General features: G+C 38.8%; 1 protein-coding gene and 2 long non-coding RNA genes across 4 annotated transcripts; 2 read left to right on the forward strand and 1 right to left on the reverse strand.

Annotated features, from left to right (window-relative positions):
- On the forward strand, positions 2614-19975 carry LOC109713998 (probable serine/threonine-protein kinase PBL19). Of its 2 annotated transcripts, XM_020238349.1 has the most exons (6): positions 2655-2772; positions 3089-3155; positions 3782-4187; positions 4421-4681; positions 18211-18333; positions 19145-19975. In XM_020238349.1, exons 3-6 carry the CDS (start codon positions 3813-3815, stop codon positions 19655-19657), a joined length of 1272 nt encoding a protein of 423 aa, XP_020093938.1. In that variant the 5' UTR covers positions 2655-2772; positions 3089-3155; positions 3782-3812; the 3' UTR covers positions 19658-19975. The 2 variants fall into 2 exon arrangements, with proteins under 2 accessions (XP_020093937.1, XP_020093938.1); XM_020238348.1 differs by lacking the exon at positions 3089-3155 and having other exon boundaries at positions 2614-2773.
- LOC109713999 lies at positions 4819-57796 on the reverse strand. Its single transcript, XR_002217232.1, has 4 exons — positions 57651-57796; positions 56762-56830; positions 6218-6312; positions 4819-5325 (listed from the first exon to the last, which is right to left on the reverse strand). It is a non-coding gene; the product is annotated as an uncharacterized LOC109713999 (long non-coding RNA).
- On the forward strand, positions 41614-42642 carry LOC109714000. The gene is made up of 4 exons (XR_002217233.1): positions 41614-41652; positions 41910-41975; positions 42073-42141; positions 42260-42642. It is a non-coding gene; the product is annotated as an uncharacterized LOC109714000 (long non-coding RNA).

Genomic DNA, 72089 nt, shown 5'->3' on the forward strand with positions numbered 1-72089 from the left:
AAAGAAATAAAATTTTTAAACAGAATAATAATTTAACTGTTAGAGCTATAAATATTTTAAATATAATTTTAACATATAAATTAAAAAGATTAGAATTATTGGTGAGAAAAAAAAATAGTTAGGAATTTGAATTCGATCTGACTAACAATCACAAAACTTATTTCCGAACTCGACGGATTTCAAAATCCATATCCAAATTCAAAACTGACAATTTTCGAAACCCAAAATCAAACCTAAACCAGAAGACTAGAATTCAAACAATTATTTCTGTTTACCATATTTCAAAGTATTTATATGAAACTTAAATTTTTAAAATATAAATTTGAATATAATATTAAATTTTAAATTTAAAAGTGAAATTTAAATTAGAGGAATTTTATATTACTATTTAAAGTTTAAATTCAATGATCATATTATCAAATCATTTAAAATTTTTCTTATATGAAATGCCAAATTATGAAAGGAAAGATAGAGAGAGCAAAAGGAAACAAAGAAAAAATAAAAATTTTGAAAATATAGTCGATGTAAAATGACTAAATTGCCCATGTATTAAAAGACAAAAATATCATTTTTTGAGGTACCTGGTAACCGGTACCTCTCCCAAAGTGACCTGCTATTGCAGGTCACAATTTTAAAAAAACTAAATCTGAGTCGTTGAATACGCGTGAATGAACGGTAACCAAAAAAAAAAAGTATAGAAGCATTACTCTAGACTTTTAAACCGTCTCAATCTTACATTCGCTATCAATGCATCATCCATAGCGGTGACAATTCAAAGCGGCATATCAAGTCGCTATTCCTAAGTTTGATAATTATGCGCATGTAAGCAAAAAATTTCTACCATAAAAGCCATAAAATGTAAGAATGGCAAACTTTACCATTTTTGAATTTCTACAATAATAGTCACCTAGTGAGAAGTCTAGGAATACTGATTTGGTAGCAAACTTTCATCTTCGTGGTTGACAAAAGTTGATGATGGGGCTACTATTGAAAAATTTTATAATTTCAAGATCTATAATGTAACCGCTAGATGTGCTTGAAATTTGGTTATCGAATTCGACTTGATGCTCTTGATTCGCCGACAGCTTTGTTTTTTTTTTTTTTTCCCTACAAAAATTTTTCACGTAAATTCTTGAGTTCTTTTTTTCTTTTTTTTTTTTACCTTCCAGACCAAAATACTGATATCATACTGGGGACCACCATAGCCAGAGATGGGGTAGATGCTGGCACCCATTGCAATCTCACTGTTAATTTGGATGAATCCAGAACACAGTAAGTTGTAGCACCCTGTTGCTTGATATGCATCACTCTACAATTCACCACAACAAGCAACATTAAGAAGCCCATTTTTTGATATCCANACCTTTGAACTTTATTATTATATCAAATATTTCCAAAAATTTGGGTTAACTGTTACACTTCAACCAGAATCATTTGCATATCATTTATGCAAGGGTTAGATCTGGCTTTGACTTTTTTTTTTTTAAAAAAAAAAACCGACCAATTTGGTTATAGTTTATCTCGTAAAATAAACCAAAGGTGGACTTTTTCCTATTCCCGTTTTGAGTATGGAAAGCCCCCTCAACTTTAGTCGATCCTAGAAAAGCCTCCCGAATTATAATTTTTTATAATTATGGTCCTTCTAATTCTAAATTTCTTTTTAGAATTAAGTAAATTTACTAGATTAATTGATAATTTTATCAAATTTTGTTATTTAAGTTATATTATACAGAGTAAAATTATATTAATTAATTATTAATATCTAATTAACCAAAAAATTTAACACAAAAATTGTGACTTAATTAACAATAAAATTTCAGAGAAAAAAGTTAGAAGATGAAGGGAGTATCAATAAACAAGAAAAATTAGAGGGTTAATTTCACACGGCTCCCTGTAAACATATTAAATAACAAATATATTCCCGTAAAAGTTCAGCTTTTTATATTTATCACTATAAAAATCTAGTGATATTCATATTTGCCTCTCTGATTTGTTATCATTAGAGCACTAATTATTTTTTAACAAAAGATAAGTGAAATGACATTTTTGCCATCACAAATATGTTCCTCCAAAAGTCCCAATTGTTAGAGCTTTTATGGAAAAATATCCTTCTAACAGTTATTTTTTTTCTTTCTACCATCACAAATAATCTAAGAGGGATAAAAAGATCAATTTATCTATTAACTAATCATGATTAAGTATTTTATTTATAGTTAACTATATTTTTCTAATAGGTCCTAACGGTAGGAATATATTTGAAACTGTTAGAACTTTTCTAGGGATAAATATGAAAAGTTAAACTTTGTAGGAATATACTTGCTATTCGATATGTTTACAGACAGCTGTATGCAGTTAATCCAAAATTAGAAGTTGAGGAGCCTAGTTCAGAATCTCTACGATTAAGGGGGTCTTTATACAATTTTACCTTTTATTTATTTATTTTTATCCCGAGAAATTTATTTCGCTTTCAACGGCTCTTTTTTTCACATGTCACCTGCTTCTCTCTCTACTCGTTCTCTCTCTCCCTTCCCAACCCTTCTCTCTCTTTCTCCCTCAAATCCCCCTTATTCCCCCCCCCTCCCCCCCACTCCCTTTATTATATATNAGAGAGAGAGAGAGAGAGAGAGAGAGAGAGAGAGAGGAAGTAGAGATTGAGGGATCTTTTAAAGTGGTTGAGCTATAACTCAGCTGCGGCGTTGACTCACTCTCCTTACAATCCTCATGCGACCCAATTCTCAGCTCCTCTGAGGATCATCTGGGTTTCTTGCTCAAGGTGAGTTCTAATTCATGAAGAGTATATAAAAAGCGATAATTTTAATGATTTAGTGGCATCCGTTTATTGTTTTCATTTGTTGGGGTTTGGTTAACTGCCTAAGAAAGTTTGAAATTAAAAAGCGGGATTGTTGGGCTTTGTTTTTAAAAGAAAGAAAAAAAAAAGTGATTTTTATGGTCCTTGGGAGTTGTGAGTTGGTGAGCTGTGGTTAGTTGAGAATTGGGGAATTTTCGAGTAGCAAAAATGTTTACTTGCGTGATGGGGTAAAGCCCAAAAGAGTTTGCTCTCAAAATGATGTTTTTGTTGTGCTTTTACGGGGTTTTCAATGCAACTTTTGGAGGACAAAAGCTTGGCCAAAGAATCATGGGTTTTGCAGAAACAAGTGAGTTCAATTTTGGGTTTTCACATATTGATTTGGCTTCCTTCGATCAGTAGGTCTTGGGATTTTTTTTATAAAATTTTTAATTTTTGTTATTTTTTGGGGGTTTGGGGGGGTGGAAAAATCACTCCTATTTTGTTGGCTTAAGTTAGTAATTTTCATTGCATGACACTTAATTTCAAAATTCACAACTTGATTCTCTCTAGTCTTGTTATGGTTAATGTAGAGATGATGCATGTGTTGCATGGGGGGTTTTAATTTTGAAGAATAATTATCATGATTACAGTTCCAGTATGTTGGATTTAAATGAGACAAAAAATTCAATTTTGCTGCTTTCTATTTTTAATCTGAAGAATAAAAGTTACAAGGGAATAAGAGAGTAAAATGATGCATAAATTTTCATGTTTTTATCAGGGAGATCTTTTATTATGATGCTTGCCCAGTTTTATTTCAAAGAAAATTTAGTACCAAATGCTATGTTAGTTATTTGTTATATCAGACTTGAATGAGAGGAAAAATTGGATTTCGCTGCTCTAGCAAAAGGCATGTTGAGTTCTGAATATACAAGCTTATTCTGTTAAAACTTGAACAACTTCTCTCTAAACATTACTTGTACTCTCTATCTTCAGAATAGAATCAAGATATTCATATAACAAGGGAATGCCGTGCTTCCGCTTCTCGGCATGGGAAAAGGAAGAGCCTCGGGCAAAAAAGTCCCCATCGGCTAGGTCAAGCAGCACAACCTCGACCGATCGTGATGTGAGGAGATCGGGCTCTGACTTGTCATTAAATACATCAGATATTAGTGTTGAATCTTTTGGGAGGTCCCCTTTCCCTAGTTTCTGGCAAAGGCCGAACAATCTCAGGATTTTTACCTTTCAAGAGCTCAGGAATGCTACGAGGAATTTTAGCCGTTCATTGATGCTCGGAGAAGGTGGATTTGGGTGTGTTTATAGGGGTGCGATTAAGAGCCTCGAGGAGCCGATCAAAAGAATTGATGTTGCTGTAAAACAATTAGGGCGTAAAGGGCTGCAGGTAAGTTCCTAATGACTAGTTCTGCTTTCCTAATATCTTTCATATTGGGAACAAATCCTTGAATTTGATGCCTACATATCATACCGTCGATACTTCTTGATTGTATCTACGTAAATGCTATTCATCCAGATTTATTACCTTTGTATTTTGAGTTTGTTGACCATTATTTACAATTTAACTTTCTTTATTATGCTAATTTATTGATACATTTATGCTGCTATTTCATCTTTCAGGGACACAAGGAATGGCTGACAGAAGTAAATGTTCTTGGCGTGGTGCAGCATCCAAATCTTGTTAAGCTAATCGGCTACTGTGCCGAAGACGATGAAAGAGGGACTCAACTGTTGCTTGTGTATGAATTTATGCCAAACAGAAGTGCAGATGACCATTTATCACCAAGATCTCCTAAACCTCTTTCTTGGGTCATGAGACTAAGAATAGCTCTAGATGCTGCTCGTGGCTTGAAGTATCTGCACGAAGAGTCGGAATTTAAGGTTTTCCTCTTTCCTTTTCTTCTTCATTAGAATACAAGTATTTAGTCATAGTATACAAATATTTGCAGACCATACATGTTTTTCTGGTCAACATGAAGCAAAATTTATTGTGGAAGAGTCAGCAGCGATAGATGTCATTTGATCTCCTCGAAATGCACTTGGTTGTTGATAATACTTTAAGAAAACCACAGAAATTTGCCCAATTTCATACATAAATTGCACATAATACATGAACTTGTTTCCTATTCTCTTATGTCACTAAAATACTTCCCAAATAGTTAGAATAGTTCTCATCTGAAGTCTGGACTTCTGGTTAACCAACCACTTAAATCCTCACAGGCATCGCATAACCAAAAAAAAAAAAAGAATTTCAAAAAGGACAGGAATTTCCTAAATAGCAGTTTTTTGTTAGATTCGTCAACTAAATCTTGTGATTGTCACCCAATTAATCAGCCCAGAAATCTGTGCTGGTTTTGGCTTGTCTAGTATGCAAGTCAGACCTCACATATTTCTAACTTTGCTCTATATTAGTTTGCTTCCGTGGCTTACAGTAGATTGATGTGTCGGGTCGTCTTGAATACTTTTTAACCATGTTCTATGCATCATTCCAACTTCTTGTGCACTAGTGTAGGGCCCGAGCTTCGCTGTGGGTAAACACTATTTCAGTTAATTAATATATTATTGTCAAGAATTTAAAATTGAAGAATTTATAACCAAAAAAAAAAAACCAAAATGACGCTTAGAGTGCCTTTATGTACATTATATGAAATCTAATATATGTTCCATTCAACCAAAAAGGTCAACATTGTTCTTCTCAGTATCGTAGCACCTACCAATTCAATATCAAGAGTTTATGCTCAGGGAAAGAAAAAACCAAAAACAACACTTTGAGCTGTAAAAGTCAGTAGTCATATTGCACAAAAAATTTTGCATAAATAATGCATTAGTAATCAATTATCATAATTACTTGAATCATTTATTTTTCAGCCAATTAAAACACTCAACCATGTTACAGTGGCCACCATAACAAAAGTTAACATAGGAAATCATTTATTGTTGCTATCTATTTTGACAATATATTAAAACTCATAGAGGCGCATCATTTCTAACAATATGCAATTTAAAATTCTAAATAAGAAGCAAAACTAATATTACATAAGGAAGATGACTTGTTGATTGCCTAATTGCCTGTTTTCATAATGGTTAAAAAGTTTTGAAGAAATTATAAAGTAAAAGGCAAAGAGTTATATTTCTCATCAAATTACTAATCATCATTCATCTAAGGTATCACTTATACTACTAAAGTAGATAAACTACTTAAGTAAACACCACAAAGTAGAAATAAGTTAATCGTAACATTGTCCATTCCATTCTGGTAAAATTGGTAGAGACAATTGGCAATCAGCAAAAATAAAAAAATCAATAAATGATAGTTGAATATTACAACCGAAAGGATGCAAGGGATCAATACTAAACTATGACAACATGAAATTAAATTAATTAAAAAACAAGAAGTTTAACAAGACTCTCCTTTACCTTCATTTGGGTAATAAATTTTGTTCACAAAGCCAATAGATGGGAACTTGCAAGGATAAGCATCAGGTAGTTCAGCTTTTATCCGCCATGAACCCCTTCCATAAAAATACCCACCAATTAGATATTTGTAATCTTAGAAAATATTAATTGTTTGAATCAAATATATATATTATAGTAGAGTCCGACTATGGTGCTTCTGGAAGCATCACTTATGTGGTGCTTCCAATTTTTTAACCTTTAGATCAACTCTTTGACCATTTCTAGCTATTGGATTAATATTATTCCCATAAGGGGATCACTATACCTTAGGGAGACCACTATCATTCCAACCCTACAATTTTTTGATCTAAGGGCCAAAAAGTCGGAAGCACCAACTCCTTTATACTTCCGGAAGCATAGTAGCCCTACACTATTGTAGTATGATTAGATAATAAAAGAAAAAAATAGAATAATATTGTGGAGCCCCTTCTCAGACATTTTGCCGCAAACTGTATAAACAAAAAAACGAAGTGAAATTATGAAAAGATATTAATTTTCTAATGAATTTTTGTAATAGAAAAAAAAAACCATTCTACACCATTTTACAAATTAGTCTAATTGGCAAGGAGGTCTGTGGATCACAAATATATACATGTAATTCATAGGACAAAAAAAAAAAGATTGGCACTTGAATAAAAATTTCTTTCTTTCAAAAATATTTTATTATTGATTCTCTTCATCACCTATTTCATCCTATAGCAGATAAAACGAATGGATTGTTTTCTTTCTACTCTGGTATGCTCATTCTATGCTGCATCACTGGTGATGATAATAATAATAAATAAATGGAATATAAATAAATTTCTTATCCACTGTTTACGATTATGATTGCGAGGTTGGATCACACCGATCTCTTCCCCGCTACTGCTGCTAGGGGAAGGGGGGACGCCCTGTGTCAACGACATCTTGTTGAGGCATGATCTAGAGAAGGATGATGCCATAGAGCACGTCGGGGCCAACTCGTCGCAGCTCATTGCTCCGGCAATAGAGGTGAGGCGCTTCAAGGGTTTTCGACCGAGGCGGTGAGATCTAGTTGACAAAGCTTGCGAGGCGAGCACCTGGCGAAGGAGGGGCCTTGGATCTCCAGAACTCTTGGATCCAGCTTCGGATGGAGCTTGATTTTTCTTTGAGAGGATCAGTGGAGCTGTAAGGATCTGATAGTGGGGTGGTGGCGGTGGACCGGGTCAGGTCAGGACCCAGTTTGGATCGGCTTGAGCCGAGCGGAAGAGGGCAGCGACTCAGAGGATAAGGAAAACCCAATCGAAGGTCGTTGAAATGCTCTCTTGCAAGCTCCAGGAGATCAACCTTGGTGATGCCTCTCCAATAGCGTGGCCGGTGTCAGAGTGGAGTTGCTTCCCAGGGATGAATGGTGCAGCAGCATGAGGGCTTTGTGAGTCCATTCATAGATAGATAGATAGCAAGAAGATGAAATCTAAAGAGACAGAAAGTGTTGGAACAAATACCGCAATGAAAATCTGATTGTGATTAAAATCTAACTAATTTTGTGATAAAAATAAATAAATCAAACTTACAGATAGACGCAAATATTCCAATAAAGATTTGATCTTATCCGGAAGCGTGCGAGGCACTGCCCTAAGGCGTATTCCCGTCCTTACATGCAGAATTAACCGAAAATAACACCCCAAGGTACAACCGGAATTCCTCCTCCTGTGAGCACGATCATGAAGGAGGTTGACGGAGATTATTTCAACACCCAGTGGATAAGGGGAATGTTCAAAAATGAAAGATAAAAGAATCAATGAATAGAGATTAACCAATCATCTAATATCTTTTCTACCTGCTCTGTCATAAGCAAGAAGAAAAGAAAATGCATAAAAGGAAAGAGGATTGCACGTTCTTTCTCGTTACGAGAAAGAAGCGGAATCCGCGCAACGGAATGAGATTCCTATGGCGCAAGAAACGGAATGGAACGGTAAAAATATCCCGTTAGTTTCTTTCTCATTAAGAAACATAATAAAATAAATAAAATAAATAAATAAATAAATAAATAAATAAATAAATAAAATAATAAATAAATAAATACCAAATAAATTTAAAGTTCAAATAAAATAAATTCAAATTCAAATTTTGAGTTTTTCTCCAACAATCCCCCACAAAACTCAAAATTTTAAAATACAAATTAAAGAAAAAAAAATTACTCGGTGTTTATACTATGCAATGGGTGAGGTGTCTTTAAGAGACTTAACCCCACTTAGTGTAAGCAGTTTCCATCAGACAGAATCGGAGTGAACCAGGTCTTGAACTACGTTCCTTTGACCCTGACTTCAATCACCACACACACAGTATAGAATTCTCCGTCGTGGATCTGTGCGTTAATGACCATGCACAGTACTTTGATTTTTCATAAGAGTTTCTATGGATAGCCTATATCACATATGTCACGCCCCCGCCTCGAAACCCCTACCAATTTGGCACGATTCGGGCGCGGCGAACGGACGCCGAACGAACAGCACCTCTCCCGTCCGCCCAAGGCTCAACAACAGATCGAGTACAAGAATTTACCCAGGATATTAAATTCTATAAGTACACAATTAACGGGGCACAAACAGTGCCAACAACAAAGAGCAAGTAATCCACAAGATACACAAGTGAAATAAAGAGAGAACTTACTACCTATTACATCGCATTTGCATTTTGTATACAATTACATTCTTTTCCTCAAAATGAATACATATTTTCATCAAATACATAGCTCTCCAAAATCCTCACCTACATGATACTCTCTCAAATACATAGGTGTGCTAATGCGAAAGGAAAGCTACTACTCTACCAAAAATCCTCACTGGTCGGGCGCGATGCCCTTGCCGCGGTCCTCGCCCAGCAAATCTGTACCTAGCCCTGGAAATAGAGTGGGGTGAGAATTATCTTCCATAGTTCACAGTAGGGCCACCGATTCTGCCGATCTCCCCACTAGGTCCAAGTGGGCACAATAGGGCCACCGATTCTGCCGATCTCCCCACTAGGTCCAAGTGGGCACAAGTAACAACGATATATATATATATATATATATATATATATATATATATATATATATATATATATATATATATATATANAATTCGTACATACACGATCAACAGGACACAAATAGTGCCAACAACGAAGAGCAAGTAATCCACAAGATACACAAGTGAAATAAAGAGAGAACTACTAACTATTACATCACATTTGCATTCTTTATACAATTACATTTTCTTTCCCAAAATGAATACATGCTCATCAAGTACATAGCTCTCCAAAGTCCTCACCTACATAAATCTCTCTCAAATACATAGGTGTGCTAATGCAAAAGGAAAGCTATTACTCTACCAATAATCCTCACTTGTCGGGCGCGATACCCTTGCCGTGGTCCTCGCCCGGCAAACCTGTATCTAGCCCTGGAAATAAAGTGGGGTGAGAACTATCTTCCATAGTTCCCACTGGGCTCGGCCGTCGACTCCGCCGATCTCTCCACTAGGTCCAAGTGGGCAAAAGTAATATATATATATATATATATATATATATATATATATATATATATATATATATCAAAGCTGTAAAGACATAATAGAAAAACTATGCTACTATGCCCATAATCATGTAAAATGAATGTATGCATCAATTAGTAAAAGTTTTCTATCATGCTAACAAGTTCGATCCATGTTCGATAAGCAATGTTCGATGACAATATTAACTTTTCATTACCCAATCTGTGGCAAACCCTTGGGTTTGCCTACGCCTCACATATCCATCCCATTGGGTAAGGAGGTTCTATGTGCCCCCGAATCCGGGACTGTCTGCGGACATCAATTCTATCCTAATCGTCCGACACTTCGGAGTACTCGACGACCAATCCTCTCCATGTGAGGATATGGATGGCTTTACCATCCCGAATAACAGACCGTGAGCTTGATCAATCCTCTCCACGTGAGGATACCCTACGAACTAGGGCCAACATTCTCTCGGAACTCATCTATTCCGACATTCATGCATAATTACTTAGCTATACTACTAAGTTCATTGTTCACGAGTCATTTTCTAGGGAATCCACCTATCCCTAAGTTCATGAACCTCTAGTGTCAAATACATTACATAATGCCACTCGTTCTATTCTTTAAACATTTAGATGCCACTCTCTATGTCACTAAATAACCATCGAGTTCATCTCTTCACTTTAGCACTATAGGATCTACGTTCCGACCCAATCCTTACCTATCCATTTCACCAAGTATTCCATGCACACTAGGTTAACATTTAGAAGCATAAGAAAAAGGTACTACAATGCAATCCTACAATGCAACATGCAAGAGATGAGATTATATGTTATTCTAAGACATAATAGAGAATTCGATTGCTTCGGGATGACACCACCCACCTTTTGAGGTATGAAGGTTCTAGAAATGCTTCCCAACGAACGTTACAACGATGTCTCGGCCTCCTTGGTCCAAAACGGTGCTCAATCGGCTATATTTCGCCGATAGCTTTTCACCCGCTCGACGAATCAAAAATCCGACTTCCCCCCGCGTTTAGGCACCTATCAATTAGGTTTACAAGCTACTAAATGAGATCAATCTCATGTATTTCGAAAAACCCCTATTTGGGTGCCCTAGGGTTCACATCTTGCAATTAGCACTATAGAACCCTAGCTTCTAGCTCTATTCCACCATTAATGGTGCTAGAGGTCGATTTGACCTCCTCTCAAAAGCCAAAAACCCAAAAACCCTAAGTTCTACCATTAGGGTTCAAGAGCTTACCTTTAGGTTAGCTCCAATAAAGAGGAGAGGAAGAGGAGAAAATGCTCCAAGCCTTCCCTAGCTTGCTCTCCTTCTTCTTCTCCTTTCTTTCTCCTTCTTCTTCTTCTCCTTCTTTTCTTCTCTTTTCTTTCTTTCTAGAAAGAGAGAGGGAGAGAGAGAGAGATGAGAGTTGGGAGGGAAATGAGAGAGGGAGAGAGAGCCCTTTGCTCTCTATACTCTCTAACTAAGACATAATTGCAGCCAAGCCCCTCAACTTTTCATTTCTCAAACTGCTCTGCCTGGGCAGTTTTCGCGCGGAGGGACCGGCCCTCCCAATGATGGACCGGTCCCCGAGAGCCTTCTACCTGGTTGCGCTTACGGGAACCGGTCCCTCTGGCGAGGGGTTGCATCGGCTGTCCGTCGCAACCTCAGCTACGGGGATCGGTCCTTCCCTGCCAGGGACCGGTCCCCGAGAGCAACTCGGCGCAAACCCCTTCTCTGCCAGCATTCTTGCTTACGGGAACCGGTCCCCACCACCAGGGACCGGTCCCCGAGAGCAGAACCTGCCAAATGCATATTTTTGCATCTTTGCTCTCGCGGACTCGACTCCAAAGCACTTTTTGTGTTTTGGACATTTCTAGCTTCTCTGAAGCCTACTCACTCGACAATTAGTCGATCCTGGACGAAGTCCAACTCTCGGATTTCGAGAATTCACTTCCTTACAACATAGTCGCGGCCACATACGGATATTCTTATATAGGTGGTTTTCTCCAGGGATATGCGTAGAGTTTCTATGGATAGCCCATATCACATAGCCGCGGCCACATACGGATATTCTTATATAGGTGGTTTCCTCTAGGGATATGTGTAGAGTCACATCTCGCGAAAATCATCGCCTTGGATCCCATTAAGAGCTGTCAGCTCAACCTAATCCACTGCACAGAGCACTACTCACCATAGGGATGGGATTGGAGCTAAAGCTCCTCTATAAAATGTGTAGAAAGTGCTTTTTGGCCAACCTGGTAGCTTGTTTTTACCACATTGAACCTTCTTCAAGGGATCTCCTATCACAAAGGTTGGGTTCCCACTGCAGGAAGGCCCTTTACGGGCAAGGTCCCATCCCCCTCGATGACAGCAGGACCATAGTCCTCTTTAGGCCTTCAATCTGGTAATCTGCAAGATTCTGATCAAATTTGACAAAACTCAAATAAATAATATGATAGAAAATTAACCATCTAACAGATTTCTATCTCAATATAACATAAATGTTAACTTTAGAATTTATCAATTTTATTTACAAGTTAAACACTAAGATAAACAAAATTAAATCATGAGGGTAATTATAATATCAAAATTTATCAAACTGATAAAACAGACTCGCCCTACAAGTTGACGTACACTAAAATTTAAAATTGAAATTTAATCATGTTGAATAGAGTTTGATTCAACAGCAAATAGATGCTCTAAACAATTTTAAAAAAATTGATTTCAATTAAGTAATTTCGAGCAATAACATATGCAATGAAATAATTTATACTGCAATAGAGTTAAGAATCTCTGCATCACGTAAAAAAAATAAGAAGTAAAATGGTGTCTGGTTAGTGGGTGTAGTTTGAAGATGCTACTTTAGCAATTGTGGCTCAAATCCCAATTGAAACAGTTTTTTTTTTTTTTTTTTTTTAGAAAATACTGTAGCAATTTTCTTTCCTCTTTTCTTTTTTTTCAAACAAAATTTTACTGTAGCAAAATTTTACTGTAGAAAGTAAAGAGTGGTGGTCTGGTAGGGTTGTAGTTGAAGATGCTACTTTAGCCAATCGTGGGTTCAAATCCCAATTGAAATAGTTTTTTTTTTTTTTTTTTTTAAGAAAATACTATAGCAATTTTTCTTTCCTCTTTTCTTTTTTTTTTCAACAAAAAATTTTACTGTAGGCAAAACTCAAAAACATGTACACAGGAAAACTGTAACAAAAACCTTTTACTTATGGCTATATATAAGAAAATTACAGTAGCAACACTTATTTATCTTTTTAGGTGTATGTACTATGTACCGTAGCATTATTATATATATATATATATTATATATATATATATAATTATATATATATATATAAAATATCCGTATAATGTCTCTATTGAAAACAAATAATGCTACAGTTTTTTTTTTTTTAATCAAAACAGTAAAATATATATATATGTATTTTTTTCTGCGAAAAATAGTATATATATAAATTAACTTAAACTTTAAAAAACCGCACATCTTAAAAAAAATTTATTGTAGCAAAACCTTTTTTTTAAAAAAAATCCTTACAAGTAGTTTTTTTTTTTTAAAAAAAAAAAACTTATAACAAAACAGTAAAACCGTTTTTTTTTTTTTAAATCACCAAAGGGTTTTACTGTAGCAAACTCAAATCGTACACAAATAGAATTACATTTACTGTTGCAAAAATTCCACCCTTTTGGATCCGTATGGTATAAAAAAAAAACAATAAGAGAAGGTAATAATTTGCAAATAAACAATATACAATTAGAATTTAAAAATGCTAATCCCAATTTATTTAAATTTGAATGACAAGCATACAAGCAAGTTGTCAAACAGATTTATATGCAATGTATATATATATATATATTTTAATGGATTAGTACCGTCAGATTTAATCACAATCAGGTAGGAATTTACGCCTTAGATTGTTGGAACAAATACTGCAACGAAAATCTAATTTTGATTAAAATCTAACTAATTTTGTAATAAAAATAAATAAATCAAACTTATAGATAGACGCAAATATTCCAATAAAGATTTGATCTTATCTGGAAGTGTGCGACGCACTGCCCTAAGGTGTATTCTCGTCCTTACGTGCGGAATTAACCGGAAATAACACCCCAAGGTACGACCGGAATTCCTCCCCCTGCGAGCACGATCGTGAAGGAAGTTGACGGAGATTCTTTCAACACCCAGTGGATAAGGGGAATGTTCAAAAATGAAAGATAAAAGAATCAATGGATAGAGATTAACCACTCATCTAATATCTTTTCTACCTGCTCTGTCATAAGCAAGAAGAAAAGAAAATGCATAAAAGGAAAGAGGATTCCGTTCTTTCTCGTTACGAGAAAGAAGCGGAATCCGCGCAACGGAATGAGATTCCTTTGGCGCAAGAAACGGAACGGAACGGGAAAAATATCCCGTTAGTTTCTTTCTCATTAAGAAACATAATAAAATAAATAAATTAAATAAATAAATAAATAAGTAAAACAATAAATAAATAAATACCAAATAAATTTAAAGTTCAAATAAAATAAATTCAAATTCAAATTTTGAGTTTTTCTCCAACAGAAAGAAGGCCTCCATGAGTAATTATTGCCTAAGAGCCTATATAGGGAGGGAATAATCATTGTCTGGTAGGGGAGGGTGTGACGTTCAACTTTCTAAAGGGTCACCCATCCTAAAATTACTCTAACTCTAGCATGCTTAACCCTCTTAACCTCTTGGGTCTAACCACCGCTTAATATGCTATAGCAAGATTGAGAAGTTTAGTCCTATTATATCTCATATATAGGACTATTTCAATTCTTGGAAATGTCACAATCATCCTCCTTTTGAGCCTTGACGTCCCTATTAGGCTCGAGCATATTCACAAACACCAAGCAATGTGAGACTTATCTCGCTAGTCTTTAGCCGACCTTGTGGGGAGCCGCGCTCCACTCACAACGATCATCAGCAGGGGAGCCATGCTCTACCCGTTGTATAACCCTAGCTCAACTGAGACTCATGTCACATTTTTGGCTATTGATTGGACTGAAACCAACTGTGACGTCCTGCAGTCATCGCCCAAAATGCTATGGCCGGGCTAAGAAGTTTAGCTCTATTATATAAGAGGGTTAAGAGGGGTAATAGGAATCTGTGTTTGTGGCGGATCTGTCCGTCCTGTGAGCAAAATTGTGTTTAAAAAAATAGGCATTTTTTTGCTCGCTCTATTTCAAAATTGTACCTTTTTTCTAAAAGGGTTTACAAAAAGGGTCCTGGGGCATGATAGTGTGACGCGCTACTTCCCAGGGAATCACCTATCCTAGAACTACTCTGGCCCTAGCACGTTTAACCCTCTTAACCTCTTAGGCCTAGCTACTGCTCAAAATGCTATAGCCGGGTTAAAAGGTTTAGCTATATTATATCTCACATATAGGACTTATAAATCCTGGAGTGTCACATTCCTCCTCTCTTAAGCTCTGACGTTCTCGTTAGACTCGAGCACACTTACAAGTATCAGGCGATGTGAGACTCGTCTCGCTAGCCTTAGTGACCTTGTGGGGAGTTGCACTTCACCCACAATGATCGTTAGTCAGGAACCCGTGCTCTACCCGTTGTATGATCCTAGCTCAGCCGAGACTTATTTCACACTTCCGACTGGTGATTGGCTCTGATACCAACTGTGATGCTCCACTTCCTAGGGAGTACCCATCCTAGAACTACTCTACTTCTAGCACGCTTAACCCTCTTAACCTCTTGGTCCTAATCACTGCTTAAAATGCTATAGTCGAGTTAAGAAACTAAAAAGCACCAAGCAATATGAGACTCTTACTAATCTTACTCGACCTTGTGGGGAGCCGCAGTCCACCCACAATGGTCGTCAGCCGGGAAGCTGCGCTTTGCCCGCTATATGACCCTGGCTCAACTGAGACTCATCTCATTCTTTCTATTGGTGATTGGCTTTGATACCAACTGTGACGTCCTGCTTCCGAGAGTCACCCATTCTAAAACTACTCTAGTCCCAGCGCGCTTAACCCTCTTAACCTCTTGGGCCTAGCCACCGTCCAAAATGCTATAGCCGGATTAAAAGGTTTAGCCCTATTATATCTTATATATAGGATTGTTCCAAATCCTAGGGGTATCACAGAGGGTCTTCAGTAATTATTGCCCTGGGAGAGTCTTTAGTAATTATTGCCTATGAGAGGGTATAGGGAGAAATGAAAGTATTTTTGTTGTTTGACAAGGTTCTAGCGTATTCCCCGAAATAAACAAAATGATGTTTGTAATTTTCTTGAAATAAGAGAAGAATAGTGGGAAAAGTAGAGTGCAATATTCCAAAATGCCAAGTTTGCCCTCATGTATGTTTCAAATTTATATCTTTGTTTAATATATATACAATACATAATAAAAGTAAAAATGTATATTGTTTAATTGAATAATTAAATATCGAGACATTATGATTAAAAAAAAAAATATATTATTAGAAGTACAATAGAACCGTAACTAATTGTCGTGATAATAAATAAATTTTACAATAATGATATCTTTATTATGCCATAATAGAAGCAATAACAATAAACTAAGATATGCTACCATTAACAACATAGTTCAAAGTAAATAATTTTATAGGCTTATCCCATAAACCAAGTAGCATACGCTGCTAGCAAATCTACATTTTGTGTGACTTAAAATATCTCTATATTATGCTGCCATTAATTCCATATAGTTCAAAGTAAATAATTTTATAGGCATATCTCATAAACTAAGTAGCATACGGTTGCCAGCAAATGTACATTTTGTGCGACTTAAAATTTACATAGTCAAAGCACGACTGTTTTAGGAAAAGAACTTCACAAATTATACAGGTTTTGACTTAACTTTCATCCAAAGTATTAGACAACCCACAATTTCCGTGACTTCATTTCATAGTCAAAGCATATGACTGTTTTAGGGAAAGAACTTCACAGATTCTACAGGTTTTGACTTAAAATTTAATCCAAAGTATTAGACAACCCACAATTTGTGCGACTTCATCCCTTATGCAACATAGGAACACCAATGAAATTGGGTCATACAACTTAGAGCAAATAGCCAGCATCACAATGAACCAAGTAATCAGATATTAGATTAGATCAGGTTAGTGAGATGGCCAAATCAAAACGGCAGCAGTTTCGAGGCATCATAACCCCTGACAACTTTTGCCCTGCCTCTGCTAAACCCCAGGGATAAATCCTATTCGATGGTTTGAGTAGAATAAAATTAACGGGTTATTCCATAAAAAATGGAATAATTAATCCATGCAGGTGTTATTATATATGAGGTTATTCTGTGTCAAAACCAACTTGATTGGAGCAATCTACTGCGCCTGTAGTTATGAACCACCATCGAAAGTTTATTGATAACTCTGTTGAAAATTATCACAATTATAGACCACTCGTGTACATAAAGTGGAAATAAGGAAAAATTATACTCTTTCTAAATGAACTTTAGCTTTACACATGCTTCTCAAATTATGAGGTGCGTGACACTTTGATCATCCAACTTTAATTTGTTACAATTTTTAATTCAAACTTTCTGGATTATTGTAATCAAATCTTGCGATCTAAATTAGTTGACGGATAGTGACGTGTTGCTGATGTAACAGTTATGTGGCTGTGCTGTAGTTGATGATTCCTCAGCAATTCCTGCATGAGGCCTTTGCTGCCATCAATGCTGTCAATGCTCCAAAATCGATGTCGTAACACCACAACATCAAAAGGAAGGGGATGATCTCTCTCTCGAAAAACATAGGAGCACCAAAAAAAAGAAAAAAGATGTCTCAAATGCTTATTTCCAAGGTAAAAACATACAGAACTTAACATGAATTATGAACCATTTTGGAAAAGCTATGCAACCTTTCAAAATTTTGATTTTAGTCACTCAACGACATTCTGACTTTAAATAACTAGCTTAAATTTTAAAGTCAAAGTGTCGTTGACTGATTCAAATCAGACAAATTGAAAGGTTGGATAGTAAAATTAAAATTTTGAAAGGTTGGGTAGCCATTTCAAAATGGTCCATAGTTTAGGTAAGTTCTGTACGTTTTTGCCTATTTTAAAAAAATTGAGAACCAAAATAAAATGGGTGAGAATGATGCTGTTGGTACGAAGAAAGAAGAGATCTAGCCTCAAGGTATTTGGAACGTGAATTTACAAATTTACCCCCACTCGATGACTTTGCACTTGGCCAAAATCTCCTCACATTGGTACTGAGTGACCGGTACCGGTATCAACCACAGCTCGTCACATCTTTTGCACAATTTAATCGCAACTGTCTACTTCATATAGTTTAAGGGTTCAAATTTGAGTGTTGTATAAGAGCACGACATATGTAAACTTTGTCACTGTACAAAAAGAAAGAACAATGGATTTTGCTACTTGAATTATGTAGATTAGATCTTTTGAATGGTTTCTGATATTGAAAATATCATGTATTCACAGATAATATTTCGTGACATGAAGACGTCCAACATTCTTCTGGATGAGCATTGGAATGCAAAATTATCCGACTTTGGGTTGGCTAGACTTGGACCATCAGAAGAATCGAGCCATGTTTCTACGGCGGTATGCGCAACTCTACAAATGTAGATCTCCTCTATTTTGTTGATTATTCTGCTGGTGCAAGTGTTCTTCAACATTATTTATAACTTTAACATAATAATTTTATATTGCATATTTGAAGATTATGATAGTATAAACGGGATATTCTTTCATTATGGCATTAAATCTCCACTTCGGTGGGATGCGTAGTTAAGATATAGTCACAGATTACCTTTCTATTGACATGTGCTTCAAATTGATCCTTATTTTACAAAAAGAAAATGGCATATTAGTACATATTGATAATCCATCATTTTGATTTATTATTCCCATTCTACATTTAGACGAAGCAGAAATTTTTTTTGTGATTTTGAAAACTTTCTTGTTTTTTTTTGTACAAAAATAAAAAGTCATGCTTTATGCATAGTATATAGATCATAATATACTAAACACATATATCATTTATTCATTATATTTAGTTCATAATGTGTTATAAAAATACATGTTTTACTAGATCTTGATACATCCAATTATCATCAATGTCTCCTTAACAGTATTTTTGTCCTGCTACATGGTGGAAAGAATTTCCGACCTTGCTAGTGTACTTTTGACAAGTATGTTTAAGTGCATCTTCCTCGATATAATGCGATGACCAAACTCTTTGTGGCATGTTTATGCATATTCAATTACGATGATATCCTCTTAAGATATATTGTATACTTCTTTTTTTTTTTTTTTTGAGAATCATGTATAGCTTAATATTTCTGCGACTTCTTGAATACTAGGCACTATTCTCCTCCCTTCTTTATGATATTATGAAAATAAATCCAAACAGGTAGTAGGAACCATCGGATATGCAGCTCCTGAATACATCCACACTGGGCGGCTCACCACCAAGAGCGACATTTGGAGCTACGGTGTGGTTCTCTACGAACTCATCACTGGCCGCCGCCCCATGGACAGGAACCGGCCAAGGGGTGAGCAAAACCTCTTGGAATGGGTGAAGCCATTTGTATCTGACGTGAAAAAATTCCCCTCAATTATCGATCCAAGAATCGAAGGAAACTGCTCTGTAAAATCTGTGACCAAGCTCGCTTTTGTGGCGAACCGGTGCTTGGTGCGGCATCCGAGGTCTCGGCCCAAGATGAGCGAGGTGGTAGACATGGTCCAAAAGATACTTGAAAATGTGGAGACCGGAACCCTGGAGGTACCGCGGAGAATCTCTTCCGAAGAAGAAAGGAAGAAAAAAGGGCTAGACTTGAAAAAGAGGCTCGCAGATTTAAAGGCGGGCGAGGTAAAATGGATTATGTGGACAGGTTGGAGAGCAAAGCTGGTAAAAACACACTGAGCCAATATCAAAGAGAAGGTTTGTGGTGATCATACATTGAAGATCAGATTTACTACAATAGTAAATTGCCGTAAATAATGATGATTTATTTTCCTGTTTTAAGGGGTTAAATGCATATTGTGCAATCACCAAAATTGCAGAATAATGTTGGGTTGTTGATGTTAATACGGGGCAAGAGTAAATTGCCTCTGGCATATCAGATGATGTAAAAATTAATGATCATTTTCATGCTATACCTACAAGTTTATGTAGCACCTTGTGCATATAACTTTTCTCTGCTAAGAATGAAAAATTTCTCTTATTGTGCTCCGTCGGTAATTCTTTTGTGTTGCATTATACGCACTACAATTTTTTTTTTTTTGGTCATTGGAAGTGCATTTGATGGTCATGGTTACTCTCATTCGCTTGTAACTGATTTAAGGGAAAATTGGTCTATGAACTCCAAGTTGTACTTTTTTTTTTTGTTTGCGTAGTTTGCATACTGAAAGTAGTGATGGAGGTCTCCTTAGGTTATCTTGGCTAGAGTACTTATCTAGAGCATGTTTGGGTAGAAAGTAGTGATTGAGGTCTCTTTAGGTTACCTTTGGCTAGAGTACTTATCTAGAGCATATTTGGGTATAAGTGGTGCTCTTGCAGAAGTGTTGTTTAAGTAGTTTTAAAAAGAGCACTATCAGCTTGATGTTGTAGCTGAGTTGGGGCCCAACTTTTTCTTTTTTTTTTTTGGTTAACAAATTCTTGTCAAAACAAAAGCACTGATCATTGTTTGCTAAATGTTTGATTGCTGCTTACTGGAACAAAGAAGTTGCTTCGAAAGGTGGGCCGAACAAATAGTAAAATTCTGCCAGAGTGAATCTTATGCCAAATGGGGACAAACGGTTTCTGAGGCCGTCTACTCCTACATATTTAATAATTTGCAAGAGAGATATAACTTTGTTTGTTTTAAAAAGTGTTTGTGTGTATCTGGTATACATCCTTCTGTTAATAAAATTTCCATGAATGTGAATGCACTTCATTTGGAAATCTGATCGAAAACAAAAATTGAGTTAAGCTCTTGCCTTGGAATGAAAGGAGATTGAACTTAATTCTGTATATCTTTAGTTTCTGGAGAGTAATTGATTAGGATCAGTCCACTTTGCTTTTGCTTTTCATGTTTTGGTAACAAATCTTAATTGCATGCATTCATGAGATATCCGATTTTAAACCTTTGGAAGTTGGTTGTGTTTGTGACATACATGCAAATCTTCCTAAGATCAATTTTTAATTTTCAATAAGAAATATGAAATAGATTTCGAACAATGGTGTTGAGAAAAGGTAATTTGAGTTCCATCAAATTCTCAAATTTGATAGTTCCAAGCATTTTGAGACGCCCCATCATGAAATTCTCATAAAACTTGTTGATCACATGAAAGTTTTTAGGGTGTGTGTCTTAAAAATTTTTTACTTCAACATGGCCTAGCAGGGACGATCAGATGTATATAAGTGCTTGACGGTTGAGAAACAGAATAGAAAAAAAAAAAAAAAAAAAAAACGAAATCCATTTTTTCAGGAGAAACTCCTGTCTAGAAGTTGTACAACTTTGCCTGATAGTTAAGCAACTACCTTACTTGACAACCTTTTTTGGTCTTTTTTCAAGAGTATAAATGTTATTTACATCAAGAAGCAAAAAAACATTTTGAATATCTTAACAACTCTCTGCGGCGGAATCAGAGATTCTGAATGTAACGACCCTACATCACCGGCCTAAAATGTTTAAGCTCAGTTATTATTATTTAGATGTATAGCCTCTTATATTCCCAATCAAAATCTTTTTTCATCCGAGGTGAGACTATTGAAACATTATAAACTCCACCCATTTAGACCTTGATTGTAAGGAAATGAATTCTCGAAGTCCGAGAGTTATACTTCGTTCAGGATCGACTAATTGTCGAGCGAGTAGGCTTCGAAGAAGCTAGAGATGTCCAAAACACAAAAAGTGCGAGTAGGCTTCGAAGAAGCTAGAGATGTCGAGCGAGTAGGCTTCGAAGAAGCTAGAGATGTCCAAAACACAAAAAGTGCTTTGGAAATCGAGTCCACGAGAGCGAATAGTGCAAGATCAGCACTTGGCAGATTCTGCTCTCGGGGACCGGCCTCTGGCGGTGGGGACTGGTTCCCGTAAGCAAGAATGTTGGCAGAGAAGGGGTCTGCGCTGAGTTGCTCTCGGGGACCGGTCCCTAGCAGGAAAGGACCGGTCCCCGTAGCTCAGGTTGCGGTGGACAGCCGATGCAACCGGTCCCCTGGCCAGAGGGACCGGTTCCCGTAAGCGCAACCAGGCAGAAGGCTCTCGGGGACTGGTCCTTCATCGGGAGGACCGGTCTCCCAGGGACCGATCTCTCGGGCAGGGACCGGTTCCCGTACGCGTGTTGCAGGGGATTACTCTCGGGGACTGATCCTCCCGTTGAGGGACCGGTCCCTCCGCGCGAAAAATGCCCAGGCAGGTTGGGTGGAGAGCAGTAAAGTGGAGGGGCTTTTATGAAAATATGCAAGTGCAATAAGTTGAGGGGTATAGAGGGGCTGAGCCCTCTCCTCTCTCTCATTCTTACCCCTCACTCTCTCTCCCTCAGCTCTCCCTCTTTCTCTCAAGGAAGAGAAGAAAGAAAAGAGAAGGAGAAGAAAGAAAAGAGAAGAAGAAGAAGGAGGAGAGCAAGCTAGAAAAAGGCTTGGAGCATCTTCCTCTTCCTCTCCTTTCCATTGGAGCTAGCCAGAAGGTAAGCTACTAAACCCTAACAATGGTAGAGCCTAGGGTATCGGATTTCTAGCTTTAGAAATGGGTCAAATGGAACCCTAGCATGATTAGTGGATACTTTAAGCTAGAATCTAGGGTTGGATGGAGTGGTTTGCTATAGGTGCAAACCTAGGACTCCAATTTTGGGGTTTTTGGAAATATGAGGATTTGATCTCAATTGACCCTCCGTAAACCTAATTGCTAGGTCCCCGAACGCGTTTGTGCACTCGGTTTAAGCATTCATCGAGTCTACTCGAAGATATTGAAGAAACGGAGGAATTAGCTTCGTTTCCGCCTGGAGGGCCGAGGAGGCATCCATAAATCGCGGGATCGGATTTCGAGTATCGTAGCAAGAAACCGAAGACCTTTAATTTCCGAATCGCGGATCGGAGGTCGTTCAGTGGCCGCGCATGAGTTGGGTCGAGCCGAGCTGTGGGCACCGCGGGCGGCCGATTGCAAGTGACTACGACCAATCAGAGAGTAAGTTAAGGTGGGTTGTGCTTACCGAAGCGACTAGGTCGCCCCGTATGTCAAAGTGGAATATAAATTCTTGTTGATGCATATGTATGTGCATATGGGCATGTTAGCATTATGTAAATATATGCTAGTGGATAGATGCATCCAAATGTTTATATGCTTGTAGAATATATGCTAGCTAATTACATGGATGCATGGTTATATGATGCTAGGAGAGGCATGATAACATAGTAAGCATAATGTAAAGAATGCATGTCAATGACATAAATGTTAGATGATGCATGTAGTTGATGCTAAATATATGTATGTGAACTGTAGAATACTCGATATGACAAATAGGATGTCAAGTAGATCGAGTGGCATTAACCTAGTGTTAATAAACATAGGTCGGACAAAGATGACATCGAACCTAGTGTTGATAAACATAGGTCGGGTATGAACCTAGTGTTGTTGAACCTAGGGTGAATATGAGTGGCATCTAACCTAGTGTTAAAGAACATAGGTTGAGAATGAACCTAGAGTTATCTAAACCTAGGTGTGAGGCATTAACCTAGTGTCGTGAACATAGGTTGTGAACTGGACCAAGAATTAAAGTAAACCTAGGTTATGTGATTGAGGTATTAAACCTAGAGTCAGTTGGACCTAGGGTGGAAAGTGCATTGGACCTGGTTAGGTCGATAATATAGGGTTTGAGACCAACTCTTGAGTTATGTGAAGTGGACTCCGGAATCCCGAGACTTGTGAACTCAATAGTTCTTGGACCGCGGGTGTATGTGGCATGTTCCTCTCCCACCGGAAGAACTTTGAGGATTGTGATTGCGCAAGAACAAAGAGCGCTAGGGTGTATGCGACATGTTCCTCTCTCCCTATCGGGAATTTTGGCTATGGGTGTACGCGGCATGTTCCTCTCCCACTGGCGGATCCCTGACCACGGTGCACGGACCTTTGGGCGGACCGTTGGGGGATGTGGTTCTTGGTTTGCAAGCTGAGGTGTATGTGACAGGGTCCTTCACCTCGAGCCGGGCAGAGTACGGTCGAGGCCGAGTTGGGTGGCTAGCTGGAATAAGGTAGATAGAACCTTGAGGGCTAGTGGTAAATGTAATAAATCTAAGGTCTTGGAGACTTTAGAGGCAAGTGGGACTTGAGTTGTGAACCTAAGGTAGTAGAAACCTTAGAGTTGGATGACATGAACTAAAGCTAGCAAGATTGAATGTAGAATCAATAATTCTACTAGTTGTTGCATATATATTCATGTTGCATATAGCATGGCATTATTGCGGTTGTGAGGCAAAATAAGGTAAAGTTAGTTGCAGGTTTATAATATATATATCTATCTGTTTATTGGACTAACTTGTATTTGCCTCCCTTGGACCTGTTGGTCGAGCTCCTCCCTTGGGTGGCCGTATCTACTGGGAACTATAGAGTTGGTTCTCACCCCACGTTGTTTTGGGGTGTTACAGGTTCACACGTGAGCGGCGCGGCGGCGAGAGGCAAGGGCGTAGCTTCATAGATAGCGCCCTACCACAGAGACCAGAGATAGCAGTACCCCGTATCGGCATAGCCTAGGGGTATAGGAAAAGGAAAGAACTAGAATGTATCAAACTTGTAATAAATTTGTAATAATTAGATTGTGATTTGGAAGTCGAATGCAAAAAAAACTGTGATGTAAAAATGCAAGCTGGTGAATGCTTGTAATAACTTAGTTGTTTATATTTTTGATACTTCCTTATGCAATCTATGCTTGATTTCTGTTCCTGGTTGGAACATCGTAAATTGTATTGATTGCGACACCTAGGACGTACAGGAAAAACTCTGTCCGTTGGGCGGTCTGTCGGCGTGCCCGAATCCGACCAAATAGGTGGGTGTCGCAGCGTGACATTGATATTCTCGTTAGGTCCAAACTCTATCACAATAATATAGACCCGAATTACGAGGCAATATGAGGTTGTAGAGGTGGTTCTTGTGGATTCAAGAGGTAGCTGCCACCAAATCTATGATGTATCACTTTGTTCCACATAACACTTAACTCGCACATTTTCGGCTGGTTTTTGTCTCTGATGCCAACTGTAAAGACCTGACCTCCTAGTAATAATAAGTAGGTTTAAATATGTAGGCTCGTGATTTAGGCCCCCAACAAATTTTTTTTTTTTTTTTTGAGAGATAGCTAGCATGCTACACTGAGTCTTTACACTAATTGAGTCTTTACATTGATTATTATTACTAGCAGATTGAGTCTTTACACTAATTGTTTGCTCTTAAGGCTAGCTTATAATCTCGTTTCGACTTTCTACTGCATAGAAAGTTTCGTACTTTTTTCTATAGCATGTGTGTTATCATATACAGCTCATATTTATTTTCTATAGACTGTTAGTTTCTATATCTAGTAAATATTTTCATAGTTAGATTATATTAGATTATATAGCTGTGAAATGAGAGAAATCAACCAATAATCACCGTATATTCATCTATTTATTGAATAAGAATACGACCAAAAAAAGAGCATTGAGCCATTCTGAGGATTGAGAATTTAGACCATTGCTATTTTGTTAGACAGTGATCCTGTGTCAGTATAATAGGACTCTTCATCTTTCTTTCAATACTATGTACGTCTAGTTTGGTTCTCTTTTTTTTTCTCTCCTTTTTTTTAGCTTTGTTAACTGAGGTAATTTCATCTTTTCAATGAATAATATAGGCAACATTCCACCTTTTAGTCAAAAATAAAAGGATTGCTTCAAGGTGAGATATATGTCAAGAATTAAAAATAAATTTAAATTCTATGTTAAGATATTGCAAGTATATATTCATCGATATACTAAACTTGGATGCAAACATGTCATGCCCTAACGCAAAAGCCCAACTAGGCACGTGAGCAGACCCGCCACACTGATAGTGATTTTCCTATACATGCACAGCATCAAAGTACGTAGCACCTATCATATGTATGTGATATTTGAGAAAACAATACCAAGGAATACATTTTTTTTTGGAAATCATCATAATGTTTACAAAAGGCTCGACTACATTACAAAAATATGCAAACTATTAGTTGCAATATTTCTTTTCCAAAATTAAAACCAAAATGACACTACGTTAGACTGCTAGGTAGCACACAACGCCACTCTATGCCACGCTCCACCCCTTCCGAAACTTATAAAAGTTTTCAGAGGGTATAACAAACTACCAATGGGCAAGCTACACTCATTGGTCAATTAAAACAAAAATAAGAGCAAAGCATGTTGGAATAAAAGTTACAGTCGTGCATATATCAAAAAAATCATAAGCTCAACTGCTGAAATAAAGAAGGCTCTTTCATATGTAATACATATAGGGTAGATTAGGCATCAATTTGATGTGTATGATTGCTAACTCATGACCTAAATTCAGGATGAAACCCTAACTTTTTTTGTCATGGGCCTTAACTTTGCAATCCCACACTGGGCCTTAACTTGCTTGTCCTAGGCTACTCTTTCGAAAAAGCTTACTCTACCATGCTGTTGATCAGACCATCGTAGAAGTGATAGAGGAGAAAAGCATTATGTCATCATACTCTATAATCAACAACAATAGTATCAGTTAAGAAAGCAACTATCATATAAAAAATCTACCATGAATGTCGTTCCGGCAGATAAAAATACTATAGCTACTACTAGTCCACATGTCATTATATTTATGTTCAGGTTTAGCTACATACTTTCTAAATGAAACATGGATAATAATTGTAAGAGAAAAGCCCTCAAATTCCAACTTGACCCATGAAACCTCATTGTCATCTCATTTTGATCACTCGTGGGGGTTAGAAAATATGAAAAATCTTAAAATCTCCTTAAACTTCCTATTGAAAACCAACATAACCTACAACTTACCAAAATCTTAAAGCTAACCCAACAATGGTGCTCCAAGGTCTAAGATCTTCTTGTCAACTCCAAATAACTCAATCTCCAAAGAGGTTGCCATGAGGGAGAAGGAGGAAGTGAGGGAAAGTAAGAGGGAGAGTGAAGAAATTAGGATTTCTTATGAGGAGAGGAGATGGAGAATAGAAAAGAGCAAAACCTAATTCCTTTGAGTCTTTTATAAAGGGTACACAATTGCATTTGGACTCTCAAACAACCCACAATTTGTTTCCCCCCCTGTTATGAGCCGAATTCGCCTCTCTTTGACCTGGTCAAAGATCTTCCTCGGAAAATGTGTCGGGATGCGAAGCGGCTACGATTAATGACCCTCGAAGTTTGCGCCATTCGACTGGATCAAGTGATTCGGCTAATGAGGGATCAGATCAGCCGAGTTCAGAACCTCTTACTATAGAATTGGTTTGGCTGAATAGGCCGAATGTACGGGAAACACTGAAATGTGAGATGATTATGTAAACTTCATGTATGCATTTTTTGAGATGAAAATGTAAATATGATGTAAATGTTGAATGTCAAATGTAATAGCTAGAACTCTCTTTCGCTCTCTTGTTTGCTAGAATAACTACTCGCTTGAATCATGTATGTTGTTTAAGTTTTTCTAGGCAACTTATTGTACATGATCTTGTTGTTTACCCTTGGGCGGACAGGAGAGGTGCTATCCGTTCGACGTCTGTTCGATGTGTCCCAACCGACCAAATTGGCGGTTGCGGGGCGTGACAGGAGCTCTCCACATTTTCTGTCAATTACGGTATTTACAATGAAGCTCATAATCTAAAAGATTAATTATAAGGGTTTATATAACCCTAAAATCCTAATTCTACTAGGAAATAATTTTTGCTTTCCATCCAAATCTGATTCACATGTAGTCGTCAATATCTTTTTAGGAATACTCTTTATAGTGATTCTAGACTATTTCTAATCTTTTGGAACAAGATTAGATCCAATCAAAGTCAAACTCTGCATATCGACTCAAAACATGGCTTTATATAATCCAGCATGCACGGTGAACCAATGGCTCTGATACCAGTTTGTTACGACAAGTGGACAAACAGAAATGAAAACGACGAACATAAAGTAGACAAACCACAAACAGAAAATAAAGTGGAATACAAAGATTTATGTAGAAAAACCTTTGCGGAGAAAAAACAATGGGTGGAGGAAGAGAGAACTTCACTATGAAAAAGAAACTACAATGTTCTGGAGATTACAAATACTACATTACACATCCATTTTTCCTTCATAATTCATTTATTCAAAAAAAATTTTGTCGCACCACGAAATTGTTGGCGAATTGGGGACCCAAAATCAAAGTCAATAACCAAATTTCAAGGCATATCTCACAAGAGACCAAAAGATAATGGATGGATCATGATTAGTGACATATATAAAGCATATATAAAAATTGAACCCTGTAAATCTGGTTCAATGGAATATGTTGAGAAATCATAACTAAAATCAAAGTTTACGGTATAAATTGGAAAATAAGTTTTTTTTTCGCATCAAGATTTTACATAATATTACATTGTATGTATGTATATAGGAAATCACACAAGGCATGCATGTGTATAGAAGTAGAATTATACGAAGTGCATCTATTTGGTGATAGTTAAACCAAACTGATTAAAAAGTCTCCAATTCAGGTTGCTCTGTGGGCAAGTTTCCTCTAGACCTATAAAGTATTAATTTAAGAAAAAACAAGTATACAAACACCCCCCTAAAGTTCGGAGCTTCCGTAAATAAAGCCACCAAATTTTCATTTTGGCAACTAGATCCTCTAAATCTTGTCAAATAGTTCTTTTCTCAAGCAAACTTGCTTGTTAAACACCCATTCTCACCAAAATGTCTAAAACACATTAAAACCTAACATTTCTATTCTCATACTTGAAAAAAAATAAAAATAAAAAATAGGACTGGAGTATTCTTCAATTCTTATACTTTACTTTTATATGTGAAAAGAGAGAAGAAGTTTATTATTATTATTATTATTTAGTGAATTAAAGCTTTACAGGATCATTTTGTAAGACATGTCACCAACACAGTTGTTTTTTTTTTTTTTGAGAGATAGGTAGCACGCTACCCGCTTCGTTTATTTTATTTAGAAATTAACTTAGCTAGAAATGTGAATCAACTAGGATTCGAACTTAGGTCTCGGGTACCAACAACCAAGCCCTTTGCCACTTGCTGTAACATATTGAAACCCGGAAGAAATTATCGAACTTTATCCAAATTGGTTAAAGTTGTCGAGAGAAATAGTTGGACAACTTCCATTTAGCATTCCAACTAGGTTGGAAGGGATAAAAATGAGTTTAAGAGGTGTTAGAAAGGTTTTAGCATCGATCGGCGCGAAATAGAATCGAAAACGGCGCAAAATCAGCATTCTGGGCAAAGTGTACCGATATAACCAGCGAGTTATCACCGGTACAACCCTGCAACCCGAGAAGAGTAAGCTCTCGGGTTTGAAAAAAATTGGAAGTGTACCGGTACACTTTGAAAGTGTACTGGTACAAATCCCGCGTAACCGTGAGAGTTGCTCTCGGGTTTGGCCTCTGCGCAGAGTTGTACCGGTACAAAATCCCGTGTACTGGTACACTTTGGTCTGGCAGCAATATTGAGGTCTGCTGTAAATTAGACGTTTTGGGGGGGCTTAGTTGCAAATGTTACAACATGTAATATACCCTAACACCCCTCTCCTTCACAGCCAACACCCCAACTCTCTCTCTCTCTCATTCCTCTCTTTCTCTCTCTAGAAAGCACACTCTAGAGCAAGGAGAAGGTGGAGAAGAAGTCTTGGAGTGGAATTTTGGTGGCGTTGGAGGACCTTGGAGCTCTCCAACAAGAAGGATCTTGGGAGGAGCTTAGTCTAAGGTAAGTTTTAGTGTAAAGCCCATCTAGGGTTTGGTTTTAAACCCTAGGTTTTGGAGTTTTGAGCTTCTTAGAGGCTTTATAAACCCTTTAGGGCCATGAACACCATGAAACCCATGAGAGCTTCATGTGCTCTAATGGTGGTTAACTAGCGTTCATAGTAGATGCCCTAGGGATGTTTGGAAAGGCTTGGAAATGGTATTAGAATGCTTCCTAGTTGATTCTAAGCTAGCTTTTGCTTAGAGATGAGATCAATCTAGAAAAAATTCCATTATGGCATTGTTAGGGCATGGATTTTAGGGCTTTTGCCTTTGGTTGTTTCCGAGGTAAATTGACCTCTTGGAAACCTAATTAGGGGTACGTATTTCCGACGCGTGGGACAACTCCGTTTGACGTTACGAAAAGTCTAAGTAAGAGATCTTATTTATAGGGCCTAATTCGGCACTATTTTGGGTATAGGTCACGGGAGAAGCGTCCTAAAATCACGAGAGTTGAACTACAACCCTTCTATAATATTCAAGGTGGGGGGGTGCACGCCGAAATCATCGGATTTTCCTTTATGTCTATTTTCACCTTTGTTGAGCATACTTGTATATAGAGTCATTCATGCATATTAGGGTAGTTCACATGTGAATGATGGTTTAATTTCATTTATATGCTTCTAACGTAATTGAACATGAAAAATGATTTGAGCCATAGCGGACATGTATGTTGAGACCCTTAACTTGTATGAATGTGAGACTTGGACCAAGATAATAGTAAATAAAGGTGGCATTAACATTAGAGACGTGATTGGCATCGAGACATGACTCGTTAATTAAACAAGGTTTAACAATTAGTGGCATTGTGACAAGAATGACATCTATTATGACAACGGCATTGTGACTAGTGGCTATGTATCCTCAAGTTAAGGATTGGATCGATACTCACGATGAGTTTTGGCTTGAGGGTGGTAGCTCCCCCTCAAGCGATGCGTTCCGGAATTGTCACCACGGGGAGCGCGGTCCCCAAAGACGGTCCCTCGGATCTTGTAGTGCTTAGAGCCTCCCCGAATGAAAGGAATTTTGGGTTGTGAGTTATTGGGGTTAACAAGGTTAACCGGTAAGATTGGGTAAAAAGCCAAAGTAAAGTTATCGAAAAGCATGCATGGATATTTAATATCGCTTTGATTATATATCCACTGACAGTTTTCTTGCAGACATAGTATTAGCATTAGTATGGTTACTACTTTCCTTTCCTTTGAAATACTTATGCCTGAATAGACCTAGTGGGTAAGTCGGCGAGGTCGGTTGCCGAACCCACTGAAAACTTCGTTGTAGTTCTCACACCACTAACCTTACAGATTCGAGCGCGAGTGGGGCGGTGGAGGATCGAGGCAAGGGTATCGCGCCATAGCTAGTGGCCACCGGAGTTTATGCATTTAGTCATTCCTTTTTGTACATGTTTAACTTTCTTTTGTTGAAAATAGAGAATTGTAAAGTTGCAAACATCATGTATTTTGGGAGAATGGCTAAGTTGTATAAAGATTATGGTTGAATGGAAAAAGATGTAATAGCTTTTAGTATACTTGTATTTGGTTTAAATTTAATCAAATATCATGTATGGTTGTATGTTTTAGTATAGAGCTTTCGCTTCCGTTGTTGCTTGCCCTCGTGCAAGCCTTGTATAATTGCAAAACTCTTTGTTGAATTGTTTTATTATACTTGTTGCTAGAGCCTTGGACGGACAAGGGAGGCTCCGTCCATTCGGCATCTGTTGACGTGGTCGAATCCGACAAAATTGGCGGGGATCGGGGCGTGACATATATAATGGTATCAGAGCGAATGGTGAAAGCAAAAAGTCTGGGATGGACTTAGGAACCTTAGGATTAGAAACCTTAGGGACTTAGGAAACATTTAACGTGAACTTGGATTATTGCGGAAGCTAATTGATTGGGTTGACATTGGTACTTCTCTAAAAGGAATTAGAGATGGATTCAAGTGGTTATTTGTTTTCTACTTAAGGGGATTGTGTTGGGCGGCCGACCACATAATGCCAAGTGTTGGAAATAATTACACTTGATTGGTTTCGCTTAATTGGGTAGTTGATTGGAACATGTGAGAGTCACGTGTGTTGAGTACTAATATGTGTGTTACATTTCATGAACAAATGTCCTCGAGACGCTACATGCGTAGATCCGCTCCGGCATTGCCTGATGAGGTGCCCGAGAAATCGGGATCGGATGAAGTGCGCGAGCTGCGGGCACAATTAAGTAGCGGCTTTGGCCGGGGCTATGCGGCAACAGGGGGAGCAAATTGGACAGCTCCACGAGTTGGTGGCGCGACAGGTGGCGGCGGCGGCATCTGTGTCGAGGGATCCGCCCGCACCTGTTGCTCCTGTAGCACCACCTCCTGCGGTGGCAGTGGCACCGGTGACGGCTATTCCTCCGACGGCATTGGGTTCATCGACTCCTATTCCTGATGTACTTGAGGCCGAGCAGGAGCAATCGTCGGCGGCGCTGACGGCCTTCAAATGATTCAACCCTCCGACCTTCAACGGCGATGTGAAGGATCCATGGTTGGTGGAGTCGTGGTTGGCCACGATGGAAGCGTTATTCGAGGACATCTACACTCTCGAGAAGGATAAAGTTCACCTTGCGGCTCACTGTTTCGATGGGTCGGCTCGATTGTGGTGGACTCAAGCGAAAAAGAATCACTCATTGGAACCCGCTTCCGTTACTTGGGAGGGATTTCGGGAGATGCTGCTAATGGAATATTTTCCCGAGAGTGACAAGCGGAAAATCAAGGAGGATTTTCGAAAACTAAGGCAAGGGAGCCGAACGGTGCGGGAGTACGAGAGGGAGTTCACGCACCTAGTCAACTGCGTGCCGAGCTTGGTTCACGGCGATAGGGACCGGGCGGAGGCTTTTGAGCGCGGGTTGCGACCCGAAATATTCAAGGTTATTCATGCGTTCCGCTTGAAGACCTACGAGGAGGTACTTGACTGCGCGCTTTAGGTGGAGCGCGGCAATACTATTGCGCGGGAGGAGCGCGAGGCATTTGAGAAGGACAAGGGAAGGGATAAGTCCAAGAAGCGAGCATCTAGTGGATCCGCCGGGCAGTCGAGTTCTAAGCGACCCCCTCGACCTCAGCGATCACAGTGGCGGGGAGGCAGGAGTCAGACGCAAAGCCAGACTACCTACCCGTGCGTGATATGTGGCGGAGACCACCGGGTTACTATTTGCCCTCAACGGGAGGGGCGGTGTTTTCGATGCGGCCAGGCGGGCCACATAGGCCGAGAGTGCCAGGGCGACGCATCCCCAGCTCCGTCGTTAGCTTCAGTCCAGTATACTCCGCGACAGCTGGCGGGACTGCCACCCACTGTATCTGTTGGACGTTCTTCGGCGCCTCGTCAGCCGGAGGCTTCTCGAGCACCTAGTGGGCAGGCTTTTGCCACTCAAGTGGAGGAGCAGCCGATTCCAGTCCCTGACGACGTGGTGGCAGGTATTATCCTTATGAGAGGCACTAGAGTTAGAGCATTGTTTGACACAGGTGCATCGCATTCATGCATAGTGGCATCATTTGCACAAGCTCATAACATAAAGGTCACGCATAATGAGGACTATTGGTGGGTGAATACACCGGAGCATTCGTTTCGTGTTTATGACGAGTGTTTGGATTGTCCAGTACAGATAGGTGATTGGATCATGCTGATCGACCTATTGGTGTTAAAGCAGATGTGGGGTTTCGCTGTAATCTTGGGGATCAATTGGCTCTCCAAGTATTACGCGGTCATAGATTGTGAAAGTAAGGTGATCACATTCCGTGAATCTAATCAAGAAGAATTAGTATATCAGGCATGTAAAAGTAGGCGCTTCGCAGCGACCATATCGGCGGTGAGGGCGAGGAAAATGATTAAGGTGGTTGTAAGGCCTATTTGGCAACCATCGTAGACACTCGAAAGGAGCACCCGGATTTGGGTGATATTCGGGTGGCATGCGAGTATCCGGATGTGTTTCCGACGGAGTTACCGGAATTGCCACCGGACCGGGAAGTTGAGTTTGTCATTGACTTAATTTCCGGGGCGGCGCCAATTTCGAAGGCTCCGTATAGAATGGCACCGGTGGAGCTAAAGAAGCTAAAGGCACAGTTGCAAGACTTGCTCGATAAAGGATTTGTGCGGCCGAGCGTGTCTCCGTGGGGAGCTCCGGTGCTATTTGTAAAGAAAAAGGATGGCACGCTTTGACTTTGCGTTGATTATCGCGAGTTAAACAAAGTGACGATCAAGAACAAATACCCGTTGCCGAGGATTGACGATTTGTTCGATCAGTTGCAAGGATCAAGGGTATATTCAAAAATTAATCTTCAATCGGGGTATCATTAGTTGAAGATACGGCCCAAGGATGTGCACAAAACGGCGTACCGTACGCGGTATGGCAACTATGAGTTCACAGTCATGCCATTCGGGCTTACTAATGCCCCGGCGGCCTTTATGGACTTGATGAATTGAGTCTTCCGTCCGCTATTGGACCGGTGCGTCGTGATATTCATTGACGACGTATTGATATATTCTCGGACTGAGGAAGAACACGAGGAGTATTTGAGGATCGTGTTGGAGACACTCCGAAAAAAGAAGCTATATGCAAAATTAAAGAAATATGAATTTTGGCTTTCGGAGGTTACTTTCTTGGGTCACGTTATATCCGGTGATGGCATCTCGGTAGATCCAAAGAAAGTTGAGGCTATTAAAGATTAGCCTCGCCCGACAAGTGTAACGGAAATTCGTAACTTCCTTGGACTTGCGGGCTACTACCGGCGGTTCGTGGAGGGGTTTGTTAAGATAACTACTCCACTAACGTACCTTACACACAAAAAGGTGAAGTACATTTGGAGCGCCGAATGTGAGCTGAGCTTCGATGAGTTAAAGAAAAGATTGACATCGACCCCGGTGCTTACTTTGCCGACGCCGGGGAAGAGCTATGTTGTGTACAGTGATGCTTCGTATATCGGTCTCGGGTGTGTTTTGATGCAAAATGACCGAGTTATAGTTTATACTTCGCGCCAATTAAAGAGCTATGAGAAGAACCTCCCGACTCACGACCTCAAGCTAGCGGCGGTTATTTTCGAGCTAAAATTATGGAGGCATTACTTGTATGGTGAGCATTGTGAAATCTACACCGATCATAAGAGTCTCAAATACTTGTTCGCGGACAGCGACAGTGGTTGGATTTGCTAAAAATTATGACGTCACGATTCTCTACCACCCCGGAAAAGTAAATGTGGTGGCCGATGCTCTAAGTAGAAAGTCGGCGAAAAATTTGGCGACGGCAATTACACCCCAACCGGCTTTGCAAAAGGAGATGCAATGGTTTGGACTTGAAATTGTGGCGCTGGGAGTGCCGGCAACACTTGCCACGTTGATTGTACAACCGACCTTGTTAGAGAGGATTAAAGAACTCCAAGTTTTCGATTCATTTCTCCAAAAGGTGCGGGGTAAAGTTGAGAGCGGTTGTAATATACCGAACTTCTAATTCATGAAGTTACGATGTATGTTAGCTTAGAAAGCCGTTGGAATCATTCTGGCGAAGTTCGGGAGCATTCGGTTGCTTCGGTGAGCATAGGGCGCGAAAACGGGACCCGAAAGGCTATGTTGGACCATGGACTAAATCCAGCATTAGCGTGGATGAAAAGATGATGAAAATACGCTCAAAAACATGTTTGGAGAGTCTCGGTTCAATTTGAAACGAATCGGATGTCCAACGAGTGAAAACGAGCGAAAACGGAGTGAAAACGGTGAAAAAGCTAAAAATTTGGCTAAGTCCTAAATGCTGGAATTCTGAACCCTACGGGGACCGGTCCCTCAAGTCCAAGGACCGGTCCCTGAGCCCGAAAATGGCCCAGTTTGGGCTGTGTGTGACTTATATTGTTGAGGGACCTTTGTGCAATTGTGCAAGGTGTATAGAGAGTGTTGGAGGCTTATTTCCTCTCCCTCTCCCTTACGTTGCAACCCAAAACTATCCCTCTCTCTTTCTAAACGAAATAGAAGAAAGGGAAGAAGAGGAAGAAGAGAAGGAAGAGAAGGAGAAGAAGGAAAAGAAGATCAAGAGAAGCTCCATCACCTTCTTTATCTTCTTCTTCCTTTGCTTGGAGCTAACACATAGAGGTAAGCTCTTTGCCCTTTAATGGTAGATCTTCATGGCTATGGTTATATGCTCTAAGAATGGATTTAGTGGAACCCATTGATGCTAAATAGATGGTTTATGCTTGATTCATGAGATGAATTGGAGTATTTTGCTATAATTGCATCTAGGGCTCCAAAAATGGAGTTTTTGTAAATGTTTGTGTTTGATCTAAATTGACCCTATACAAACCTAATTGGGGTTATAACGAACGCGTTGGTGCACTCGTTTCGACAATCCGACTAGTGTACGCGAAGTTATTGACGAAATAGTCTGTTTTGGTACAGATAGCCGCAGCACGCGGGATAAGCCTCCAAAAATTATGAAAATGGATCGGGAGCATCGTGGTGTCGGGGAATAAACTCCCGAACAGACGGATCGCGAATTGGTGGCTGTTCGGGTGGTCGCACAAGAGTTCGGGCCAAATCGGGTCACGGGTGCCGCGGGAGGCCGATTGCAAGTGACGACAAGCAAACGGAACGCGTTAAGAGGTGGGTTGTGCTTACCGAAGCGACTAGGTCGCCTTCATGCCAAAGTATAGTGTATTTCACTACTGATGCATGGTGATAGTAAAAATGCTAAGTAACAATGCATGATAAAAATGCTAAGTAAGAATGCTAAATGTGAGTGTATGTGATAGATGTTCAGTAATGCATGTGATATGTGCCAAGTAATGATCATATAAGATGTATGCTAAGGAATGCATGTTGTCATAATATGAAATGCCAAAGGAATGCATATTGACATAATGTAAGAACATTAAGTTAATGCTTGTGACATGTTGTAGAAATGTTAGATGAAGTATGAGTTAAATGTTAAAGGCATGTATGAGATGTATGTTAAATAAACATATGAACTAGACGAATGAGCTAGATTATGCATAATGACAATATAAGAATGCTAAGAAAATGCATTGAATGATGTTAGCTAAAGGCATGAAATAAGTGGCATTGCATGTTAACGTAAAGTAGAAAACATGCTAGTGACAATGCATAATGATAAGATAAGAATGTTAAGTAAAGAATATGTGTAAGTGGACATAAATGCACCTATAGATCGAGTGGCATTGAACCTAGTGTCAAGGACATAGGTTAAACAAGAGTAATAATGAACCTAGTGTCATTGAACATAGGTTATTCACGAGTGGCATGTCAAGTATGATTCCTAGGTGTGGACAACTAGGAAAACAAGAACATGAGTGGCATTGAACCTAGAGTCAAATGAACCTAGGTGATTAAGAATATTGAACCTAGAGTTAATGAACCTAGGCTAAGAAGATAATGACATTGAACCTAATGTATTAACTTAGGTTGAGTAAAGGCTTGGACCTAGATAGGTCGATAACATAGGGTGAGACCAACCCTTGAGTAATGTAAAGTGGATTCCGGAATCCCTGCTGCTAGTGCAGCGGCTGCTAGTGCAGCATACAAGCTCGATAGTTCTTGGCCGCGGGTGCATGTGGCGTGTTCCTCTCCCACCGGAAGAACTTCGAGGCTTGTTAATGAGCAAGAACAATGAGCGCTAGGGTGCATGTGGCATGTTCCTCTCCCTATCGGGGATCTCGGCTGCGGGTGTATGCGGCATGTTCCTCTCCCACCGGGGGATCCCTGACCACGGGTGTACGCAGCTCTGGGCGACCCGTTGGGCGATGTGGTTTGTGATTGAAGGCTGAGGTGCATGTGAGAGTTCCTTCACCTCGAGCCGGACAGAGCGCGAACTATCCGCAGTTGATTGAGTCAAGACCAAGTCGAATGGCGTAGTTGGCTAAGGTAAAGTAACCTTAGGAAAGAAAGGCTAATGTGTATAATATTACTAAGGTGTGAGTACCCTTGGTAAAGCATAAAGAATAAAGAATAAAGAATAAGGAATAAGAAAAGGCTAATGCTAAGGAATGGCAAGTAATAAAGAATAAAGAAAGGCAAATGCTAAAGAATAGCTAGTAAGGTAAAGAATGACTAAAAGTAAAGAATGGATAAGAATAAAGAGTAGAAGCAATAAATCTACTTATATGAGTTGCATAGTTTACATATTGCATGTTGTGAGGCAAAAGCATGGCAATATTAGCTGCATGATTTCATATCTATCTATTGGACTAACATGTTGCTTGCCTCCTTTGGACCTAATGGTCGAGCTCTTCCCTTGGGTGGCCGTACCCACTGGGAACCATGGAGTTGGTTCTCACCCCACGATGTTTTGGGGTGTTACAGGTTCACACGTGAGCGGCGCGGCGGCGCGAGGCAAGAGCGTAGCTCCGTAGTTAGCGCCCTACCACTGAGACCAGATAGCAGCACCCTGAGTCGATTTCTTAGGGGTATAAAATGCAAAGAACCAAGAGTATTATCGGGTATAAAATGCAAAGAACCAAGAGTATGATAATTGTAAGAACAATGTTGTAATAACTATGTTAAAACTAAATTATATTTGGAAGTAAGAATCAAAGAATCAAATATGATGTAATCCAAGAATGTAAAAACGTAATATGTGAGATGAATGCTTGTAATAGCAAGTAGATTTATGTTTTTGATACTTCCTTATGCAATCCTTGGTTGAAATGTGTTCCTGGTTGGAACTTCGTACATTATATTGATTGCGACGTCTTGAATGTACAGGGGAGACTCTGTCCGCGGTACAGGGGAAACCCTGTCCGTTCGGCGGTCTGTTGGCGTACCGAAACCGACCAAAGAGGCGGGCTCGGGGCGTGACAGCGGTAGTGCCGGTGATTTTGGCATTGGGACCGACGGTGCACTACGATATCGGAATCGTTGGTTTGTGCCCAAGACGATGATCTTCGGAGGGCAATTATGCAAGAAGCGCATCAATCTCCCTATAGCATTCACCCGGGCGGCACCAAAATGTATCAAGACTTGAAACTGCATTATTGGTGGCCGGGCATGAAAAAGGACATAGGGGAGTTCGTGGCACAATGTCTCACGTGCCAACAAGTAAAGGCGGAGTGTCAATTTCCAGCGGAAAAGTTGCAATGTCTACCTATACCCGTTTGGAAATGGAAAAATATCGCTATGGACTTTATAACGGGTTTGCCTAGATCTCAAGGCGGACATGACGCGATTTGGGTAGTGGTGGACCGGTTGACAAAATTGGCACACTTTTTGCGGATTTACACTACTTGGTCGGGAGAAAAGTTAGCTCAACTTTATCTAGACGAGATTGTGAGACTTCATGGGTTCCGGCATCTGTTGTATCGGATCGGGACCCGCGGTTCACATCTCATTTTTGGAGGAGCTTGCAAGATGCTTTAGGCACACGGCTCAACTTTAGTACGGCATTTCATCCTCAAAGTGACGGTCAATCGGAGAGGACGATTCAAATACTTGAGGACATGCTTCAAGCGTGTGTACTTGACTACAAGGGCAGATGGCATGGTCACTTACCAATGGCGGAATTCGCATACAACAATAACTATCAAAAAAGTATAGCGATGGCGCCATTCGAGGCCCTTTATGGAAGGAAATGTCGCTCGCCGATTCATTAGAGCGATGTGGGCGAGAGAATTGCTCTCGGCCCGAATGTAGTTCGGGAGGCGGAGGAGAAAGTTCGCCTTGCCCGACAAAGATTAGCGACGGAGCAATCAAGGCACAAAAGTTATGCCGACAAGCGAACGAAAGACATCGAGTTTGCGGTTGGAGACCGCGTGTTTCTAAAGGTATCGCCGATGCGCGGTGTTAAGAGATTCGGTGTCCGGGGGAAGCTAAGTCCCCGATTTGTCGGACCCTTTGAGATCTTGGAAAGGATTGGTGCGGTGGCTTATAAAGTAGCATTACTACCAAGGCTTGCGGGGGTGTACGACGTATTTCATGTATCCAATCTCCACAAGTATATCCATGATCCGGAGTATATTCTCTCGTATATACCGATTGAGCTTCAAGAGGATATGACCTACGAGGAGTTCCCAGCATTCATCGTCGATAGAGAAGTGAGAAAACTATGGAACCGGAAAATTTCGTATGTTAAAGTTCATTGGAGCAACCACGACGATCGGGAAGATACGTGGGAACTTGAGGACGTGATGAGAGAGCGTCATCATCATCTCTTCGAAGAGCTGGAATGAGGTATGAGTTTAGATTGCAATTAAGTTAGTTTCGCGGACGAAACTAATTTTAAGGGAAGGAGAATGTAACATATTGAAACCCGGAAGAAATTATCGAACTTTATCCAAATTGGTTAAAGTTGTCGAGAGAAATAGTTGGACAAGTTCCATTTTGCATTCAAACTAGGTTGGAAGGGTTAAAAATGAGTTTAAGAGGTGTTAGAAAGGTTATAGCATCGATCAGCGCGAAATAGAATCGAAAATGGCTCAAAATCAGCATTCTGGGCAAAGTGTACCGGTACAACCAGCGAGTTGTCACCGGTACAGCCCTGCAACCCGAGAAGAGTAAGCCCTCGGGTTTGAGAAAAATTGGAAGTGTACCGGTACACTTTGAAAATGTACCGGTACAAATCCCGCGTAACCGAGAGAGTTGCTCTCGGGTTTGGCCTCTACGCAAAGTTGTACCGGTACAAAATCCCATGAACCGGTACAGTTTGGTCTGGCAGCAACATTGAGGTCTGCTGTAAATTAGACGTTTTTGGGGGGCTTAGTTGCAAATGTTACAACATGTAATATACCCTAACACCCCTCTCCTTCACAGCCAACTCCCCAACTCTCTCCCTCTCTCATTCCTCTCTTTGTCTCTCTGGAAAGCACACCCTAGAGCAAGGAGAAGGTGGAGAAGAAGCCTTGGAGTGAAATTTTGGTGGCTTTGGAGGATCTTGGAGCTCTACAACAAGAACGATCTTGGGAGGAGAGCTCTCAAACAAGAAAGATCTTGGGAGGAGCTTGGGCTAAGGTAAGTTTTAGTGTAAAGCCCATCTAGGGTTTGGTTTTAAACCTTAGGTTTTGGAGTTTTGAGCTTCTTAGAGGCTTTATAAACCCTTTAGGGCCATGAACATCATGAAACCCATAAGAACTTCGTGTGCTCTAATGGTGGTTAACTAGGGTTCATAGTAGATGCCCTAGGGATGTTTGGAAAGGCTCGGAAATGGTATTAGAATGCTTCCTAATTAATTCTAAGCTAGCTTTTGCTTAGAGATGAGATCAATCTAGAAAAAATCCCATTATGGCATTGTTAGGGCATGGATTTTGGGCTTTTGCCTCCGGTTGTTTTCGAGGTAAATTGACCTCTTGGAAACCTAATTAGGGATACGTATTCCCGATGCATGGGACAACTCCGTTTGACGTTACGAAAAGTCTAAGTAAGAGATCTTGTTTATAGGGCCTAATATGGTACTATTTTGGGTATAGGTGTAATACACTGAACTTCTGCAAATTGCGGAGTTCGAGTGTGGCATGAGATGTGGAACTATCCCACATGTTCTAATAAGGTTTGGACAAGTTTTTGAGCAAGCTAGAGGATGTTTGGAAAGCTAGAAGTGAGAATGTGCATTGCAAGTGCGAAATTTGCATTTTCTGCATTGGTGTACCGGTACAAGCTTAATGCTGTACCGGTACAGCAAGCAGCAGCAGCTGCAGCTGCATGGCTGCAGGGCTAGTTTGGTCTTTTCACCCTCCATACTTATCCCCTTAGGCTTCAGCTCGACCCAGAGGTTGCTGGAGGGTGCTGGAAGCTCAGAGAGGAGCGAGGCAAGACTTTCTCTCTCTAGGAATTTTCTCCCTCGATATAAAAGTCGCCGTTTTGCGCCGTTTCGCGCCGTGCTCGTTGTTCGCTGAGTGGAGGACTCAAGGAAAATCTTTGGCACGTGGGGAGAAGGAGCTTTGCTGTGTTTGCTGTGAGGTTACTACCAGGGAAAGCTGAACCTCAGCTTTAGAGTGGTAATCGACTCGATTTCTCGCTAGTTTATGGTTTAATATTGAATTTTGACGCCTTTTAGTGTTGTTGCTTCCCGCTGAGCTAGAAGTCGATTACAGCAGTAAAGAGAGGTTATTTTAACTGTGAATTACATACGTTAGCTCAGAGAAAGGTTGTTCTAAGCTTAGTGAGGATAATTAGTGGATTATGATGCTAATTCGAAGCTTAATGCGATTAATTGAGCGAATTGATGCAGTTTGAACTTGTTCCTTTGCAGCAGGTTTTCAAACCACTTGGGGCTAATTTGGTGACCAGGAAGATTAGTTTGGAAGGTGTCCAACCAAGGGTAAGCTGAAATTTCTGTAAGAAAACTGAAATCACTAGATTTCGGCTATTTTAACGCGTATACAAGCATATTGATGCCATTTTGACGTTGTTCGCAGCGAGATTGCAATCGAGCCTTGGATCCTCTTCAGTTGGCATTGGAGGGCCTTATAAAAGCTTAACTTGAGGTACTACACTAGCCCAAAATAGGGATTTAAGGGGTTACTTTGTACTAAGTGCAAATTAGGCCGAAATTGGACATTTCGGTCGTCCTTTTAGCGCGGTGTTGATGTTTGTTTTCAGCAGGGTTGGAGTCTTGTGGAGCTGAATTTCAGACTTTTGAGGACTGTGTTGGAGCCTAGTACTAGGTGGGTTTGACCTAACCAGAACAAGTGAAGCTCCCCTATGTTCTTTATGTACCATAGAGTTGGTATAGTTATGCGTGATTGTGAGTAATGTGATTGTGGCCATAATGTTGATATAATTGAAATAGAATCTCTGTGAAGTGGAGAATCCTCATGCACAAAAGTATTCATACTCCTGTTTAGTTTAGTTGAATAACTACGAGACAAGTTATTATGCTTATGAAAATTAAAGAACCATGACCTTCTCTTTTTACTTGTTTGAGTACAAAGTAGAGAACAATGACATTCTTTTGGACTCTAAAGTAGAGAACCATGACATGCTTTGAGACTATGTTGGGAGTGCCATGATAGTGAAAAGATTCTAATGCCAGGTGTAAATTAGCATTACTCTTGCATGCTTACTAAACTAGTGGATTCTAGTTGTTGTTAATAGTTGTTATATTGAAATTCCGATCGAGGATCGAGACTAAGAACATTGCAAATGAAAGTATGATAATTGAGACATGTGGACAGTGGAATATGCTTGCTAGCCATCGTGCTCATTCGCACATGCTTGTGAGAGTAGCTCCCTACAAGCCGGCACTCTGGAGTTGGCCTACGCGACAGTTGCTCGCCCGTGCGGGATTGGGTGCCGAAGTGGATTGCCGTGGGGAGTGTATACTACCACGGGGCCATTAGGCGCGGCGCAAGCCGGACTACCTTGAGTAGGCCCATATGGATGAAATGAAAGTACTAAATGGCATTTGACAGTAATGAATGCTTACCTGTTACAGTAGATATTCATATCCTTGTGCTTATGTTCATGATATATTCATTACTGCAGAGATTTTGATTCCATGTTGATTACATGTTCTTCACCTGTTAGCATGGCATTTTTATATATCATGCAATTATTGCTTTTACTTTCATTTAGTACATCATGAGCCTAGTGGTGTAATTCGCCGAGGCTGGCGGCTTACCCACTGGGAACTATTGTTTATAGTTCTCACGCCCTTTTTATTGTTGTTTTTACAGAGCCATCTACAGGAGAGGCTAGGGATCGTGGCAAGGGAGTCGCGTCTAGCTAGACATTGCTAGCAGCATGCTAGTCGATCACCTTGCTACTCGGGCTACAGCCGAGGGTGATGTCCCTAGGTATAGAGAGACCGCCAATGTATCTACTTTTGTAGACCCGTGATGTATATGTACTATTGGAACCAGACTCTATAGTTGTGATACTTTTCTTTTAGTTGAGATTTTGGATTTTATACTCCCTGTTCTCTTGTTGTGAGTATTGTGGACTGTATTTCACTCTGATATCAGGATAGGATTATTTTATAATTTTTACTCTTATCGACTTGTTTCTTGTAGACGCCTTATATACTGCAGGTATATGGCAGGTCTGTGCACGTACCGGATATGCTTCCGCTGGTACCCGGGCGTGACAATAGGTCGTGGGAGAAGCGTCCTAAAATCACGAGAGTCGAACTACAACCCTTCTACAATATTCAAGGTGGGGGGGTGCACGCCGAAATCATCGGATTCCTCTTTATGTCTATTTTCACCTTTGTTGAGCATACTTGTATATAGAGTCATTCATGCATATTAGGGTAGTTCACATGTGAATGATGGTTTAATTTCATTTATATGCTTCTAACGTAGTTGAACATGAAAAATAATTTGAGCCATAGCGGACATGTATGTTGAGACCCTAAACTTGTATGAATGTGAAACTTGGACCAAGATAATAGTAAATAAATGTGACATTGACATTAGAGATATGATTGGCATTGAGACATGACTCGTTAAACAAGGTTTAACAATTAGTGGCATTGTGACAAGAATGATTTAGAAAGTGGCATGAACAAATAGGTAGAAACCTATTATGACAACGACATTTTGACTAGTGGCTATGTATTCTCAAGTTGAGGATTGGATCGATACTCATGATGAGTCTTGGCTTGAGGGTAGTAGCTCCCCCTCAAGCGGTGCGTTCCGGAATTGTCACCACAGGGAGCGCGGTCTCCAAAGACGGTCCTTCGGGTCTTGTAGTGCTTAGAGCCTCTCCGAATGGAAGGGATTTTGGGTTGTGAGTTATTGGGGTTTACAAGGTTAACCGGTAAGATTGGGTAAAAAGCCAAAGTAACGTTATCGAAAAGCATGCATGCATATTTAATATTGCTTTGATTATATATCCACTGACAGTTTTCTTGCAGGCATAGTATTAGCATTAGTATGATTACTACTTTCCTTTCCTTTGAAATACTTATGCCTGAATAGACCTAGTGGGTAAGTCGGCGAGGTCGGTTGCCGAACCCACTGGGAACTTCATTGTAGTTCTCACACCACTAATCCTACAGATCCGAGCACGAGCGGGGCGGCGGAGGATCGAGACAAGGGTATCGCGCCATAGCTAGTAGCCACCGGAGTTTATGCATTTAGTCGTTCCTTTTTGTACATGTTCAACTTTCTTTTGTTGAAAATAGAGAATTGTAAAGTTGCAAACATCATGTATTTTGGGAGAATAGCTAAGTTGTATAAAGATTATGGTTGAATGGAAAAAGATGTAATAGCTTTTAGTATACTTGTATTTGGTTTAAATTTAATCAAATATCATGTATGATTGTATGTTTTAGTATAGAGCTTTCGCTTTCGTTGTTGCTTGCCCTCGTGCAAGTCTTGTATAATTGCAAATCTCTTTGTTGAATTGCTTTATTATACTTGTTGCTAGAGCCTTAGGCGGACAGGGGAGGCTCTGTCCGTTCGGCGTCTGTTGACGTGGCCTGAACCCGACCAAATTGGCGGGGATCGGGGTGTGACACTTGCTCTAGGGACGGTCGGTCACCAACACAGTTGTGTAATTAATAATTTCACTTACTATTTGTTAAAGTTTAGGAGGCTCTAGTCACCAAAATTAAAAGTTCAATGTATTATTTGACAAAATATAAAAATATAGAAGGTGTCTACCCATTTGTCCCGTAGTTTAAACTCATATGATAAACATGCACGGCCGCATTTGTAAGTGAATAAAATATGAATCAATGAAATTACAATACACATCTTGGACCACTTTGATGTCCAATTTCTATTAAAGTCACTGAACTGTGCTTGCAAAAGCTGTAGACAAGTTACCAGAGAAGTGTACCATAAGCATAATGGCGTTCATACATTCAGAATAAAGATGATGGTGGCCAACACCACAGAGAAGGGCACCACAGATCATAATCATGATCATCTTTCAAGGACAAGGGGATGCTTTCTTGATCCCACAGCATATATAATGGACCACTTAGCCACTGTTTGGTATAAGAGAACTGCTGTCTCTAAGATATGGGTAGATTTTCTTGATAATTAAGCATGTTAGTCCAACTTAAAATTATCTCGCAGTTTTTCGGATGAATATTTTAAAGACTGATCATGGGTCATTTTACTGTTAACATGATATTCAAAACTGTATCTAAAGTCTTCTCCACTCTAAGGGGCCCTTCCCATGGTGCGACTTCCAAACCTACCTAGTTATGCATATATTCATGTCTATTATTCGGTTATCTGTTTTGTTACCTCTTCCGTCAGTGCACGTGATATAATTTGCTTGATATAGCCATCGTCCATATGAACAAAAGTGTTAAAATTATTCCCAAGCCATTTCCTAGCTACCACGTCAATCTTCTGTTTAACAAATTACATCATTTCCAAATTAAAAAGGAGAAGCCCTCATTAATTCCACCTCAGTCATTGAAGTAGCTAGCTTGCCCTGGAAAATTAGACAGTTGATCTGATATTTGGCCAGCTCTATTCTGAAGCTATCCACCATGCAGTTAGGCTGCACAATGGGTGTTTGGTGGAATATGTGAGGATATATATTACTATATATATATGTTCCCACTCTTTCTACTATATATATATCCAGACACTACCTTATAAATAGATACTCTAGTTTGGGGTCCAATGATCTATTATGAGTCCAACATTCCAATTGATGTAGCATGGTACATCTAACAGCTGTACTAGAAAGCATCCACTAATATTCTCCATTGGAGTAGGGGTTCCATTGCAAATAAAACAGGATGAAGAAGAAACAAGAAGTTGCAATATCCTATAAGACAAATAGTAAACTCCAAAAGAATTTTCTTATGCATGAGGCCCCCGTCAACTTTATTTTCTTCATTGACATCATTCAACTTTATATTTTCGAAAGCTCACAGAACAATTAAATTTTATCAAATTTTAATTCAACTAAGTATAATAATTCAAATAAAAAAAAATTAAAAGTTGAGAGGGTGTCCTTAACATAATATTGCATTCACAGGCCTATTCAAAAGAGCTTATAGATGAGGAGATCTCAGTACATACCCAGTTGAATTAATTACTATCCATAAATGAAAGAATGGATGCATCGAAGTTTTGAGCAGGTGCATACAACTTTGCATTTATTGTAAAAGCTTATGAGAGAGAGAAGGGGAAGAATAATTTACATTTATATATGTGAATGTATGTTCCATGCACATGTATACAAATTTGTACGTGTTAGAGAGAGAGAGAGAGAGAGAGAGAGAGAGAGAGAGGTGGGGGGAGGACGGTGAGAAGAAATACCTATTATTGGTACTGTATTTGCTTAATTTGTTTATATATATATATAAATATATATATATATATAGAAATTAGGCTGGAATACTATTAATAGTAAAAACCTATTTTGCTGATCAAGTTTTTAACCTTAGATGAAATTGTAGGATCAGAATGATATTAGTCGGTTAGAGTTGAATGGTCGCCAGCGTTTGATGGTCCCCACTGGATTATAGTATTTAATCCAATGGTTAAAATAATAAAAGAGTTGATCCAAAGGCTAAAATACTAATAGCAACAATGGATTTTTGCTACTATAGTAGCCCAGTCCAACACTCTCTCTCTCTCTCTCTCTCTCTCTCTCTCTCTCTCTCTCTATATATATATATATATATATATCACTACAACAAAAACGGTCTATAGCGACACTTTTAAATGTAGGTATATGTCAAAAAAGTGCTGCTAGTTAAAATTACCGACACTTTTAAAAAGTGTTGCTATATGTGGGGTCGCTAGGTATATAGTGACAGTTAAAGAGTGTCGCTATAATCTAAAAGAATGCTGCTAATTTACCAACACTTATTAAAGCATTTAGCAACCGCCGAAACTCTATCTCGTCAGCTGTGGTGGCGGAGGAGAACAACAGGAAAGGCTCTTCGTCTACAATTTCAGTGGATTGAGTGAAGAAAGAAGAAAATATGGTAATTGATTTTTCTTTTTTTTTTTTCTTTTATGTTTGTAATCGGGCCAAATAGACTGGGTGTGGTGGGTTGAGTAGAGTAATCTGTTATTTTTTGTTGGATTGGGCTTTATATTTAGGCATTAGTAGATTTTTTTTTAAGTTTTAGCATAAATGAGACACTTACTCAAAAGTGTCCCAAACATGTGTCCCTATAACCTAATTCTGTTGTAGTGTATATGTAATACATACGTATGTATGTATATGCTAGCTATATATATACTTGCATGTATATCAAGTAGCAGTGCAGTGTACTACTCCAAGGACTCTTCTCACAATAGAGGACAACCCCAAGAGGTCCAAGAATGGTCCAGAATGAAGGCAGCAACAGCATGTTATGCAATGTATGTAGGGCAAATGCAGGTCTGCTCTTACTGCCGGCATATAGTCAGATGAAGCTGTACCAGCTGCTAATGCTTTTGATGTGTATTAGCATTCCCTTTTGGAAAAGGAAAATGCTATCTGTACACTCTTTATAAAGTGTACATTTTACACCTTATGTCTAAGCGCTATCCAACTCCTTTAATTAGGGTCTTAGTTAAAAGAATAATAATAATTTGATAAGACAAATCATTTAATAATATAGACCAGGAGAGAGCTATGGGTGTAAGATTTACATCTACTTCTACTTGTTCGATGTACAGATAGGCATTAATTGCTTTTTTCTTTTTATTGAGCTCTTTTCATTATAGCGTCTACCAGTGACCTCCTTTTAGTACATTTAAGAAAAACCCCTGTGAAGTCATCTAAAAATTAGCAACGTACATTTCACTTATAAGAAGAAAAAAAATGTGAGAAAAATTTTATTTCGAGATTAGGATATGATATGGTAGAACCAATTTTACTATGGAACTTTTGTTTCATTGAGTCTGATCGAATCCACTAATTATTTATCATGAATCTCTCACTTAAAGTAAATTCCTCTTCGATAATAACGAATTAAACAATTAAATATTTCTTGCAATTAACTATTACAATGCTTTATCAGTATAGTGGTTCTGCTTTATTTTTTCTTAGTCAATTTTGGGTTGGGTACAATAAAAATGACCATTATGCAAATTAAGCATTTTGAGATGGACACATAAATGGTTCTACAATCTAGTTAACCTTATAACCTATTTGATTTTAGTATTTAATGATATTTTAAACTTTTTTATTTTGCATTTAACAAAATATTCTATTGTTTGATGTTTTTTTTTTTTAATTTGTGTAACGTAAACTATTTAATTCACCTATAATTATTTGAATATAAAAAAAGGGTAAACTTCAAATACCACTTCTGTCATTCTGTGGTTTTGCACTTTCTCACTTTAGTACCCTGTGATTTAAAGTGTATCAAGTTAGTATTCAGTGGTTACAATTTTATCTTTTCGTCAGCTTTTTCGTTAATATTTCGTTAAATTATATACAAAAAACTTCAGATACCCTACTTAGGTTTATCAAATATTCACTTTAATATCCTTTAGTTTTAACTTTGTCACTGTTTTAATGAAAAAAATTAGTAAAATTGATAATAAAAAGATAAAAATGAAACTACAGAACACTAAATTAATACACTTTAAACTATAGGGTATAAAAAGTGAGAAAGTGTGAAACCACAGGGGTGGTAATTGAAGTTTTTCCTAAAAAATATATATAAATTAATTAGCTAGCAGTATCAAAATTTGTTAAACTTAGGTAAGCTAGCATTTCAAATGCTCTATACCCTTCTCTTTAAAGCCAAATATGGGAGTCTAACTTAACCTAAATCCATTACCTATTCTTACAAAAAAAAGAAACTTCGAACTGTTTTAATGTTCTAATGTTCCTTGCAACCTAATGTGTCCTTCCGCCACAGAATTTGAAGAAAAACTTTCATCTTATTGAGCAAAAAAAGATGTAAGTTTAGCTTTTTAGCTCTAATTAAATTAGTATGAGAAATCTTGTAATAATGCCAATTATTGGATGACATATTAAACCAACAGATTAGGAAACTTAAATTGTTTAAGTGTTTTTTCATTATAATCATCTAATTTGATAGAAATTAGGAAAAATTTTAATAGATTAGTTAGTTTTATTATAATCATCATATTTGATCGAAAAATACGAAGAATTTTAATAGATTAGTTAAGTTTAGTTTATTAAAATTTTAATTAATTTAAAAAACTTAAATAATTTAAAATTTTATTTTATAATAGCTATTTTATGTATGGATCTACTTTGAGAATATAAGGACATTTTTGGCAAAAAAATACTTGATATATATGCCTAAAAGTTCTACTCACTCTTTAATGAACGAAGATGTTCAAAATGGGCTTTTTTTTGCAATTGGCCCCCTAGAAAAAATTAATTTTAAAAATAGCTCCAGCAAATTTATATTTGCAAAAATAGCCCTGACCCTACCACGCAAGCGCCACGTCAGCGCCATGCGGGCGGGACTGCGGCCAGATGGTTAAGTTGAACACGGTGAACCATTCACCGTGTTCACTTTGTATTACTAACCCGCCCAAGCTCCCACCCTCCTCTCTCGCTCGATCTCTATCTCTCTCTCTCTGTGGCTCGCCCCGACGCCGCCGCCACCGGCCTCTCTCGCTCGATCTCTATCCCCACCCGCATTCTCTCTCTAACCTACTACTCCCTACCGCTCTCTCTCTATCTGCCCCCCTCTCACTGTGCGCCCCCCTCCACAGAACCCTCCCCTCTCTCTCTCTCGTAGTTTTTTCTCACTAATCATTCTCCCTTTTTGTCTCTCTCACAGATCACTCTCTCTCTCTGTTATCTTTCCCTTGCCTCCAGAGCTCTTGATCGGCATAGAAGTCGGCCCGACCGTGATTGCAAAATGTTAATTCCATCTCTCATCCTCTCATTTGTTATATGTTAGAAATGTGTTATGTTAATATGTCATGAGTGTAATAATTTTGTACATATTATTATATTACTTTAGAACTCTATGGCCGGCGAATGTGTTCCTTTCTATATCCATTGGGACGAAAATTTAGTCGTGAACAATAATGTACCACGATATATTGGTGGCCGTAAAAAATTGGTTGCTTTCCAATGCGATATCTCATTTCGGGAATTTGAGATGGAAATATATAATATTACTAACTATGATTGAGTAGAAGACCGTCTCCGCATAATGGTTCGATGTCCAATGGGAGCCAACAAATGGAAATTAGTTGACGTATCAAGTGACAATGCACTAATTGGTGTGATGAGTTTTTTTCTATTCCATGAATGTATAAAATTATTCGTGGAGAAACATGTGTCGACGACACAAGACCGTCCAAGTACCGTTAATTATACGAAAATGCGTAGTAGCGATTATCAAAGGAATTACGTCAATCGCGAACGAGATCGTACATCAAGATATAAAGTAATGATCTTTATAATTATTTTTCATAATTCCTCAATTAGTTCAGGTGCGTGAAATTAATAACTTTGTCTTGTAAATATTACAGAGAGTTTAGAGTTCCATGTGTGCCAATTAGCGCATCATTGCCATCTATATGATAGATCCGTCTCCGTTGGTTGGTCAAAATGAGCGGTAGGTGATTGTATGATTTAGCTACATGAAAATTGGACCAATGCAAATAGTTAATCTTAAATATCTTTGCAGGTTTACTATCCCTCATAATCAAAGTGAAGGTCCATCATCTAGTGTTCGTGAATGAACCGATTGGGAAGTGAGAACTACAATTGATAATGATGGCGTAAATAAAAGTGATGAAGAGTATATTATTGAAAGTGATGAAGAGGATCAAAGGCGAATTGATGCTGATTCTAGTGATGATGATGAATCCTTTGTTCCGCATTCTTTGGATCTTGATCATGACAGTGATTTGAATGCACTTGCATGCGCCATTCGAAATGAAGGTGTTGAATGGATTGAAAATTCAAATGTCAACAACGATAATGTACTGGATCCGGTGGAATTCGATGAATTTGAAGATCAACGACAACGGTTTCTCTTGGGTGATGAATTAATTCATCAATCCATTGTTGATGCATATACCGAACAAAATATTGATCAAGGTCTTCCAAGTAATGAGGCATGGGCTAATCGGACATTTTATGATGCCTTGGTGAATGCTTTGAAAGCTTGGCACATTGCACATAATATGCAGCTTAAAGTTGTTAAGTCGAATACAACTAGATACACTGTGAGATGTGTGGTCGATTCTTGCTCATGGAGATTACATGCCTCTCAACCGAAAGATCGTTCATTTTTTAAAGTAAAAACTTATAGAGGTCCACACACATGAATGATTCCAATTCTGAATACAACGCATCGAAACTGTACATTCTCTTTCATATATCAATTTATACTACTTACACTGAAAGCAAGGCTTACTATGAGTCCTATGAAAATTCAATCTTGAGTTCAGAGTGAGATGCACGTTAGCATATCATATAGCAAGGCTTGGTGGGTCCAGAATAAAGCATTACAAATTATATACGGTAGTTGGGAGCAATCATACTGCGACTTTCCTCGATACTTCTCCATATTAGAAGCAACAAATTCTGAAACTATTACGAAGATTGATTTTATTAGGGTGACGAGCACAACTAGAATGTTTTCACAAGCCTTTTGGGCTTTTGGACCGTGTGTTGTATCACTACTGAACACGGTGAACCATTCACCGTGTCTAAACACGGTGAACCATTCACCATGTTTAGACACGGTGAATCGTTCCCCGTGTCTAGTGTATTACCTCCCCGCCTTGTATATTTGACTTGGACTGCAAGTCTAAGCCACATAGTAAATACAGTTTGGACACGGTGAACCATTCACCGTGTCTATACACGGTGAACAATTCACCGTGCTTAACTTAACTAACTGACCCGCATGGCGCTGACATAGCACTTGCGTGGCAGGGTCAGGGCCACTTTTGCAAATATAAATTTTCTGGTGCTGTTTTTAAAATTAATTTTTTCCAGGGGGCCAATTGCAAAATAAGGTCGTTCAAAATTGATATTTTCTAATAGCCTGCACGATCTGTTTACTCGCTTAACAGTGTATAACAATCCTAAATTTGGTGAATTTTTAATAGAAAATTCTTTACATTATTTAGATCACTTTCGACAACTCCGGTCTTGATGAAGAATCCTAACTATTATTTTCACAATGTTATTCATTTTTTGACGGTTCATTTTGTGGTCTGTTGATGGACTTGATAGCAAGGATTGAAAATGAAAAAAATTCAATTTTCTAAACATTTCAATTACTCTAAATTATGTTTAACAGTGTCAATCGTTGATTCAAATGCTCTATCTTCAAAAGTAACTCCATAATGTATACCCTTAAGAGTGTATATATGAGCTAGGCTGGTATACTATCGGTAGCACGGAGGCCTCCGTGCTACCAAGTTGTTTTCAATAATGCGGCTTTCAAATTGACGATCAGCTCCGTTAGACGTGATCTACACTATTAAAAGTATTTGAAAATTAAATTTCATAATTTTTTCGACATCATTTGGCTAGTGATCAAAAGGTTTCAAAATTGACAATTTTAATGGGAGATGCGATGCGTTTGTGAATTTAACGGTGTAAAACAATCGAAATCTGATGTAATTTTTATAGAAAATTTTTTTCACTATTTAAAGTAAGATCAGTACATATGATCTTAAATTCAAGTTTTTTTTCATCATTTTTTAGAAGATTTTTATTTTCAGTCGTTCATTTTTAGACTACTCGTTTGATAGGTAAATGATGTTGAAAATTTATGAAATTTAGTTTCCAAATACTTTCAATAGTGTAGATCAAGTCTAACGAAGCCGATTGTCAATTTGGAAACCGCATCATTGAAAACAACTTGGTAGCACGGAGGCCTCCGTGTGACCAATAGTATACCAGCCTAGCTCTATAAATATATGAATCCGGCTATTATACTCTTATGAGTACGATCGCCCTCGTACTCATAAGTTGTTTTCAATGATAGAGCTTCCGAATTGACGATCCATACCGTTAAACATTATCTAGAGCATTTTAAACGTCTAGAAATTAAATTTTATAATTTTTCGATATTATTTACCTTATGATCAAAAGGTCACAAAATTGATAATTTTTAACGGCCGATATGGGATATTTGCTAGTTTAACGGTGTAAAAGAATCGAAATAGGATGAATTTTTGATAGAAAATTCTATTCACTACACAGATAAAGATCAATAACTCCGATCTTAAATGGAAGGATCCGATCATGCTTTTTTAAGACATCATTCGATTTTGACCGTTCATTTTATACCCGCTTGATGAACTTTATTATGATTTCGAAAAATTGTGAAATTTATTTTCTAGAAGTTTAAAATACTCTAGATTATATTTAACGGAGTGGATCGTCGATTCGGAAGCTCCATCATTGAAAACAACTTATGAGTATAAAGGGCTCTATACTCATAAGAGTATAGTAGCCCTAGCCCATATATAATTTTTTTACCGTAGATCTACGCCTTTGATCAGTTTATCCGTTAGATAATACTATTCAACCAACTCACCGCTTCAAGACCCTTGAGGGCCCACATCATCCTAACCGCACATTTCTTAATCCAAGGCCGAAAATTACAAGCACCAATGACTTTGATACTTTTAAAAGCATAGGAGCTCAATTTATATTATATAATATATATATATATATATATATATATATATATATATATATATATATATATATATATATATGGGTTCAGCTGGAATGCTTCCAGAAGTAAATAGGGGAGATTACCTATGCTTCATTTCCAACAATAGAGAATCCGAATTGATGATCTACATGGTTAAGTTTGATCTAGGCTATTTGTACTTCTTAGGTTTCAAATTTTATAATTTTACAACATTATTTACCTAGCATTCGTGTAGTCTAAAAATTAACATTTCCTAGTGACTAGTGTAAAGTGATTTGAGATTACTTGATCACTAGGCATTAGTAGACAAGTGACAGCCTAAAATTGCAAAATTCGAATCCTAATTAAGAAGTTCAAATAGCTAGGTTATGAATATATATACACACACGAATTGAAAAGATGTTCAAATAGTAATGGTTACAATCATATTTTAATTATATTGTAAGATATTTAATAAGTCAAAAGGTTAAGAAAATATTTCTATATTGTTGCATTAATTAGTTTCTAAATCTCATTCATATGAAATAGTTATAGAAACCAGTGAAGTAGAATTATGATAAAATTATATGCTAAAATCAGGTATATAGTTTTTGACTATTATTTTTCTAAAGAATAGATTAAGATACTAATATGAAAAAATAAAAATAAACACCTTATATGAAACAAAATACAACCTTATTTTTAGTCAATGTTGTAATATGCAAATTAATATTATACTTTCATATATATATATATGCCCCTCTTTTTAATTTCTGTGAGCCTGCTTGGCCAAAACAGATAGGAATATATGAAAGAAATAAAAACACTAGTTGCATTCATAAAGTTAATTGATTTTCTATCAATAGATTATCTGCCGTAAATAAAATAGTCATTCAAGATAATCTATATAAGACTGTAGGTGATAAGAACACTACTACTATCATGATTGTTAGTTTCTCTTTTTCTCCATTTAACATATCATTAGAAAGTCCTTAAAAGAGCCAAAAAGTAAAAGATGAACCATCATTACGATTAGAACTAGTAAGAGCCAGATTTATTTTCTTTTGGCATCCTTTTTACTGTACTGTGACATATTTATTGCATCTTGAACTATCAACGAGAGTCATATAAATTAAAGCAACCAACTTATTCAAATTTCAACAGGGAAGAATCGGACATGAAGACCTAAATTACAAGTTGCGAATATTCACAATTTCATGTGATTGAATATGTCGTTTTTAATCTTGTCACTAATCATCAATTTACTTACGATTTACCCATGCTAGCGGTACAGAATGATGTTAATTTTTTAAAAAAATATATATACAAGCAAAAAAATTATTGCCAAATTTCGTTGCAAACCATCCGTTATCCACTCGCACACTCCATCACACAACATTTGAACCAAAGAAAAACGAAGCACCAGTACTAATCAAGCCTAATTCATTTAAAAAAAAATAAGAAAAGGAATTAATTTACGAGGATGTCAAAAATAACTTACCATGTGGAAGCAATAAGCAAACTAAGGGCATGCACCTCAACTTGGCGTACATATTTCACGGTAGTACGAGATACTTAGGTTACTTAATTAGTCGCTCATTGCTGATGCAGCATCATCAAGATTCTCATGCATGTTTCCATGATAGTAATTAATCAGGTTGCAGCTGATGAGCTGAAGCACTCCATGTGAATCTTGATGATGCCACACCTGCAAATACCGACTTTTCGTCCATCGAATCTGTTGCAGGTGTGTGTGTGTGAGAGAGAGAAAGAAGAGGGCTGCAGGCTCAGATCTTTCGCAAGTGAATCTTACGAAAGAAAGGGAAAAATATATAAGAGAAAGGATGCACAAGAGAAGGCTGTGGAAACAACAGAGAGAGGCCGAGAAACGCTGATACAAATGGCTATTAATCTTCATTAACTGTACTATGCTGGTCGCGACTTTTGTTCTCTCTACTTTTTAACTTTAACACTTTTATTTAGATGTGATGTTCACATCATCATATTAGAAAAAAAAAAAATCTTAATTTTCTTGTATAACAGCGCTTTATCTTTTTTGTTTGTAAATTATGATAAATACATTTTAAAGGAACGATAGTGTGACAGACAAAAAGGTTTAAAAATAAAAATATTTAAGTAGAAAGTGTAGAGACCAAGTTATGATCGAGCCCCGGGCGAGAAGTAGAGGGCCGCAAAGTGGCGGTACCTGTTGTGGGCCCCACACTTTCCCCACCCCCCCTCCCAAGTGCCCCATCACGCTCACGAAGAGCTGATTTATAAGATATTTTATCGCCGACCATCCCTGGCACGAGTGACTAAGAACTTGGTGGTTCGTACCTAAGTTACTTTACATCTCCAATTAAGTTTATTTCTAAAAGAAATAAACAAAAGCAGGTAGCATGTTACTTTTCTCTCAAAAAAAGAAAAAAAAAAGAAGAAGAAGATATTTTAACACCAACTAATCCCCACCTCCTCCAAAACCAACCACAACTTAATTACCTATGTCAATATATATTATACAACCAATTTATATCTATACATACGTAGTACAAAAACAAAGATACTAGGTTATACGTACATACCAGGAGGAGAAAGATCAGAGAATTATATTTCCCAGCTGCACCAGGTGCATGTTTCCGTATGCCTCTTCACTGAATGCAATATTTTAATAATTAGTAACCTACAGATGAAAGGTAATCCTATAGATGCAATCTACACTATCTAAAAGGTCTAGATTTAAAACTTTGTATGATTTTAAAAAAAAGAAATATATTTCTACGGCATTATGTAGTCTGAATAAATAAAAATATTCTTTAATTTGTAAGAGATAAGTTTTCAAAATTTATGACTTTTTATAACTAATGAGTTACATTATAGTTTTGAAATCTTTTCATGGAGTTTTAGGGGTAGGAATAATTAATTTATCTAGAAGAAGGAAAAATTAATTTAATTGCATCCTAGGGAAAAAAAAAATGAAGAGAAAATTGAGTTTAACTCAGGTAAAGATGGGGCAACAAATTTAATTAAAGACAGCCTGACTGTGTTATTGATTAAATGCAAAGAACATAAAATAATAATGTAAACGTTAGGAAGTGAAAAGTTTAAATAAGAACGCAAATAAAATGAGTTTTCAATTTTTATTTTATTATTGCAACTTTCACCCTGTTCGTGTTCAGAGAACAAAAGAAAAAGAAAAAAGGATAATAAGAATTAATTGGATGGTCTTTCGCAAATGCACCATAATTAGAAAAGTTATATAGACAGGAAATCTTGGAGGCATGCAGCACAGATTTAATGGAGGGAAAAGCTCAGAAGATAAAGAGAGTACATAGCCTAAACTATGCAACTTTTGATCCATGATTTGAGCACCTTCCAATGGGGAGAGAGAGAGAGAGAGATCTAGAGAGAGAGAGAGAGAGAGAGAGAGAGAGAGAGAGAGAGAATAGAGGAGAAGATGTAAGGGGCTATGACCTGCATATGAGGAATGCATGATGCATCACTTGATTTGGAAGAAATTATTGCCTGCTCCGGGTGTATCAACATCCATAAATGTTTGGCATCATCACAATCAACATTTGAAGATTATGTCTCGGCTCCTGTTTAGTTGACTCGGGAGAAGATTTAAGGGGTATTTATATAGTGTGTACAACTACTATGCTTCCGGAAGTATAAAGGCATTGATGCTTTTGACTTTTTAACCATTGGATCAAAAATCGTAGGGTTAGGATGATAGTGCTCCCTCTAAAGTTTAGTGATCCTCGTAGGATAATAATATTAATCCAAAGATTAAAAATGATAAAAGAAATTTATCCAAAATTAAAAAATTAGAAGCACCGCATGACTGGTGCTTCTAGAATCACTATAGTTGGACTATTTATATAGAAAGAGAGAGAGAAAGAGAGGGTTCAGATACTATGCTATTAATAGTACCAACTAGATGGTATTGCCGACTTTTCCGCCGTTAGATCTACCCCTTTAGCCATTTTCACCCTTTAGGTCATACTATTTCACCAACCACCAATCACTAAACCCAAGTGGACCACTATCATTCTAACCACACATCTATTCATTCAAGGACCAAAAATCTAATAGTACCAATGACTTGGTTCTATTAATAGTATAGTAGCCTAGTTATAGTGTGTGACCTGGTTCTATTAATAGTATAATAGCTTAATTAATTATATGTGTGTGACCTGGTTCTATTAATAGTATAGTAGCCTAGTTATATGTGTGTGTCCGTGGAGTGAACCATTTGCTTTGGGGAAATTAAGTTTTCATGTCAAACGAATTTGAAAGACATAGTCTACAATATCTGAAAAGCGTGTGTACGTGTTAATTTTTAAGTAAAGTATATGGAAGGTTTCTAATATTCCTTTGCTCAAGTTTTAATTAATTGAGTCACTAACCTTATAATTGTTGAGTTACGTTCTTATTTACTAATTAAGTTTCAATTGAGTCCCTAACTTTCTATATAATTGTTGTAATTATTTAAAATATGGTTTTTTTTCTATCATAATCTTTGCTTAATTGGATGAAATTTGTTACTACAATAACAACGTAGCATGGATAATTTTGAATACTAATTTCGTCCTAATAAAAAAGAAGACACATTTTAATTTCTGCTATTGGTTTTAGAAATTAATTACTTGCACTATAATAGAATTAGGTTATAGCGACACATGTTTGGGACACTTTTGTATAAGTGTCACATTTATGTCAAAACTTAAAAAAATCCTACTAATGTCTAAATATAAAGTCCAATCCAACTAAAAATAAAAAGGTACTCTACTCAACCCACTCCACTTAGCCCATTCGGCCCGATTACAAACAGAAAAAAAAAAAAAAAGAAAAGAAAAAGAAAAGAAAATTTGATTATCATTTTTCCTTCTCCCCTCACTCAATTGACTGAAATCCTAGACGAAGATCATTTCCCCTCGTCCTCCTCCGCCACCGCAACCAACGAGGTAGAGTTCCGGCGGTTGCTAGATGCTTAAATAAATATTGGTAAATTAGCAGCACTCTTTTAGATTATAGCAACACTCTTTAACTGTCACTATATATCTAGCGACCCCACATATAGCAACACTTTTCAAAAGTGTCGGTAAATTTAGCCAGCAGCACTTTTTTGACCTATACCGACATTTAAAAGTGTCGCTATAGACCGTTTTTGTTGTAGTGAATTGATTGTCCAGAAAATGGATTTTTAAAATATGTAACATAATTTTTATGCATACGCTCTTTAGAATAAAATCTTATTAACTGAATTAATTTTAATACATTTATTAAATTTTAGCTGTTGTGCGAATAGTGTAGATATCTAAGAAGAAAAAAGAAAGTGATATAAAATAGGAAACTATTTTCCATAATCTAACCTACTTTGGTAATACGATGGCTAAAATTAAGCATCTTTATTAATTATACTATTAAATATCATAAAAGAAAATCATAAAGCGCTAACACTTTTTCCTTCTTTTATATTATAAATGTTGGTTGCAATAAGCATATAGTCACATACTTCTTTAATGGCTGCAAGTTCATAGTATAAAAGAAGAAAAAATCATAAGTACTTTTGTAGTGCTTTTTAGATATTCTATAATATAATAAAGATGCTTTTAACGACCATATTACCAAAATAGACCTCAGTCCACCACATTAGAACTTAGGAAAGAAAGCGTTGCAGACTCTATTTGATATAAAAAATTGATAAAAAAAAGATTTGATTAAACAGAATAAAATAGATTAGAGAACAGAAAAAAAAAAAAAGATTTAATTGTAATAATTAGAAAGGTAATGACTTAATTGAAACTTGGGTAAAAGGTCAACGACCTAATTCATGTGAAAAAAATTTAGTCCATGACAAGAATTTATTAGTGTCTTAATATGAGGCCGTATGAAAAACTTGTCGGCATGGTGCCAGGCTATGCCAATGCATACCGGTTCACAAAAAAATATATATGTACCGACACATAATAATATAAAATATTTATTTTTTCAATAATAAAGTATCTTAATTACTTACTGTGTATTTTTTTCAAATTTTTTAAATTTTAGTGAGAAAAATTATTTGCTAATTTAAAAAAAAGAAAGTTTTGAGCTGTGTCATCAAGAAGGAATTACATTATGCTGATATCTTATTGACACAATAAGATACGGTAGATACGGTCCATATTAATGTACATTTAAATCATTGGTCCATAATGGTCCATATCAATGTGCATTTAAATCATTGGTCCATAACAAAAATCTTGAATCCGGTTTCTAGAACTTTATTTTTAATCATTGTCTTGGAGATAATAATAATTAAGATAAAAGGTGGGTTTTCAGTGATTGGTACGTGCTTAGCTGTAGCGTGGTGGCACTGTACGTTTTGTCTTCCAATTACACACACCCTTGGTCCCGTTTCCCAATTCCATCAGTTGCAATCGTTTTTTTCTTGCCGGAAATATAAAAAAAAAAATTTAAGACCAATGTTTGATGCGTACAATTCGGAAATTTATAAGATAATATTATATTATGAAACTACTCGGATACATTTGAAAAGGAGAAATATAAAAACATAAAAAATGTAAGATTCTGATGCTTAGTGTGCATACTTCAGAAGTTTATAAGATGATATTGTAGTATTATTACAAAAAAGGAGAAAAAAATTCAGCAGAATCGAGGTTCCAATAATATTGTTGGAACCTCAGACTTAGATACTATGTTCGCGAGTACACTATCACAGACTAAGTGATTTCACCCATAGAGTCCGTGTGGCGTCCACCTTCCTCTGTGTAGATAGGCAAAAAGCCTTCCTCTCTGCTTTGCTATCCCGAATCTATAATATATTGAATCTTCGAATTGTAATGCTAACTTTAATCAAATTGATCGAAATATAGTATGTGGGTGATAAGTGAAGTCCCCGAGTTGTCTTAAAGGCGTTGGGATTGTTAGAAGCGAGTTTCGGGAGTGTTTAAGCGTTTTCGGCACAAATCGGGCTCGAAAAGGGACTCCGAGATGTTAAGTCTGCTGGAAATGCAGAAAATGCATTGAGTACCGGTACCAGGACTTGGGGTACTGATACCCAATACGAGGACAAATTGAGCTGCTCTCGGGTTGAGGTACTGACTCGGTGGTACCGGTACTGGTAAGGCGGTGTACTGGTACCGGTTGTTGAGTACCGGTACTCAGTATGATACCCGAAAAGCTAGCTCTCGAGTTTGGTTGCTGCGTAGGTGTGTACCGGTACTAAAGGTACCAGTACTGGACAGTGAGTATCGGTACCTGTATAAAACTCAGTTACGCAACGTTCGGGTTGAGGTACCCGGTGGCGGGTACCGGTACTTGGGGGCTTGCATACCGGTACTCCAATTCGAGTACCGGCACTAAGCCTTGTGAAGGGCTAAAATTAAATAGTTTTAAGAGGTGATAGTTGGAGGGTTAAATTGCAATTGTGCTGACCTATATAAGGGGCCCAATGCAATAGCTCTTCATGTACGGGCAAAAGGCTAACCTTCTCATTTTCTTTTTATTCCTTCTCTCCTTCTCTCTCTTGAAACTCTCCAACAAGGTGAAATTAGAGGAGTTTGAAGGTGAGATTTGGAGCTTTTGGAGGTGAAGAGACTTGAAGTAAAGAAGAACCTTGGGAGCAAGGGAATCAAGGTGAGTTCCTTTGCTTGTACACGTTAGGGTTTGATTCAATTACCCTAAATTGCATGTGTTTAGAGTTCTTGGGATTTGAGGGCTTAGTTTATGCCATGAATTCCTAGAAATTTTGAGTAAGTTTAATGTATGAAAACCCTAGGCTTGAAATTAGGGTTTTGTTGGAATTGAGGTTTATGATGAATTGATCTCTTGTATTCCTAATTGAAGGATAATTCAACGTGTTGGGCGACTCGGATTGAAGTTCCGACGAGTTTACGGCACCCTATTGAAAAAAAATCTCGTTTTGCTTTTGTTAGCGTTGGGTCGAAAAAAATAGGCGAAGATAAATTGCAGGACTTAGATTCTCGCATCTCGGCATCCCCACGAGGTAGGTGGTGCTATCCGAAACCATTAGATTTTTCATTATGTCTATATCATCTTTGAGCATATTTGAATAAGTATAGCATTTATGCATTGTAGGGTTAAATGGCAAAATATGGAATCTCTTGCATGCTTTTAATGTAAAGATGTATGAGAATTGGCAATGGAACTTTGGACATGAGAAGCCTATAGATGTATGAACCAAGTTGTAAACTATGACAATATAGTAAACAAGGTGACATTAAGACTAGATGGATTAAATAGCACCTAGAGACATGGTATGCTAGAAAAATGAAACACTTAATGTATGACATTAGTGACATGGAATCCTCCAAGTTGAGAGTTAGATCATACTCACAAGTAGTCAAATATGCTTGAGGGTGGTCGCTCCACCTCAAACGGTGAGCTTCGGAGTTGTCACCAGCTGGGCGGTAGCAAAATTCTCCCCAGCAGACGATCCCGTCGGGTTGTAGTGGTTTTCTCCCCGACAAAAGGGATTTGGCTTGGTGAGTTGAGATTAACCAAAAAGGGTTAGCCAAAAGGATCGGGTAAAGGAAAAAGGTAAAGGAAAGCTGCATACATCATATTGCTTCATTTATTGTACAGGCATAGTAGTTGCATTAATTAGAGTTGATTATCTATCTATTTCTTTTCTACTTATACCTGATTAGACCTAGTGGAAAAGTCGGTTGGGTCGGCGGCCGAACCCACTAGAAACTTCTTATAGTTCTCATCCTACTCTTTTTGCAGAGCCTAGTGCGAGCGGGGCGGTTGAGGATCGCGGCAAGGGCATAGCGCCCTAAGTAGTGGACTCTTGTGGCACTAGTTGTACCCCTATGTTCATCTTTTATTTTGATGAAAAAAACTTATATAAATGTAAACTTGGGAGATGTATTATGTACAAAATAATGTATGAAAAAGAGAGTTGTATTTTGGTTAAAATAATTAAAGTTCAATGTATGGATGTAATAGCTAGTATTTTACTTTCATTTGCTCATGTTGCTTGCCATCGTATAAGCCATGTATATTAAAAATTTTTTGAGCATATGTGTATACATGCTACTGTTGTTGTTGTTGGGCCTTGGATGGGCAGAGGAGGTTCTGTCCGTTCAGCATCTATGCTCGTGCCCAAACCGACCAAATTGGCGGTCACGGGGCATGACAAATTCTTTACGCCTTACGGCCCTTACGACTAAGTGCAAAAGAGAGAAAGCGAGAGATAGAGGTTATGTGAAAAAAACTAAATACTCCTATTGTTTAGAGAATAGATTACAAGTACATCTCTCTTCATTCTATGGCCTAAACCTTACCCACTATTCATAGGCCCTATGTTCCAGTAAGCCTACCACCGCTAAATGGTCAACATTTAGGTAAAGAGAACCTTTGAGTTGCCAATGACCTTTAGACTTCCACAAAACAGTTTCAAAGGCTTTAACTTCAGTGGTATTCGTCTTTCACAATACCTCTTCAATTGCCTACTTTCTACTTGTGAGGTTGATCAGTGACATGGGCCAAAAATTTCTCAAGTCCCTAGCACTCTTCCTACCTAATGTGCAGGCGTCCTCATTGTGCACTGCTGCTGGAACTCATTGATGAAAGCTTGGTACTGCCAAAGTGTATAAACCTTCTCATGATTGCCACGCTGTACGGGAGATTTTTTCACTTCACGAAGTACTCAAGGCTTGGCAAAACTTCGCAATGCCGAATGGTTCCAGCATTCAGAATGGACTATGTCTCTTTGTCCAAAAATATAGTCATAATTGCTGGAGCTCGCTGCAGCACACTACGATTTGGGTCCTCCGTGTCTTTATGGTACGCCTTTAACCAACTAAACATGAAAGACTGGATAATTCGAAGGTTTACAGGTAGTTGTAACTTGTAGGTAGCCTTGCCCACTCACTTGACGATAGAAAATAGGTATTCGTACTTGTGCAACAACCCTTTATGCAGCGCCTTGAAATGTTGTGGTTAAAGCTTGACCGTCACTCAATCTCTCTCAGCAAACTCCTGAGGTTGCCACTTCTCATCAACCCATGTCTTTGTTCGTTGGGCTAATTTCTCCAAGCTGGCTCTCGCAATCTCACGTTTTTCCTATTAGTTAGAGGTGAATTGGAGAGCTACAGGACTATAATACTACTCTCCTGTAGTTGCTGTGTGTGTGGGGGGGAGGGAGTAGTTGTCGCTCGGTTGCTAGCTCAAAGGCACTACAACCTGTAGAGTCGATGTGCCGCAAATTGTAAGAAAATTGGGCGACATCAAGGTGACGCATCCAATTTTTTTGGTTCGCACTATATAGTGCCACAAGTACTCCTCTAATAAAGTGTTCACCCCTTTTATTTGCTCATCTATATATAAGTAAAAATTGGTGGACAAAAATAACTCGAAAACCCCCAAGATTTTCAATACCTTCGTCTAGAATTTGCCTATGAACCTGGGATCACTATTGTTTACGATGCTCTTAGGGATCCCCCAAAGCTTGGCAACATAGCTGACGCAGAGTCGTGTCATTCTTTCAATCGTGCATAGTCAATCTAAGTAACAATGAAGGTCCTATACATAGAAAAGTGATCCACCATCACCAGAATGGGCCCAAACTCTCCTACTTTTGGTAAAATAGATATGAAGTCCATAGAAAGGCCCTCCCAAGGAGGGCTTGGCACAGGTAAAGGCTCGAGGAGGCTGCTAAGTCAGTGGTGTTCAGCCTTGTCTTGTTGTCACAACAAGCAAGTTCGCAAGTAGACCTCAACATTTTCGTGCATTCGAAGTCAATAGTAAGCGGCCTCAAGTAGTGCTAAAGTCTGCTTATATCCTAGGTGGCTTGCCCACTTGGAGTCGTGACACTCCTTCATAAGCACATGGTGAAGGTTGCCCACTTAGGCATATATGCCTGCCGCCCATATGTGAGGAGCAGCTCATTGCTCAGCTAAAACTTTCGTGCCTTGTCTTCCTTGACGAGATGCTCCAAGTTCTAAGAGATAGGGTCCTCATTTGTTCCTTTACAAAATCACTCAACGGGTGCCCCGTGAAGTTGCCAGTACTCTGCGGCCAATGTGGCCTTACGGCTAAGTATGTCCGCCACACGATTCTTCTTCCCAGATTTGTACTGTAACTCTATGCCAAACTTCGCCAAGAAATCCTGCCATCTTGCCTACTTTTGTGACAACTTCTTCTATAGTTGGAAATAACTTGTGGTGACATTATCAGTGCGCACCACAAAGTTGCTTCCGAGTAGATATTGCAGCTAGGTCCACAAGAAGTGCACAATAGTGGTCATCTCCTTCTCCTAGACAATGTACCGCCACTCGGTGTCATTGAGCTTGCAGCTTTTTTAAGATGGGTTGCCTATCCTGCAGAAGGACACCGTCGATATCAAAGTTCGAGTCATCATTATGCACTTCAAATAAGCGACTACAATCAAGAAGTCATAGTACTAGATCTTCGGCACCACCCGCTTAAGGTCCTCGAATGCCTCCACGTACTGTGGGGTCCAATTCCACAAGTGATTCTTCAACAAGTCCGTTAATAGGGCTGGTTGTGCAAAGTAGCCCGTAATGAAGCAGTGATAGTAGTTGATAAGCTTGAGGAACGACTGCAACTCAGACACTGCCGTTGGGGTCTCCTAATCACAAATGGCTCGCACCTTCCATTGGTCCATATAGAGTTGGCCCTAGCTTATCCAATGGCTAAGGAAGTGCACCTTCTCTTTCACAAATATGCACTTTTCCTTCTTGATGAATAGTTGATTCTTGACATGTGCTTGACTTGCTCTTCCAAGATTTTGCTTTACACGGCGATGTCGTCAAGATACACCACCACAAAGCAATCGAGGTAGGGATGGAATATCTTACTCATGAACATGCAAAAAGCCACTAACGTATTCGTCAAGCCAAATGACATGATAAGAAACTCGTAAGACCAATACCTTATCATGCACGTGGTCTTCTCCTCCTCTCCTTCCGCGTGGTCTTCTCCTTCTCTTCTTCCGCGATCCGCGCTAGATAGTACCAAAAGGGAAGATCGGGCATGGTGAAATACTTTGCTCCGCCCAACTGGACAAAGAGTTCTACAATCAAAGGGATGTGCTGTTGAGCACTCTGTAATCAATATGGAGATGCAGGCTTTCATTGCTTTTCTACTAGAACAACACCGGTGCTCCATAGGGATGAAGCCTGGTTAAAGCTCAATCGCATAGTCTACCTCCCGCCTTGGTTGATCCGGGACGATCAAACCATCCGGATAAGTTTCAATTGTTGCGGATAAGGCGGAGTCCGTTCCAACTTCTTCGGTTAGGATAAGAATCGAGGTTCCAACTACTTCAGTTAGGATAAAGATCGAGGTGGTTCCAAATTACTTCGGTTAAAATAGGGATTGAGATGGTTCCAACTACTTCGGTTAGAATAAGGATAAAGTTGTTATTTTCAAAATATTTTGTTCTTATTTTCTTATCAGCCTGAAGGCTATAAATAGAGATCCTACTGGCTCTTGTAAAGTCACTCCAGTTTAGAGAGAATTAATCTACAGACTCTTCCACATAAAAATACTGTGTTCTTTTCTTTTTTTTCTCTTTAATCTGGTTTCAGATATCCATCGGGGAGGCGCTGCGACATTGCTTCCTCTACCGATGGATCAAATGGTATCAGAGCATCTGACCCTGGTGAATGGTGCGAACAAGAAGCGTCTACAAAGCTACCGGTGAACAACTCTCCGTCCTCGACATCTTCCGCAAGCCACCGACAAGAAAAATGATGAGCGCATCTACCATGCCTACAGACGAGTAGATAGCGACACCATCTGACCTTGCCACCAAGGTTGCCACGCTGTCCGACGACATGAAGACCATTTTAGATTGGATTAAGATCCAATCTGCAGCACCATTGGCAATGCCGGTGGAGAAGAGTGGTCAACTCGCAGGAACTCCTCTTCCAAAGGCGCGTGTGACGCCGATGAAGGGCACTGTCGAGGATACCTCGGGTGTGCGAGACGACGACGACTCCGACGATGACGGAAGCATAGCTCCGTCGGTTGCAAAAGGGAGGTCACAACCGTTTAAGGTTAAGGCCAAGATCAAGATCCACAACTACGACGGTGTTGTCGACGCTAAAAAGCTGGATGCCTGGCTTGACCAACTAGAGACGTATTTTGACCTCTACAACTATAGCAACGCGTAAAAGATAACTTTCGCAAAACTAAAACTTGTAGGTCATGCTTTGACTTGGTGAAAGGCCACTCTCCAAACTTTCGCCAACGAGGAGTTTATCTGGAGTCAGTTTAAACAACTGATTCGCCAAGAGTTCTACCTTATGGGATATGAAGAAGAGCGATGGAAGCGTTGGTATGTCCTGCGCCAAAGACATGACCAGACAGTGCAGAACTACATCACCGACTTCCGGCGCCCAGCCTTAGTGCTTGGCATCTCCCTCAACGATCCACAGGTTTTTCTTATATACACCGCGGCCTATAGGAGCGCATCAATGATAAGCTTCGTCTCTTCGGTGTTCGTAATATTGCCTCGGCGAGCCAAACAGCCATGGTGATTGAGCAAAAGAACAAACTGTCTCATGGGGAGAAGCCATCTAGAGAGTCTGCCGAGGGCTCGAAAAAGTTCAAAAACAAGGGCTCTAAAAAAAAAAGGGTCCTCTGATCCTGATTTGTACTGTGATCATTGTAAAATCATAGGACATGTCAAGGATCGATGCTGGAAGCTCCATCAAGAGATGAGACAAAAAAAAAAAGAACGATCATGGTAAACGCACAACGACAACGGCAACGACATCAGCAGGATCGACAAGTGATGCTCCTACCTTAATCGGACGGATTGATCAAGTGAACACTAGCTTGTCTCTAATAGCTATGCTGAAGGAGACAAGCCTGTGCCCATCAAATCCGACTGATAAGAGAGAGGAGTTGTTCATTTTTCGAGTTCAAGTCAAAAATGAGGTGATCGATGCCATTATCAATCCCGGCAGCCAAAAGAACTTGATCTCGAAGAACTTAGTTCAAAGGCTGGGTTTGTCAACTACACCACACCCACACCCATATCTATTAGGGTGGATAAACAACAACATCGAGATGAAGATTGATCGCCAGTATAAAGTAAAGTTTGCAGTGACCGGCGTCTACATTGACGAAATGCTGTGCAAGGTTGTGCCGTTGAATATTTGCAACCTCATCTTCGGCAACCCCCACCTATAGGACCGTGTGCTACCTTCTTCTGTCGTCCTCAGCAATACCAATTTATTAAGGATGGACAAAAATTTTTGTTCACCACAGAGCTATTATCAACAACTGTAGACCTGATAACCGCTTGCCAGGCCAAGAGGATGATTAATGCCTATCAAAAATTTACCCTGCTGGTTATTCGGCCAGTTATATCTGAGAAGACAAACAGCAAGATATTAAGTCTAGCATGCAGGAAACATACTGATGATGTAACCAAACTGATTGGCAAGCATCAGAATCTGTTTCAAGAAGTACGGGGACTACCACCAAAGCGAACCGTGGAACATGAGATCAAATTGATCAGCGACACTTCATTACGGAATCTCGGCATGTACCGAAACCCGGTAGTGGAGAATGAGGAGATAAAGCGACAGGTAACTGAGTAACTCGAGTGTGATGCTATCAGATGGAGTAGCTCCCCCTGTGGCTCCCCGATCGTGTTGGTGCCAGAAAAAAAAGGCGAGTGGCGAATGTGTATCTACTACCGCACCCTCAACAAAATCACCATCAAGAACCAATACCCCTTACCACGGATCGATGACCTCTTGGACCAACTGAAGCATGCTCGCTACTTTACCAAACTGGACCTGAAGTCCGGCTATCATCAAGTTCGGATCCAAAAGGATGACACCTGGAAGACCACGTTCAAGACTCAACAAGGCCTGTTTGAATGGCTCGTCATGCCATTCGGCCTTTGCAATGCACGAGCCACTTTTATGCAATTTATGAACGATGTTCTACGCCCCTTCCTTGATGACTTTGTAATCGTCTACCTCGACGACATCCTCATCTATAGTCGATCGTGGGAGGAGCATCTGGTGCATGCAAGAAGATTTTCATGCTGCTCGAGGAATACCAACTCCGCTTAAACCATAACAAGTGTGAGTACGGCAAGCAAAGCTTGGTGTATCTCGGGTTCGTGGTGGGCGGCGGCGAGCTTCAGATCGACCCCGACAAGGTTAGGGCCATAAAGGAGTGGCCTAGGCCCAAAAATGTGACAAAAGTGTGGAGCTTCATGGGCGCTTGCCAATATATCCGAAAGTTTATTCGACACTTTTTTGCCCTTGCTGCCCTCTATATGCACTAACAAAGGCCAACCAAAAGTTCGAATGAAGTTTGAAACATGAGGACACGTTCCAACTTTTACAACGAAAGATATGCGAGGCGCCTATTCTTGCGCTACCAAATCTGCAACGACCTTTTGAGTTAGAGGCGGATGCATCGGGATACGCCATAAGGGCTGTCTTGATGCAAGATAGTTGGCCTATTGCGTATTACTTCGAAATGCTTCAGGGAGCTCAAAAAAACTACTCGGCCTATGATAAGAAACTCTTGGCACTACACCAGGCGGTGAAGCATTAGCAGGTCTATCTTCTGGGAAAGGAGACAGTGGTGCATACAGACCACCGTCCGCTTCAGTACTTCCAAACGCAATCAAAATTACAACAAACGCGTCACATGAAATGGATGACGTACTTGCAGCAGTTCAATCTGGTGATCAAGTATAAGAAAGACGCTCACAACAAACTGGCTGATATACTATCACGACTACCAATGGCAGCACTTTGCTTGTCGATATTTATGCAAGTTCAGCTAGATTTTCATGAATATGCAAGCTTATATACAGAAGACTCAGATTTTCAAGGAGCGCTGACTGACATCGAAGCAAGACAACCTATTGAGTTTGTCTTACAAGGCAGTCTACTGTACAAGGGTGCACTACTATTGACCAAAAGATGACAATCAAGTACAATGGATCCGAGAAACCCATACCTCGAAGGTGGCGGTCATTTCGGGGTGAACAAAATCTTACAAAATCTCCAGTGCTACATCTATTGGCCTCACATGCAAAACGATGTGGCGCGATTTGTGAAAGGATGTGTCCTGTGTTGTACATCCAAGCCTGCTAATGAAAAGGTGGGACTCTATACCCTTCTTCCGGTGCCGACTTGTCCTTGGGAAAGTATCTCCACAAACTTCTTAGGAGGCCTCCCGAGGACCCGGCGAGGACATGACTACCTTTATGTGGTGGTTGATCGATTCTCCAAGATGATAGTACTTGTGCCGCCATGCAAGAAAGCAATTACCGTCGAGGTAACTGGGCGGTTATTCTTCCAACTCGTTTGGACACATTTTGGACTACCAATCTCGTTTGTGTCTAACAGTGGAAGCTATTTTCTAAGCAACTTTTGGCGGTTTTTGTGGTCCATGATCGATACAAAGGTACAACGGAGTACGGCTTTCCATCCTCAAACTAATGGTCAAACAGAAGTAGTGGTCAACCGAACAGTTATACATCTGCTATGAGGATATAACGCTCAACATCCCAAGACTTGGGACGAGAACCTTTCATACTTGCAATTCGCGTTCAATTGAGCTATACACAGTTCCACTGGGAAGACTCCTTTTGAGGTGTGCTTGGGTTATTTACTACCAAGCCCATTCGACTTGGCATTCACAGTCGAGCAACCGCATACCACCAAAGAGGAAAATGAAATAGCAAAGACACAACGCTTCTTGGAGAGCATTCAAAAAGTGCATACCGTGGTGGAGCAACAAGTACAAAAATCTGAACAGAAGTATAAAGAACAACATGATCGACATTGAGTGAAAGGCGACTTCCGAGAGGGTGATCTCGTCTGGCTCCATCTCAACAAAAATCGTTTGAAAGGCGAGGATATGAAACTTAAACCTATTCGTTATGGACCTTTCAAGATTATAAGCAGAATTAGTGAGAATGCTTATCAATTGGAGTTGCCCGCATACATGAAGATGTATTCGGTCATCAATGTCAAAAACCTAAAGTCCTTCTAGCCATCAATGCTGGACGATGAGCCCGAAAAAGTACTACCATCTATGGAAGATCTCGTGGTAGAACATGAAAAGTAGCTAGCTAAGGATACTATTCTAGAACGCAAGGTCACGACGACACGCAAAGATGAACGTGAATCCTTTCATGTAGGACAGAAAGGTCAAAAGCCAAGTGCCGCTAAGTGGTTCACAAGGAAAACTAGGATAACTCAGTTTCCTTACTTGCAGTTCTAGATTTAGTAAGTGATGGTTCCTCTTAAAAATTAGGGAGCCATGATTCAGGACGGTCAAACCATCCAGATAAATTTCAACCGTTGTGGATAAGGCAGAGGCCGTTCCAACTACTTCGGTTAGAATAAGGATCGAGGTGGTTCCAACTACTTCGGTTGGGATAAGGATCGAGGTGGTTCCAAACTACTTCGGTTGGGATAAGGATCGAGGTGGTTCCAAACTACTTCGGTTAGGATAATGATTGAGGTGATTCCAAACTACTTCGGTTGGGATAAGGATCGAGATGATTCCAACTACTTCGGTTAGAATAAGTATAAAGTTGTTATTTTTAAAATATTTTGTTCTTATCTTCTTGTAAGCCTGAAGGCTATAAATAGAGGCCCTACTGGCTCTTATAAGTCACTCCAGTTAGAGAGAATTAATATGCAGACTCTTCCACATAAAAATATTGTGTTTTTTTTTCTCTTTAATCTGGTTTTAGATATCCATCGGGGAGGCACTGCGACATTGCTTCCTCCACCGACGGATCATTGGTAGAAGCTACTTAGGTAGCTCTTTGGTCATAACGCCTGTAATTCCCCCAAAATTGCATCAATCTCTGTCGAAAAGTCCTTCTTCTCAAGGCCTTTCTCACTGACCTCGTGA

Source organism: Ananas comosus, linkage group 8 (genome assembly GCF_001540865.1).
Source record: "Ananas comosus cultivar F153 linkage group 8, ASM154086v1, whole genome shotgun sequence".
Taxonomy (NCBI): Eukaryota; Viridiplantae; Streptophyta; class Magnoliopsida; order Poales; family Bromeliaceae; genus Ananas; species Ananas comosus.

Excerpts from the sequence above, each read along its gene's own strand:
- LOC109713998 (XM_020238348.1), top strand. The coding sequence starts at position 3,813 with ATGCCGTGCTTCCGCTTCTCGGCATGGGAAAAGGAAGAGCCTCGGGCA. Across the intron at positions 4,682-18,210 it reads ACGAAGAGTCGGAATTTAAG|ATAATATTTCGTGACATGAA; the intron begins GTTTTCCTCTTT and ends ATGTATTCACAG. Across the intron at positions 18,334-19,144 it reads CGAGCCATGTTTCTACGGCG|GTAGTAGGAACCATCGGATA; the intron begins GTATGCGCAACT and ends AAATCCAAACAG.